Raw genomic sequence first — 72089 nt, 5'->3', positions numbered from 1 at the left:
GTCACCTAGGTCCTCCAGAAACAAACTCTTGGCAATACTTAATATTAACCCAGGGAGACCCATTTTCAACCTCTGAATTGCAAACCAATAAAATGTCTGTGTTGTTTTAAATGACTAAATTTGTGGCAATTTGTTAGAGAAGCAAAGGGAGACCAACAGAGCATTTTACAACCAGATTATCACACTCACAGGATGAAGCAAAATTTCAGATACTAAAACCAGGAATGAGGCTTTGAATTCTGTTTGTTTCATTTTGGTTTTACTTATTATATTTATAAAAGAAAGATTTTATTTTTCACAGTAATTTTCCTCAGTGCAACTGTTTACATCAATGCAATGCAAAGTGACAGGGTATCAATATTTGAAGGGAAATACACTATTTTCAGATCAGATATCAGCTGTCAACTTGGGTAGAATGTATTGCTTTTGATATTTTACAGCCCAGTTCACAAAAATTTTACATGCTTACAATTCACTTGTAGTGTAAAATAGTTGTTGAAATATGCCACAATGTGGAGTTCACTCAAAGAGTTCTTCTGAACACAACCTCTACAGATCATGTTGGGCATGACTGTGAACAAATGCATGTTGATGTGAAATAAAAATGAGAGATCAAAAATATTCATTGAAGTTGGTAAAAACATAGGGAAATAGTCATAAATACAGTGTTATATCAGTATTTTGTATTGTTTATTCATAATTCAGAACATAGCTGAGGCTAAATTTATAATCAACATCAGAAAATGCATAGTAATGAGTGAGTTCATATTTTAGTAAGCCACATAAAACCTAAAGTATTGAATACACGGACTGCAAGAATGTGGAGGAAAATCTTCACTATAATTCTATATGTATAGATTAATTATCTAACTAAAAAATTATCTAACTACAGAAATTAGTTTAGGGCCTGGAAGAGCAGCCAAAGTCCTTGCCTTGCATGTTCCAAAATCCCGTTTGTGTTCCAGCTGCTCCACTTTCTATCCAGCTTCTTGCTTGTGGCCGGGGAAAGCAGTAGAGGACTCCTAAAGCCTTGAGACCCCGCACCTGACTAGGAGGCCAGGAAGAAGTTCCTGGCTTCGGATCCGCTCAGCTCTAGTTTGGGGTCACTTAGGGAGTGAATCGGCAAATAGAAGATCTTTCTCTGTGTCTCCTTCTCTCTGTAAATCTAACTTTGTAATAAAAATCAATGAATATTTCAAAAAGCAAATTTAAAACACTTTTATATGGCTTTCTACCTGAATACACACAGGACTATAAGCTTTGAGTACTCTGGTTTAGAAGAGAGATACATAACAAAGTTATTATCAAGTCCTTCCCACTCTCAGGGAAGTGAAGATAGGAAGAAGTGGGGACCAGAGAGAAATTAGAGAATTTATACACACGCACACATATACACAATGTACATATAAACAATGCATTATACATTATATGAATATATAAATCATTATATATAAACATTTAAAAGCAATAATATACGAATATTAAATATATCCTAATAATTAACTAAAATCATGGTTTTTGCAATTGAATAAAATAGTGAGCTTAAGCTACAACATTTTTCTAAAGCAAAGATAATGTTAAGCCTCTTTTTTAGAGATAAAATTCTTATATTTATTATTGTTAATATTATCAATGTATTGATTCAACACCGTAATAATATAAATTATTAAAAGCTGCATGGTTAAAACTAAAATGTACATAATTTTAAGCAATTTAGGAATAATTCATTTTACTTTATTATCTTACCTGGTCCTTTCAGTTACTACTTAAGAGAAAAGAAATAGTTCCCTTTTTAAAACTAAGATAAGGGCCCAGCACAATAGCGTAGTGGTTAAAGTCCTCTCCTTGCATGCCCAGGATCTCATATGGTCGCTGGTTCTAATCCCAGCAACCCTGCTTCCCATCCAGCTCCCTGCTTGTGGCTTGGGAAAGCAGTCGAGGACGGCCCAAAGCCGACCCTGCACCTTTGTGGGAGACCTAGAAGAGCTCCTGGCCCTAGCTTTGGATTGGCTCAGTTCCAGCCGTTGCACTCACTTGGGGAGTGAACCATGGAACGGAAGATATTCCTGTCTCTCCTCCTCTCTGTATATCTGCCTTTCAATAAAAATAAATAAATCTCTATAAAAAATTAAAACTAAAATAATTGAATTCTTATTTTCTATTGTTATCTAAGTTTTTTTTTTTTTTTTTTTTTTTTTTTTTTTTACAAAATCAGGTACATTGAGAGGTCCTGTATGTGCTTTTTGAACCCACTCAAACGACCTTATCAGTTGTATTATTTTTTAGAAAGGAAGCCGAAATAATGACACTTATTATTCAATTAAAGGATTTGAATTATGTTCAAGCCCAAGTCTGAGCTAGGTCGTATTCGACTTTGATACAGCAGGAGCTGTGTATGTGATTTACATTTTGTGCCCTATACATACCCCCAGACAGTAGGGTGAAGGTGCAGCCCTATGTGATCTAGGCAGCAACACCAGCAGGAAGAAGAGTGGCCTTCCTATTAATCACCCCGCAAGAAGGAACGCCTCTTCCCCAAACGCATCCCACTTTAAGGCAACAAATACCTCCAGCTTTGATTGTACATCTTAGCAATTGTACATCACCATATTATATTTACTATGGAATACATGAAACATTGACTGTAGGAAGCATGGTAACTGCACAGTTTTAAAATTGATTTTAAATGTAGTTATTTCCTTTCATGCATAAAGTGTTTTTTCGTATTTTCTGAAGTTTTCTGCATTTTGGCTCAAAAAGTTTTTTTGTAAACAACATGTCACACAGATCATATTTTTCCAGAACAAGTATATTACAGATAGATGCATCCCCCTTTCTGAATATCATACAAACATAAACAAACCCATATCCTGATATTGAAAAAGGCAAGATCACATTTATTTTAAATATACTCAATGTATTTACTTAGAGAGCCAGAGAGAGACATCTGACTAGTGTAAATATTTGTTAAGAGGACCAAAAAGGGAACAAGGAAAACATACATCTGGCACAAGGAAGAGTAGGACACAGCTAAGGGTGTAATTCAGGGCATGTGATGCCAATATATGGCACCTTAGCCTTGTAAAAAGAGTAGAAGTAGGAATTTCATTCAGTGTTGTTACTTCTGCTATGACACAGCTCAGAAAACCTAGGAAGGGTGTTCTGACATTCCTTTAAAACTGGTTAATTGTCCCTCATGCAGAAAGTACCCACTCCTGTCTGTGAAGATGTAGAGATAGAGAATCCTCAGACAGGTCAAGCTGGGTGCCCCTGGTATATTATCATTAGATTATATCACATTTTCCACAATCTTCCAAGTCTTCATCAAGACTAGCATGAGAAATACACAGGTTTACTCATTTCTATGGGTCTTCATTTCCTCAGGTTAGATGAAACTTGTATTAAATCCATTCACATATATTTCTCTAGTTAGTTTTCGTTTTTTCGTATGAGTTTCAGTCATGAACCTACAATTTAAAATAAAATATTTCTTTCCCCTTATACTAGAGGATACAAGAAGATGCCATTGCACAGCAGCCCTTGAGATGAGTTACTGAGATGAGCTATGTGACACGTGGGTGAAACATCAAACTGAATTCTATAAGTAGCTTTTGAAAACACCAGGAATCTTTAAAAACGCATGGGTAATGTGTAATATAAAAATATGATATATAAACATATCAAAATTTAAGAAACACATTTGGCTTGATAGTTAAATACACTGGAGTTTGATGTTCAGGTCCGGCTCTTTGCTCCCCTTCTACCAGTGGACACTCTGGAAAGTTTAACGGCTACACAAGTGACTGGGTTCATGCCACCTACTTAAGAGATCTGGCTTGAGTTTTTGTGTCCTAGATGCAGTCTTGAGCCCATCTCAACCACTGCAAGTTAATGCACAGTGAACAGCAAATGAGCGATCTCTCACTCTTTTTTGCAAATAAGCAAATATTTTAAAAATGATACTTGTGTTTTGCAAATTAAAATATTTTAAAATTTGGATAAGCTATTCCACTGAAAAGCAGGAAACGTAAAATAACTGAGGAGTTATCTTGTAAGTTATAACTAGTCTCAATAACAGATGACAAATAAATCCTTGATATCATCTAATTGTTAGTGTTGGCCACAATGACAGTGCAAAAAAAAATGGTTTAACACAAAATCCTTCACGGGCAAATAAATGCTGACTGTATTTATTTACTTTTTTGCTTTATCTTTAATTGCAATAGGATAAATTCAACTCCAGCAAGCCTTAGCAGTGAATTTTGCAGAAAACTTTCATGATTCTTACTTCTAATATATATATGATTCTTACTTCTAATATACATGGTGTACAAGAAAGTAAATGTTAACTTCTGACTGTAAGGACTGATTATTTTAAGTTATTTAAGACCATGATTTGTATTTAAGCTTGATGATGTTCAAATAATTTGGTGGAATGTAAGTGCTGTACAAGCTCAATTATCAGGAAAGAGGTCATTAACTTTGTGTGACTTAAATTGCAAAAACGTTATATGAGTCAGCTACTAAAAAGTACAAGAAAAGAACACCTATTATTCTTGCTTCATGTGATATTTTTATACAGGCTTATTATTTTGTTGGACACTTGATGCAGAAGCAACTAGAAAAAGAACCAAATATCAGCTTTCTCTTGAAAGTAATCAGCTCTAGCTTGTTAAAGACTGATGATATTTTCAGTTCAGATATTGAAACAAAATAGCAAAAATGATGTATTTTAGATCAAGACAATGCTTTAAGTTGGTGAAACCTTGTACATGAGACTGATTGCCAAAGGCAGAAAGGGTCATGAGACTGAAGAGAGAGACTAGTAAATCCAGGATTACACAGGGTGCAATTATATAGGGACCTCAGGGATAGGAGCTTCCTGGGAGGCCACCAGATCAATCCCTCTTTAGATTAGGAGACAATGGTTTTACAGGTCAGACATTCCCCACCTCTGCCAGTGTAGACAAATGAAATGAGTAGGAAAGTTACATTAACTCAACTCTGGTTTAGAAAATTTTGGTGACAGTGTGATGGATAACTGGCAGAAGATAAGTAACTGCTACATCAATTAAAGAATATAGCATCCTATTAACCATTTTGAATTTGAGAATTATAGATCAGGGTATGTTATCCAAACATATGACTTCAGGTGGTCGAAATATCTCTTTGATGTTTTAGGATTTGTTTGGGCTATTTTGACAAGCTACAAATGCAGAAGTTTTAAAAGCAGGAGTAGATATAGCCTCCTTCTTAGGAAGTATCCATACTTAAGGACAGGCCCCTCTTTACCCTGGAAAAGGATGACTGTATCCCTAGAGATGCTTTTCAGGGGAAAAAGCTGAACTTAACCAATTTTCCTGGCATTTCCTTCTCTCTTTAAGTCAGCTTTCATTGCTCAGAAAACCTACCTTGTAAATAGGAGATATTTACGTTACTAAACATCTGTTCTGTGTTCCTTCATTAATGTTTTGTGTGTGTGACAGAGGTCCTTTCCACCCAAGGACTAAGACAGAGATGAAATTTGTTGAGTACTTTCTATGTGCCTAAGATTAGACTAGATGGCTTATGAATGCTATCCATATTCTCTCACAACCAGAATGCCAGGTGTCATGTGACCTTCTTTTATTGGTCCAATAACTTGTCTGAAATGTTAGTTCCAGAACCAACTGATTCTGAACCCCAGAATCTTTCTTTTACAACATGGTTTTTGTTTTTCCTCCCCTTAGCTGTTTCATAGTATTATGTCTATATATGCTATACAATAGACATACATAGCAACTGATGGGGTAGGTCCCATGAGTGGCAAAAATATTCACTATCGCAATCAAATATGCTAGGATGAGTCAGATTCACTGATAAATTTTAAGGGAGCAACAAGCAAGACAGTGAGAGACTGTGCCACACTTGGGCTGAAACTGCAAGGTTCATGTATGACAGGCAGCCCTTCACAGTCAATTGAGTACTGTTTTCTTCAGTCCAAAGTATATTCCCGGTCAGCCAATCTTCCTTTCTGGACAGATATGGGAAGTTTCCACAGTTGTCACCAAGTGACTTTCCCAGGCTGCCAAATGACCCAGGTAAATACAGATTGTAATTCTCTTGGAAAGAGAATTACATGCATTGAAAGGTCAATGAATTTAAAACTATGAAAAAGAAAGTTAAATTTGTGGCTTCACGAAAATAATCAGTTCTCCCCAAATTCACATCATATTTGGTTATTTAGAACAATAGCATACAATGAATATTAACTGACAAATGCACTTTATATATATATATATATATATACATATATATATATATATATATATATATATATTTGGCATTTGATTCTCTTTCAAACTCAAATTATGTATAAAATCCACAATTTAGTAGACTTGCCCCTGCCCATATACTCATAAAGTTGAAATTTCTTTTCTTCTTAGTAAATGGAAACCTCAGAAACAAGTTTGGGTTTGAAATTGTATTTAGCGATTTTCTGTAAAGATTTTTTTTTTTTTTTTTTTTTTGAGAGCGAGAGAGAGGGTCCATTTACTGGTTCACTCCCTAAGTAAATGCCATGACCAGACCTGAGCCAATTCAATGCCAGGAGCCAGGAACCGCTTCCACGTTTTCATATAGATTCAGGGGCCCAAGGCTTTGGGCCATCCTCCACTGTTTTTCCAGGCCACAAGCTGCGTGGGAGTGAAGCAGCTGTTTCCAGAAGTGGTGCTTCTTTGGGATGCCCGCACCCAGGTTGATAATTGGCCTGTTTTGTTACCGTGCAAGCTCCATTCTAGGATTTCTGGTTGTAAAGTAGAAGTACGAGGTTGAATGCAGGCAAGCTCCAAGCCTTCTCTTGTTTATTTACACTGCTTCCTCGCCTTCTTTCAGTGAAGTGTTAGAGTACATGCTCCCCTTTTGAATTCAGTCACCCACTGTGTGTAACTGATAGCATAAGCACAGACATACACATCTCATAATGTGTTCGCACACCTTATAAGAACATTCTCATACGAAAAGCCACGATGTTGGAACCAAACTGAGTATGTAGCCTGCCCGGGGTAAAGAGATCAAAGTGGATGGAGGGATGGGTCTTTCAGGCTTATTGAAGCTTCACTTAGCGGATAAGATCTATAGACTGACGTCTAAATTCATACCTGTTTCATCTGCTGGTGGCCAAAGCACCTGAACATTGTCTTTCTTAGTAATGCTAACATTTCTTTTGCACAATTTTAAATTAAACCTGTTATTAGTCCAAGGAAAGCTGAGGCAGGAAACAATTGTAGCTCAGGGAGAGTAATTATTTCTGTTCCACTGTGCAGGATTGTTTGAGCTTTTGATTAGTAGCACGATATCGTCTTTAATCGCTCACTATTCTTTGCATGATTAACATTATGTGGTGTGTTTTTTTTCATCCTAACAGTGTGCCTCACACCCTCCCTGAAATATTGGTTTTATATGCTTATTGGTGACTTCCGTCTTGCTTGAAAGAGAGAAAAAAGCTTCTCCTTTTCTGGGGAGTGTTTAAAAACGACCATACTATCACCAGCATTGAGCTGTAAGCAGCAGGCAAGGCGAGAGGGGATCATGATTAAAATAGATGCAGGAAACCGTGGGTTGTCCACCAGTAAGTGTTCCCAGTGTGTTTATAATGAGCTTATGATGGCCTCACCGAATTACTGTTTCTACTCCAGCCCAGTAAATTACAGCATGCCCAAATTAAATCAGTGCAACTCGATAGAAGCTGGTCTTCATCAGACTCCACATTTGTAAGAACTAAAAAAAAATACTTAATCATATTTAATCATGACTATTTTCTTAAGAGTATTGGACTTAACTTTCTTTCTCCAAATATTGATGTTTCATATATATATATATATATATTTACATATATATATATACATATATATATATAGTTGTTCTATATTCAAGGAGCAATTTCATTTCATTTCTCATTTTACCCAGGTGCAATTCTTATTCCACTTCTGATCATTCTGAGCCACTTGTGGTCGGAACACTGAAGATGAATTCCAATTCAATAATCATCATTAAGTGGTGAGATTATTATTATCACATCTGTACACATGTACGCATTCCTAAATATGGGTAGTTTTCAGTCCGATTTTAAAGTGTGCTAAAACATGGTATTTGATAACTTACATATTATTAGAAAGCAATAATTTATGTGAGTTCAGCTAAAATTTTTCTTTAAAAGCCTGGAGGAATGACTTCACATGTGTCATTTGTTGTGTGAGTGAATGGCTATGTTGGGTAGATAAAACAAGTCATGCCACATAGATCAGCTTTCAAGAAAAATGAAACGCTACTTAGATTTGAACAGGGAGAATGAGAATGTGTAGGAAATCAGATAAACACTGCTTTTCATTACTTCACATAACTATTATGTCTGGCAATTAATATTTACAGCACTTGTCTAACAGTTAAAGAAATCTTACAAACATTAGCCACTTTCAAATTGTAGTCTTTCTTTTAGGAATACTCACTGCCACAAAAGCACTGGCTATTAGCTACGCGAAAAGGAAGAGAATAAAAACAAGAGGAGTATTTCAGTGGAATTGACTCCTAGTTTCCATTTTCTAAAACCAGTCTGCATAATCCTTGTCCATTCATGTATTAATTGGTTATCATGTTACTGTTGGAGGGCCAATTAGGTGGTTTAATTAATAGCAGGAAATAAAATCACTCTCCCCTTTCCCACAGAGTCCAGGCATCCTCCTGCCTCGCCTCTCCCCACCTGGCTGAAATCATGTTCTGCTTTCACAGAGAGTAGCCTAACAACAGGACTTTATGCAGCTTTAAATAAATAATCCTGCTTCTCACTCCTAAAATGGAACACCGCACAGACCTGCTTTAGAAGCTGGCATTGTGTGTTCTGCGTATGTGAAACATCAGCGTTGATTAGCGAGGACAGGACATTGGAAAACCATGAAGCACTTTTAAAACCTTGATAGGAAGTGACTCTCCCTGGATGCAGATTTATTGATAGTGACAACATTGTTTTTTTCTCATTTTTTTTAAAAGTGAAAGTACCTTCTATGTGGAAAAATACAGAGACCAAATGAATAATGAAAGAAAGAAAAAAAAACAGCTCAGTAGAACTGAATGTTCTAGCTTGTGTGTGCATTTGGGTGTGGGGAATTAAGGGAAAGACTTGGCAGCAAGAGGGGAAGAAGGAAGGCTATGCAAAGAAGGAAGGGAGGAGGGGGGATGCAGGGAAGACAGAGGAAGGAAGGGAAGAAGGAAGGAAGGAGCGGTTGAATACAAAGTGCTTTCAATTTTTTGTTTTTCAAAAAATAAATACCCTATATAATTGTTAAATATTTCCAAAAAATATGGTTCCTAGTTTATCTATTTTTAAAAGTTAAGTCTATACTATTCAGCAATATTAACTTGAAACCTGGGATTTTTTTTTTTTTTTTGGAACCATTATGCATCCATGCTGGACTAAGTCAGAAAATGATGCAAAAATAAACCTTTCAAAAAGAGGAAAAAAGATTAAAAGGAAGAAGCAAAAGAGAATGGCCCTAAAACACAGCAATCATTCCAAACGTCAAAAATCTCTTAATTTTTTTGTTGTTAAGAAAAAAGGACAGCTTTTACCTAGACTTCCTAAATTCATTTAGTTAAGTTAAAAAGTGAGTCATTGAATGGCTAAATTACAAGAAACTCCCAGTCCTGTAATTCAATCTTCCCCTATATGGTGAAACACTCCATTTACTGACATCACAAAGGACTTAACTAGAAATCACACTCAGTGTTATAAGTGACCAGGTCTTGGGTATTTAATCCAAGGTAGGGGATCTGCCCACCCCATTCCAGAGCTGTGCTCCCCCTGCCCAGTAAGGTTACACTGTTGGTTGGAAGGCACCAATGTGTCTCAGTTAGTCTGAAAATGCTCTTCTGGCTCTCACGTCACAATTCCAGGCCCCTTGAGTCGACTTTCTGTGCCAAAGACAAGAGTTCTTCATTCTTTCTGAATATTCTTTCATAATAAACAGACATGGAACAAGCAGAGCTTCAACTATGCAATTTTAGTGGCGTACAGTTTCTGAAGTAACCCCATCCTTACCCATGTCTTGTACAAATGAAGAATCTCGAACAGGTAGGCACAGACATAGCATCACCAGCTTATGAAAATGCCATCTATCCAAGCTAGGCACCAAGTTCCGATGAAGACACTGGTGGAAGGTTTCAACCTATGTGTGCAGGTGCCATCTGCATGTTACCACCGTTTGTGACAAAATGCAGAGATTCAAAAGAACAATATGAAACACATGACAAATACAGGTGTAGGGACTAAAAATTAGCAGATTCCTTTCATATTCATCTCAAAAGGTCATGTCCAACTTCCTGTAACAAAAGACAGACTTATAAGAGAAAAACATACTACATTTATTTGATTATAGCTTCTGCTTATACAAGAGCCTTCAAGTTGAAGATCTAGGGACTCACAATGAATTACCCATTTTCCAGGATTAAATTTGATGAAACATGAACAACCACCAAGCACTGTGGCTGGGCAAAAATGATACGATCTAATAGTACTGAGACAGGAAGGCAAGACAAGCATGTCTAGATGATGCTTTTCTGTAATGAACAACATCCATTTCTCCTGGTTATAGGGCAGGACTTTTTCAATACAGAATGCTCAAAGAAGTTCTTTGTACTCAACTGTCACACAGAATATTTTTTGGTTGTTTTTTGTTTTTTGGTTTGTTTTTTTTTTTTTTGGATTTCCTCATTGGCTTTCTGGGAATGGATGCAGATTTCTTTGGGGAGAAGAATTCTGATTTCTATGACACGCTTTAGTGAAGAACGAGGGGGCAGGAGCCAGGAAGGCAGGCATCTGAGGATGCGCCTGCGACCTTCCTTCTTTGGGCCCCAACTCATGCCATGCATTGCTCTGCTTTCCCATAGATGTGAAATTTCCTTTGGGATTTCTCATGTTGTGCATATTCTTGAACAATGACATCTGGACAATTATGTAAAGGTCATCTGTAACCTGTTGTGGGAAGTGAGGCTACAGTGGCAGCTGCTCAGCTGTTAATGTTCTTTCTAATGTTGGAAAACATTAGAATGGCGGAAAAATAGGAATACAGAAAATATTATGCTTATAAAAATAATCCTTTGTTAGGGCTTAGTTGTCACTAAGGGAGTCCATTAAGGAAGCTATGTGAAATGTCTCATACTAATTTGTTAAATGAATTTGTATCAGAGAAGAAACGATAACAGCTCAGCCTTTGGGCTGAGATCAAGAGGAGAGATGATACGGTTATATCCTCTAGTTTAAAGATTTGGGGAGCTATTTGATCTGTTGGATTACTTATGATTATAGAAGCGTATCTTAATTCAGTACACAAATTGTCAGTCAACTGTTACACAAAGATGAGATGATACACAGGGTTGTGTACGCATAAACAAGGCAGCACAATGAAAGCCTGCTATACCAACATACCAAGAAGTGAGGACACATTGCAAAATACATGTCTGCTCCTGAAGAAAAGATTCACTCCTATTGAAACTGTTTAATGTATCTTCAGAATAGGGTATTGGATTTTGTACCATTGTCTATACCTACAATGTCAAGATACATTTCAATAGGAGAATGATGGGCTTGTGACTATTGTTGAAGGACTATGGTATTATTATACAGCAAAGCACTGTGGAAGGGAGAGCTATTGGGCAGGATGGGAGGACAAGTCCCTGAACTTATCATGAGAAACATAAATAAATATATAATATATAAAACCCAATTTGTCACAGTATCTTGATGGAATCCAGAGCTTCATTCTAAGGACATTGTTACTCTTATTAGACTCCAAGCATCCTGGAGCCATGCTTCAACCTTGAATCTGCTACATCTAGTTCTCTTAAAATCCCTCCATACAAAATGAAAGCATTCTCAGACTCACTTTGGGTAACAGTTCTGGAGATACAGAGATGTGAGAAGTTTGTGGATAATAATAGGGGGCTGAGACAATAAAGATTTCACAACATGGGGCCCCAAAATATCCATAATGCATTTCCACTTCATCTTTCCACCTCCAAAAACATATGTAGAACATATGGGATTCAAACTAAGCTTTATAGGATCTGAAAGAAATTACTCTGTCTCTGATTTTAGTTCTCAAATCAACAAAATCTGAGAGTGCATGATCTCATATGGATAGCCAAAATTTAATGAAATGATATGCAAATATTTCATTGCTCTGTGTGTAGAATAAAGGGTGGTCAGTAGTAACCAATCAATATAATTTACTTTTGTTTTTCATTCCCAAATGAAACGTTTATTTAGGAAGAAAAGCAAAGAAATGCTTGCTTTTCATTCAGAACAAGACTCTGGCACTCCTCAGAGATTGAATTTAGTAAGTGTGATTTTTTTTTTTCAGAAACATGCTGGATACCAACATAAATTGATAAAAAGATAAGAAAGCCTCAATGTCACCAGGGGCAATTTAATACTCAATTTCAAAGGCAACATGAGTTTGGAAATTTGAAGAAGAGAAACTGGTGATACATAATTTAATCTAGTTTTCAAGTGCTTACATTTTAATTTGGACTGTTAAAACACTCATGAGACCACAGGGACTTTAAACCACATTGGCAATCACAGAATGAAGCACTTTGTCTAACAGGCAAGTTTGTTAGACCTAGGGAGTTGACTGACAAGTAGCTGGAATAATCATGAAAACATTGTGTTTGTGTGTGTGTGTGTGTGTGTGTGTGTGTGTGTGTGTGTGATGAATTGCATGATTCTTGCTTCAACAGTGTGGTTAGAAAGTCAGATTATACTTCCTAGAAATATAGGAGCTCTGGAATATCCCTCACCCTTGATTAAGACTCTTGGTTCTGATTCTGGAAGACAGTGTGTTTTAGCCATTAAAAATAAGTTCAGACATATTTTTAAAAATGTCTAAGGGAAGTGCTTAGTATGGTGACTTCTTGAAGGGAAACAACCTGTTTTGGTCTATTTTCTGTTGGTGTAGTTGTGTACATGAGACTGGTAACTCATAAAGGAAAGAAGTTTGTTCTGGGTACCTGGCAGAATGGCTTCATTAGCTAATCCTCTGCCTGGCAAACACTGGGATCCCACATGGGTGCTGGTATATGCCCCGGCTGCTCCACTTTTGGTTCAGCTATTTGGTCGTAACATGATATGAAGCTGGGTGAACCATTTTCCCCCAGAGAGAATTTGCTTTTTGTCGGGTACAGTATACAATCAAAAAGCATGCTGTTTGGTCAATGGCTTGATCTTGACTGTAAAAGTCTACCATAGGCCTTCTGTGATGACGTTTTAGAGTTAGCCTCTTGGAGGGACCACTGAAGTCTTGCGGCATTGACCTTTATGGGCCCATGTTCTCTGTCTCACTTCCTCTGCATCTGAAACTTGCTATAACTGTAAATCCTGATCATTATGTTGTTGCTGTTTCCCGGTTTCCACTCCACCTGAATGAAGAATTACAAATTCCGTCAACAGGCAAAAGAGGCATACCAGATAAAACTGGCTTGCAAGCAATTTCTCTTTCTCTGAAGTCCCAGCTCTTTAAAACCTTGCTGCTTAAAATTTTTCAGCATGTACAAGAGTTAATGGTTTCTTTATGCTGTTCTGGGTTTTGTTAATTTGTTTTGTGTGATGTCATTGATCTAAAACAAGTTACTTTCTTAAAGTGAGAAGTCAGTTACAAAGTAGAAATCCTAATTCATAGTGTTTGTGGATAATTCCCTGAGTAAGTGTGAACACATCTTTCTCCTTCAGAGTTTCTGGAGAGTTATCCCATGATAATCATGAATAGTAGATTATGTGGCATACTTCTTTATCAGAGTAGAATAACGCAGAATGAAATGGTCTTGATAGCTTCGGAGATTATTGTTGTTAGAATCCACTTCTCTTTGACCTCTTTAACATCATACAGAAGCACCCCAGGCATTTTTCTCTTTTAAATTAATTAATTCATTTAAAGCAAAGTTTTTTTATTAATTATTTTGCATTATGTGACAGTTTCATAGGCTCTGGGAATCCCCCCACCCCTCTTCACGCCCCTCCCCCCTGGTGGATTCCTTTTTCCACCTTGATGCAGTATTACAGTTCAAATTCAATCAAGATTCTTTCCTTGCAAAGATATACCAAGCATAAAGTCCAGCTACTTACTGTCCAGATGGGTTGAACAGTTTCTTGGGGAGACCATCTCTGGTCCGAAGTTAGAGCTGGTAGAATATCATCCCAGTCAATTAAGAGTCCCAATATAACATCAACAGCAATTTGCAACATTAGGAATTGACATGGTTTTGAGTAACCAGTGTGTTAAAAAAAAAAAAAAAAAAAAAAAAGCAAGTTCTTAACCACAACCTATGATTAGCTCATTGACATTTCAATTTTAGTTTATATACAGGACCGGCTGCTATATACCTTAAAATGGCTATAAGGTACCATTCAGCTGTCTTGTGTCTATTTCATTTTAGTATTTAGCCATTTGTTGTGTTGAAGTATAATTTTGCTGATCTTGGCAGATTTTAGGATAATCTAGACTGGCTTGTAACTCTAACAAGACATTTGTTAACAATTAAGGTGCAGAACAATTTTTTGGGGGGTGGGGGGTGTGCAGGAAAATCCTCAACACCACGGTGAGGAGTGACTAATCTTTGTGTCCCAACCAGCGAGGCATGAGCCAATCCACGCCAGCTCTTTCCTGTCAGACTCCAAGCTCTACTTTTTGTTGTTTGTCTATTTATTTTAGGTTTTTTTTAGTTTGTATGATTGTTTGTTTGCTATGAGGGGTTTTCGGAGCCATCCCGATGGTCATTGCGAGGGAGAGTGGGGGTCCAGAGGTGCAGCCAGGCTCGGACCAAAGAAAGCTCTCCTCCCTGGTCCCGAAAGACGTTTATTGTTCTTCTGTTTCTGCGGACCGCTCAGGGCTTCTGGTTGTCTTTCCGATGAGGTTGGCTTCTGCATGGTAGTGTTTGGACTTCTTCCATCCCCTGCGGAAGCTCCGGTTGAGGGTGGGTGACCTCAGAGTACTCGACCTCCGAGGGCATCCAAATCCTTGTGGCCTCCTTGGCAGTTGGGATATAGTCCTTGTTGCTCATATTAATAGTTTGTGGTGAAGGTCTGGTAGTCTTCATGGCTGGGATCCAAGCTTCCTCCTTACCACCTGCTCTACTCTGGAGTGCCCCGCTGCTCCACGCACATGACCTCCTGTTAGGAGGTTGTCAGGATCGCACCCGATTCCCACCTCATGCATTGGTATAGTAGTTTTATTGTTGTTTAGTGCCGCTTTGAGTCTGTTGTCTATGAATTACCAGATTTGATCTTGATAGGCTATATTGTACTTTTTCCTCACTCTTTTTATGGTCCTGATAGACTCCCCTGCACTCCCTCCCCATCACGGATTAACATAGCGTATTGAGGGTATAGTAGGTTTTACAGTTTTTCGATGTAGATCTTAAGTATTCTGATATTAATTGTTGGTTTATAGATTATATTGCATTATCTTATTGCATTGGATACAGGTTGTTAGAAATTGCACTGATATTACAATATACAGGTACTATCTTCCAAGTTGTCATCTTTTCATCTCAGATTAAGGCAAACATGTGGTATTTAACCTTTTGGGATTGGTTCATTTCTCTTAGCATGATGGATTCCAGTCGGGCCCATTTGACCACAAAGAACTGCATTTCGTTTTTTTAATAGCTGAGTAGTATTCCATAGAGTAGATGAACCATAGCTTTCTTATCCAGTCTTCTATTGATGGGCATTTTGGTTAATTCCATGTTTTTGCGATTGTAGATTGTGCTGCTATGAACATAGGTGTGCATGTTGGTTTCTTTTGTAGTAGAAGATGTTTTGGATATATTCCTAGGAGTGCTATTGCTGGATCATATGGTATGTTGATTTTCAGTTGTTTGAGTATTCGCCAAACTGATTCCGAGAGAGGCTGTACAAGTCTGCAGTCCCACCAGCAGTGGAGTAGGGTTCCCTTTTCCCCACATCCTCGCCAACAAGTGTTGGTGGTATTATGTATGTGTGCCATCCTTACTGGAGTTAGGTGGCACCTCATTGTTGTCTTCATTTGGATTTCCCTTATTGCCAGGAAACTTGAGCATTTTTTCTTATGCTTGTTTGCCATTTGGGTTTGTTCTTTTGTGAAATGTCTGCCCATTTCCCGTGCCCATTTCTTGAGCAGTTTGTTTGTTCTGGTGTTTTGGTTTCTCTGGAGATCTTTGTATATTCTGGAGATCAGCCTTCTATCTCCTATGTAGTGTGCAAAGATCTTCTCCCATTTTGTAGGTTGTTTTTTTACTTTGTTGATTGTTTCCCTTAAAGCAAAGTTTTTTAAAACAGATATTACAATCTTTTCCTACGTGTCAAGAACCATTATTGGCTCTGGGAACTGATGCATAACGAGGGTAGTAGTGAGAAACAAACAAAAAAAAATAGTCATGTAATGAAAAATTTTCTAATACTAGTGAGCTATTAAGAAAGTTTGTCAGAAAGAGAAACAGCCGTAAGAAATCAAGGCAAGTAAATGTAAACTATATCATGCGCATTTGACATACAAATGGAATAGTAACATATTAAAGCTTCACTAAGATTCACGGTGGAAGAAACACTAGCTAATCAGATATTAGAGCTGTTATTATGATAAAGTCATTTGGCAATTTACAACCAAAATCTTTACCAAGATTAGTCTCATATGTTTTGTTATCTCCTCAGGGGAAAATCAGTTAGTCAGCATATCTATCATGGTAATACATCATAATCACCACTGCAAATATGAGAATGAGAACCTGCCCATGCAAATCCACACAGAAGATGTTCTAGTCAATGAGGAAGCTCTAGAAACAAATTCTCGTTTATGATGCTTTCATTTCTAGACAAATAGGAAATCAGGGGCATTTACTGCTACAAATATTTATATTATCATATAATATAAAGCAACATCATGATCCATGAAAATGTTCACAAGGAAATTAGAGTATTTCTTGCTATGTTTTCATAATGTTGCTTTGTCCAAAGAAACTAAAGGAATCAATTATCCTAAGTCACTTTTAAGATCACACACTTTGGGCCCAGCGTGATACCTCAGTGGCTAAAATCTTGCTTTTTAGGGGTTCGTAGATGGGTGTTGGTTCGTGTCTTGGTTGCTCCACTTTCCATCCAACTCCTTGTTTGTGGCCTGGGAAAGCAGTAGAGGATGGCTCAAAGCTTTGGGTTGCTGCACCCATGTGGGAGACACGAAGAAGTTCGAGGGTCTTGGCTTAAGATAGGCTCAGTTCTGGCCAATGCAGCTATTTGAAAAGTGAACAGATGGAAAATCTTTCTGTCTGTATCTCCTTCCCTCTGTAAATCTGCCTTTCCAGTAAAAACACATAAATCTTAAAAAAGAAAAAAAAAAAGAAATGGAAACCAGTTATAAGAAAACTCTAAGATATCTAATGGCACAATCAAGGTTTAAAAACTTGAAAAAGCCTTCCGCAAATACTAATTTTATTAGTTGGTTGGCAAATTATACATGTTAATTCTAAAAATAAAAATGAATAAGACCCCCTTTGTAAAGTCATAAGTACCATCACAAAGCTACCATTATGAAAGCAGTGATAGGTGCTTGGGTTTCTGCCACATACCTGGGACACTGGACTGACTGCTTGGCTCCTTGCTTCAGCCCTGCACAGGCCTAACCACTGTGGACATTTGGGAAATGAATCCGCAGATGGGAATTCTTTGTCTTGCTTTCTCCCTCTTCCCATTATCTCAAATATTTTAAAAAATATATTTGTTAAAATTATGTACCTTAGGAGATTGAAAAATTACCCTCTAAGGTAAAATTTCATTGGAAAATGTGAACATAATGGTGCTTTTGTCTGTCCCCCAAGTTTGTATGTCTGAATCTTACAACATTTTACAATATTACAGTATTGGGAAGCCTCTGATGAAATAATTAAGATAAAATAAAATCTTACAGCTGGATCCTAATGCAATATAACTATTGTCCTTTAACAAAAATGGTTAACTATTATGTAGATAATACTCATAGACTGAGCTGTGACCATGTGAGTGCATAACAAGAAAGATTGTTGGCAAGCAAAAGGGAGAATCCCCAAGAACTAAAGATGCCCACATATTGACCTTAGAATTCCAGTCCCCAGAACAGTAATAAAATAATTTTTTATTTTAAAGCCACTCAATCTGTTGTGGTAATCTAGGAAATTACTATGCTATCATTCCCAAAATAAAACAGACAAAACTAAATTATTAGGCATCTTATAAATGTTCGTGGAAAATGTATATGATGTAAGAACAACACATTTTCTGAAAATGTTTACAGTGAAATAGTTATATTTTTACTATTTTATTCATTTATTTATTCAAGAGCAGAGAAAGTGAAACAGCAAAAAAAAAAAAAAAAAAAAAAAAAAAAAAGCAAAAAGAAGAGAAACCGAGACTCCACACACTGGCTGACTCTCCAAATTCTTTAAGTGGCTGAAGGCCAGGTCACAAACCAGGAGCTACAAGTTAAAACAAGCTTCCCATTTGGATGACATCTGCTAAGTCACACAACTTTAACAATCTGAGCGATTACTGTTGTCCCCTAGTGTCTGCATAAGTAGGAAGCGAGAGTGAGCAGCCAAAGCCAGGGGTTGATTTCACATAGTATGATAAGGAAAAGGGTATCTTAAATCCTGGGCTAAAATCCACACCCATAATTATCTTCTAATTCAATTTTTCCAAAACTTTTAAAATTATTCTCACATACATATGTATGTATGCATATGTAAATATATTTATATATTTAACTGTATGCCCATAGAAAGCCTATTACAGAAAACATTAAACAGTTGCTGTGCTTTCTCTGGGGGAAAATGTTATTAGTGAAAAGGTGATAGAGAAACTTCTGGAAGAAAGATTGCCCCCACAAAGAGAAGAAGGGTTTGAGAAGAAGCATCTGTCAGTTAATCAGCAACCTATCTGCAAGAAAATATCTGGCCACACAGCACCTAGCTACAGAGGTATGGTGCTACACAACAATGATGCGATTTCCCAGTGTCTACTGATGAACATATACTGATATTGTTTGAGAAGTTTCTGTCTGTTGAAGAAAAAAAAAATAACATCCACAGAGTTGTAAATTCCTTGACCATTCATTATTTAACATAAGGATTAGTATTGTGACACACAGACTCAAATGAAGAAACTGAGAAGAGGAACATATTATCAATGTTGTACTGGGCAAGGAAAAAGTGAAGAAGTAATCCTAGTGATTGAGAGCACATGATATAAGGTTAGCAAACAAGAAAGAGAGGAAATAGGAATTTCCTATTTTGTTTCTGTCTTCCCTGACAGATAGAATGATATTCAGACAGGAAACAGTGGAAATTATATTGGGTATGGAGAATTGAAACTGAAAGATAAATGAAGAGATTGTAAGAGAGCATCCAGCTACTCCAAATGAATCCAATTTTCTGGAGCCAGATGAATTGTTCTAAGGTACTGAAAGAACTTGCCGCTGAAAGCCCCTGGTTACCATCAGTAATCACTAAAGGGATGTTAGAGAAGAGTGAACGTGATCCTGACTTCAAAATGTTTCAGAAGGTTCTTTCCACACACCAGACAATTGTAATCTTTTTCCTTTTAATTCTAGTACTTTTGAAATCTTCTATGCTGGTACGGGATTACAGCAACATTGTAGAGGGAAAGAACTGTTCAGACGTGTATCTGTGGAAAGAACACTTACGGATCAGCAGAATCCACGTTGGTTTCATAGGGAGTAGATCCTGGTGCACCTATTCCAGCCCTCACTGTTTTATTGCATTTCCTTGTTCTTGTTGATTCTTTGTCCCCATCTCTCTACCAGGGTCCCTGTGGTGTTGTGAGAGAGATATTTGCTGAATTTTCTGAGCTGTGAGCTCCTTACAATGTGGTTGATGGTGTATTTCAGCTCTTGAACAATTAACAATCAATTTAGTTCCAAAGGATTAGGAGAATGCAGTCTTAGGTGCAATGTCAGCTACGTACAGAATAAGAAGACTTGAGTATCATTTAACAGAATTTCTCCAAATGAATGTGTGGTTACAGTGGAGAAAAGAGCTATAATCAGAAGTTGTAGTTTGTTAAATTTTATTACCCAAGCAGTATTGGTTAATGAACATAGAAACTGTATGCCAATCCATGTTGACTTACTCTGAACTCTGGTTTTACTTCAATCTTATTGGAAACTGCAAGTCTCAGAAATATATTCAGGGGTTAAATATCACATGATGTTAACTGAACATTCTGCCAGCATTGTGTGAGAGGCACAATGAGGAAGAAAAGAACATTTTCAGCCTGGTGAAAGAAACCTATAAAAACGTTTCAACAAAGAGGAAATACCAAGACTGCTCCAAAACTTCCCCATGCGACAAGTGTAATGTTTGTGTTGTGGTTGAACGTGTGCCTAGGGGGACTTCTCCTAAATCTACTTTTATACAGGAATGAGACTGATTTTATTTTATCATGTATTTAGTGGGGGACCCTCAGAGGGAGAGATGCTTTGAAATATTATGAAAATATGTAAAGTTTCTTGGCACTGAATACTGTGACAAACAGTTCTTACCACAGCAAGCACAAGGACAACCTGGTAGGTGCAACCAGTATAGGCGACACCCACAAGTCTGGGTTCTGCCATAGTAGAACTGGCATCCTACTAAGTCAAAAATATGTAAGTGAGAGGAAAGAAAACATTACAGATAGAAGGAATAACACCTGTTAAATCCAAGAAGTATCACCTGAGGTCTAGAAAATACGTTTAAGAGGTCTAGAAATGACTAGAGTACAAATTAAGAATTCAGGTTTTCTGCTTAAGTTTAGTGACAGATACAAACAACAGAGAGAAAAAGAAGAAGAGATCCCCCATTTGCAGGCTAACTCCCCAAATTCACCATGGCAAGGGCTGCATTAGCTGGGAACCAAAAGACAAGAAATCAAATTAGGTCTTTCATATGTGTGGCAAAGAGGTAGCAACCTCAATTATTACCCTTTACTTCCAAGAATTTGTAATAGCAGGAGGCTGATATTTGAACTCAAACAGTCTGATAAGTCATGGGGAACCTTAAACTTTAGGCTAAACACCCAACCCATGATAATTACTGAGGTTTTTTGTTTTGTTTTTTATTTTCTTTTCTGAAAGATTGATCTTTATTGGAAAGGCATACTTATGGGGAGAAGGAGAGAGACAGAGAGAGAGAGAGAATCTTCCATCCATGGATTTAGTCCCTAAACAACAACAGTGGCTGGAGCTGAGCTGTTCCAAAGCCAGGAGCGAAGAGCTTCTTCCAGATATTCTATATGGGTGTAAGTTCTAAGGCTTTGGCCATCCTCGGCTGCTTTCCCAGGCCAAAAGCAAAACCAAAGGCATGGAGTTTAACAAGATGAGCCTGTTATAAAAGTCACAAAGGCATTTATCTCCAAAGGCATGGTGTGTACTTTATCATTTAAACAATGGAAATAACGATGGGAATTGATTTTTTTATACAAATAATGGATAGATTTCTGAACTTATGCAATTTACCAAAATTGAGGAATGAAGACGGAAAAGTTAAGAAAACCAAAACCAAGACAGAGTTTGAGTCAGTAATCAAACACGCCAGTCTAAAAATAATAATAATAATAATAAATAAAAGTCCACGCTTCCATGACTTCATGTTTGAGTTCTACCAAAAATTTAAAAAGAATTCCAATTCTGTTAAAATTTTCAAAATTTGAAAAGGAGAGAATGTTCTCAAATTCTTTCTTTGAGGCAATTGTCTATTTATTTTCAAAGCCAGAAAATGATAAAACAGAGAAAGAACTACAGACTGGTAAATCTATGGTGACTAGAGAGCCAAAAATAATCAACTAAATACTAGATAATTGAATACAACAACATGCTAAAAATATCATACACACAGCTCAAGTATGGTTTATCCATGTGATGCAGGGATGTTTCAACATATGCAAACATATATACATGCATATATATATATGCACAATGTTAACAAATAGAAAAATACAATGTATATTATTGTCTCAATAGATACAAATAAACCTTTTGATAAAATGCAATATGCTTTCATGATAAACATTTTAAGCAAACTGAACATGGAAGGAATATACTGCAATATAATCAAGGCAATACATGACAAACCCATTGCTTGCATCATATCGAATGGGAAAAAGATAGAAGCATTTCTCCTAAGACTCAGAGACTCACAAAGAATACCACTCTCACCATTACTACTCAATCTAATTCTTGAAGTTTTAACAAAACCATTGTTAGATTATAAAAAAGGGAATCAGGAGAATAAATTTGGGAAAGGAGGACGTCAAATTATCCCTGAGAGATTATTGAAACTTATGACACAGTTAAATAAATTTGCAGGATACAGATTAAACACGAAAAAATCAATAGGATTTGCATACACAAAAATATTCCGTGGCTGAGAAGAAACTTGTAGGCCAGTTCCCATCACAATCATTACTACAAATCTAAATAACTTGAAGAAAATTAAATATGATCATAAGAAAGCTACACAATAAATTTACAGATGTTTGAAGGATACAGAAAACTACATAAAAATAGTTTTCCACGTTCATTGATTAAAAAAATTATAGTCAAATATCTAAAGAAATTTCCAGATTCAGGTAAAATACCAACCAAAATACAAACAGCATTCTTCTGAGATCTAGGAAATAACAACCGTAAAATTCATATGGGATCATAATAGGCTCTGAAAAGCTGAATCAATTTTAAACAATAAAACAAAGATGAAGGCATCACAATAACAGATTTCAAGGTACAGTGCATAGATGTTATAATCAAAACAGAATAAGACTGGCACAAAATATAGACATGTAGACCAATGGAATGAAATGGAAAACTCAAATTAATCCACACATCTACATCCAACTAATCTCAAAACTGAGCTAAAAAATACTTCCTGGAAGACAATCTCTTCTTCCACACGTGTTGTTGGAAAAATCATTATTCTGCATGCAGAAATATGATGCAAGAACCTTACCTTACCTCCGGACAAAAATCATCACATAGTGCACCAATGATCTCAATGATGTGAAAAATAGCACCTAAAACTATCAAATTGTTAGAGAAAAACTGGGGGGAATACTGAAAGACATTGGCAGTAAGTAGAGATTCTTGGATAAGACCTCAGAGACACAGATAATAAAAGCAAAAGTAGACAAAAGGGATTTTATCGAATTAAGACACTTTTGCACAGAAAAAACAAACCGACAAAATTGAGAAAAATTTTACAAACTATGCAACTGATAAAGAATTAACATTCAGGATATATGAGGAACTCAAGAAGCTCAACAACAACAAAATGAACAATCTAATAAAAAAAGAAGAGAGCAAAGTATGTGAGTAGGTAATTTTCAAAGGATGAAATACAAGTTGCAGATAGATACATGAAAAAATGTTCAGCACCCCTACATATCAGGGAAATGCAAATAAAAACAATAATGAGATTTCACTTCACCCCAGTTAGAATAATGACTGTATAAAAATCAAAAAGCAACAGATACTGGTGAGCATGTGGTATCAAATATTCTCCTAGCATGCTTTTGGTGGGAGTGTTAACTAGTACAAGCATTACAGAACACAGTATGGACATCTCTCAGAAGCCTGAAAACAGGCCCACCATATGATCCAGCAAAGTCACTCCTAGGAATTTACCCAAAGCAATGAAATCAGCTTGTGAAAGAGTTTTCTGCACCCCTCCTTGTTTAAAGCAGTTCAACTCACAATAACAGAAATACAAAATCAATCCATTAATCCATCAAACTGATGACTGTGTTAAAAAATCAGAAATACCAGGGTCCGATCGATGTGGTGGCCTAGTGGTTAAAGTGCTTGCCTTGAATGCACCAGGATCCCCTATTGACACCTGTTCTAATCCCAGCAGCCCTGCTTCCCATCCAGCTCCCTCCTTGTGGCCTGGGAAAGCAGTTGAGGATGGCCAAAGCTTTGGGATCCTTCACCCACATAGGAGACCTGGAATAGTCTCCTGGCTCCTGGTTTCGGATTGGCACAGCCCTGGCCGTTGCAGTCACTGGGGGAGTGAATCAGTAGATGAAAGGTATTCCTGTTTCTCTCCTCCTCTCTGTATATCTGACTTTGCAATAAAAAAAATAACTCTTTAAAAGAAATTCAGAAATACCAATGAAATAACATAATACTACATAGTCAGTACTGGTAATAATAGTTATGAAATTATGACTAATTGATTTAGTAATTCAGAGGAAAGTTCCTAGAAAATATTTATGGCTAGTAATAACTACTTAAATTGGCATATTTCCAATAATGTGGAAGATATATATATGTATATATGTAGAAGTGTGCATCAATAATTGTGTGTGTGTGTGTGGTGAGGGAGTGACATTAAAAATGTTTATTTTGTTGGAAAAACTTTTGAAGTCTTTGCATAGGATGGGCTCTTCAAAAGTTTTGGAAAACATGTACTACAAAATTCTATGTGCATTTCAACATTTTTGCATAACTTAAAAAATATCTGCTCTTGATTTGAAAGGCAGAGCAACAGAAAAAGTAAGGCACACACACACACACTGAGTTAGAGAAAGTTAGCAAGGGCACGAAGAAAAGAGGAGAAGAAGAGAGCAATTCTAAAACTTACTTACTCTTCAAATGACTTCTAGGACTAGTACTGGGCCAAGCTGAACTCAGGAGGAGCAGCTACATCCTGGTATCTCATGTGCATGAAAAAGGGCCAATTGCTTGAGTCATCTTCTGCTGCTCCCCCAGGTGCATTAGTAGGGAGCTGGGTACTAAGTGGAGAAACCAGAACTCGAACTAACCCTGATATCTGGCATGCCAGTATAATGTGTTAGCTTAAATTCCTGTGCCAGAATATCATTCCCCTAAAATCATCTTCTAATTCACTTTTCCACAAAAATTTCTAAAGTATGCTTGTATTTATACTTTAACTACTTGGATACCACAAAACAAAAGGAGAAAGGGCTGATACAGCAACTTTAATACAGAAAAGCAAATAATGAACATATTATGATATTTTGAGATTATTCATAACAGAAAGATGCTTGTTTGAATAATGTGTTGAAAACAACACTTTTTCTGCTTCTGGAAATATATTCTAAAAGTGATTTTCATCAAGCTTCCAAAAGTTTGATAATTTCCCTGGGTAAAAAGAGAATTAAGATGTAATTATTTTAATTAATTGAGAGAAAGCAAAGGTTGGTTGAAATCCTAAGTAAACAATTTATTCTAAACACTGATAAAACCAAGAGCTTCTCCCCAGGTTCCAGACAATTACATAACATCATTGAGAAAGAAAATCTTAAAAAGGAAAAGCAGCAAAATCCTCATCAAATGAAAGAATGTGTATAAAGTTTTCTGTCTCTTCAGTGCAATGTGATTCACACACTGCTTTAGAAGAAATATCCCAGCCTGTCTCTTTCCTCCAGCTACCAAGGAAAGTAAGGCTGTGCCTATATTGGAATCAGCCTGAGAACATCTACCCGCAAAATGTGATCCGGCAGGACTCCTAGAGCCAGAGGGCTGTGCCAAGAAATGGGAGAATGATGCTTAAGATGTCTGTTTCATTGCAGTAAAGAGCAGGGAAGGCTGTGGATTCTTTAAGGGCCTGTGTAACAGATCCAGAATGACTCATTCCTCTTAAGCAAGGATAAGCTTGAAAAATTAGCCTGTTTTCCTCTACTTCAGCCTTTAGTGTTCACAGCAGCCAAACCAAGCAAAGAGCTCACTTTTAAAGAAACCCTACAGCAGTGGCTAAATCCTGACCACAAAAGGTCTATTGGTGAAGAGATTATCACCAAGTCAGTTTGTGGTTGGTTACCTTGTGATTGGGGACAAAATAGATTCACATGAGTTGTGGTTCTTTTAAATGTTTATGACAAAAAACTTTTAATATATAAAAATCAGTATTCAAACTCATATAAAAATGTGTACACAGAACATCTTCAGGTAAATCCATTGAAATGTAAGCAGGTGATTGAATATAAATATTGTTAATTATAACTAACATCATTGTCACCGGAAACATCACTGGAATGTTATATATACAAAAGCATTGGCTACACCTAGCACATAGAACACGGCCTCTTAGGCCATCCACTTTAAATGGAATAAGAGATCCTGAGATGAATGACTCGGGCGAGGAGCATAAAGAAACCTTGGATATTAGAAAGTGAAGAGAGGATCTGGTACAACAGCCTAGTGGCTAAATCCTCACCTTACATACACTGGGATCCCACATGGGCACCAATTTGTATTCTGGTTGCTTTACTTTCCATACAGCTCCCTACTTGTGTCCTAGGAAGGCAGTAGAGGGTGACCCAAAGCCTTGGGACCCTGCACCCAAAAGGGAAATCCAGAAGAAGCTCCTGGCTCCTGGCTTCAGAATGGCTCAGCTCTGGCCCTTGCAGCCACTTAGAGAGTATACCAACAGAGGCAAGATCTTTCTCTCTGTATCTCTTCTTTCTGTATATCCATCTTTTCAATAAAAATAAAGTAAATATTTAAAAAAGAAAGCTAAGAGGAGTTTAAGAAATGATAGTGATTTTGTGCAAAAACATAAAAACTGGGCTGCAGGGATTCTCTCCTGCTAAAACCAGCAAAATTTGACTTCAAAATAAACACTAAAAAAATATAAATTGTTGGATGGAAGATCACCTGTTAGTCTATAGCAATAATTAACAGATATATGATAGAGACAGTTGAATAGATGGATGATAGATAGATAGATAGATAGATAGATAGATAGATAGAAAGATAGAAAACAGGGAAGAAGTGGTAGAGCTGGAAAATCATGCTCTGCAATTATTGTAGTACAGATTAAATCAGCAAGAATTGTCAAAGAGTGGTCAGTGAAGGATGAAATTTACATGAAATGCAGCATGTTTACATGGTCGTAAAGAATCTACTCAGTGTTTTTAAAATTGATAACATAATGCTGCAGATAACCTACACTTGATCAAAATCAACATCACCCATGAGAGGCATGTGTACATCAGATATCTACCTGAGGAAGGTATGACATCTGGTATGTATTATTTCTGCCTTGAGCAACAGAATGCATAAGATAAAATAAAACTGAAAAATGTTATATTTAATAGGAAAGGGACTCCATTTTTCAAAAATGTTAATGTAAAAAACGTGAATACTTAGGATTAAATTTTAAAAGACATAACTAAATACAATATTGAATTTTCAAGTTGGTTCTATATTGGAAAGAAGACTGCCATTAACTCATCATTGGATCAATGAGAGAAACTATACAGAATGGTCTATACAGAAGTATCCTATTAGATTGTTAACTGTACTGTGATTATGCAACACAGTATCCCTATTAAGAAATGCCAGTGAAGTCACTAAGGGTAAAAGGTCTTGATGTGTACAACTTACTTCCGAATGATTCAGAAAATAAAGCAAGCGCATGCACATAATAAAGCAAATGACATCAATTATTAACTATTTCAGTCAAAGGTCTGTTGATCATTTTGTACTTTTGGCAAATTTGCTTCTTTTAGAAAATTTTATTTCTAAAGATGATATCTTTTTTTTTTAAAGAAGGAAGACTTATAGCATATCCTTGAGCACAAGGAAGTATCATATATGATTGTGTCTTCTTGGAGAAATTCTCATTGGGATTGGAGTATCCAAATGATCCACATGAAAGAGTCAGTGTGAGAATTGTAAGATGGCAAATTAATGTTCATCTGATGCTTAATTTTTGTTTTGCCTTTTGGAGGAAGATTTCTTTTGGTACTCTAAACATGCAGAATGCTAGAATTAACTTCAGTGGTAAATTAAACTAGTGTCTTTCCATTAAATGATTTCGCATTTAATTTGAGTAATCCTGATGATTAAAATGGTTTTAAAAATATTTTAAAAAGAGAAAAACTTCACTTGTACATTTCACTTTCTTAACGTTTCTTTTATTTTTAGCAATTTACTTGAGATCAGAAATCCAGAGTTCCAAAACCATTAACACGCAGAAGCAACCAAATGGGAAGTTTGGTGGATGAGACACAGAAGTGACTTTGTGTGTTAGAACCAAGCACAAACTTCACCACTCACTTAGCAGCATTATTTCTTTTCTGAAAAAAAAATCAGTTACTATGGAAACATGAAACGGAGAGAGTCCACGTGTGCAAGACAGTAATAATGAATTCATGGGTTATAAGAGAAATGAAAGTCAAACACACACACAAACTGATATACACACATCACACAGAACTGTGTTTCATCAGCAATTGCAATGAAGAATACCTTAAAACCAGTAACTAGTCTTACTCAATCCACTCTCAAATCTCACATCTAGAATATTCCTCTCTGACCAAAAATAAAAGAATGGTTGTTTCAAGGAAATCCACAGATGACTATTACTTTATTTGAGGTTGGGCAAAGGTCTCATTGAGGTATTACAGCATAGTGCTATGACATTTAGGTTGTCATGAAAGCATTGCCTGTTCCCTGAGATTCTTATTCACTCCCAAGTTCTAAAGCTGCCTGGTTCTTCTCCTGCAGACATGTGGTGTTTCTCAAAGTACTAGTGGATTGGACATTTATTTGGCTTCAAGAACCATTTGCCCTACCTTACAAAACCAGTTTGCTTCAGAGCAATTACTTCTCCCTGACACTGTAGAGTCCAAGAAGTATGGAAAGTCGATTTCTCTGCAGTGAGGAATCTGTAGACCTAATTGTAAACAGTTTCTGGAAGATTGTTCCTTCTTACAATTCCCACTGTGTCAATTAGCTATCAGTGGTGCCCTTTTCTAGACCACAAGGATGCACTTTCTGTAGACTGTAAATCGAAAGTAAAGTATTAGTAAGGCTATATGAAAATTGAGAAGGAATAACAAATCAGATTGAATTTTATCAACAATCCCAGGCTGTGAATACCAAGCCATTTTGTGAGAACATTCCCGGTACTCAAGCTCTACACTCTAGTCTTCCCATCAAGGTCCTTCATCAGTGAATGTCTTCTAGCTTAACTTAAACTGGTTTGTTTTTGCCCATTCAAGAAAACTTTGCTGAAAACTAATCAAACACACACACACACACACACACACACACACACACACACACACACAAAACTCCGCACAGAGGACTTACCTGAATGACTGCTAGGTATATCCTGCCTAAAAGATTGTTTTCCTTAAAGAACCCCACTCTAACTATTGAAGAAATACACAAGAAAGACTTTCTGATCAATGTTTTTCCTCTGATTTGGGTTATGTTAGTTTCCTCATATGCATGTATGTTTATTTGTATGTATATAGATATAGCATATACGTATTTGTGCACATGTTTACATACATATAGAAATTATACATATGTATATATGTGGAAGCACATGTAAGTTAGCTTATTTACTGCTCTAGGGCCATATCTAGTTTGATATATACTAACATGTTTATATTTAAGTCACACATATATAAGTATCTAATATATAGTCGTATGTAATTATAGAAAAACAAATCAACCTGCATAAAATGCACTGCTCTTTTTCTCTTTTATTCATACTCCTAGACATAGATAGATGACATAAACTTCCCAAAGCCTGTGGCTGTAATTGCTGAAGGTGGGCTTGAGGAAGGCTCTTGGTTCCATATCTATGTTTTAGTTTTCTGATCTGTCTAGTCTTGTAAACTTGGCATCTGGCTTAAATGGATGCTACATATTTGACTAAGTATTTGAATTTCAAATTGTTAGATCAGCAGGATTGGGAAATATCCAGTCATGGACCTTATATGTCTTAACAAAATAATTTTATATGACACCGCCAAAGCAACCAAAATGAAGAGACAGAAAATTCAATTAAAAATAGCATACTATTTTTTCAAGTCGATGCTTACGTATGACATGTGAATTAGGCTTCAAATATACAATGGCCTTTGGAAAAAAAAATTCTCCATCCCTAGTCAGCAATGAGTAATTCAACACATAATGCTGGTGATTGTAATTTTGAGGGGGATGGGTAAAAACAAGCAAACAAACAAACAAAACCAAAAAGAAACAAACAAAAACTTGTGTCCTTGTACTCATAAAAAATAAAACAAAGACAAAAGGAAAGGCATAAAAGTGAAAAGAGAGAAAAAAAGGGAAAGGGAGAAAATACAAGGGAAAATGAAAGAGGAAAGAACAGCAGAATCCAGTGCACAAAAGCCAGGAAAAAAAATCAAATGATGGGCACTTCTCAGCACTGAATCTCTTATATGGGTCTGAGAATTCATTAGGTTATTGCTGGAGTTAATCAGGTTGATTTCCAAATCCAGGGTATACCATGTACTATCTCATTGTTTGGATGATATGACATCTTCATCCCTCATGTTAATGGGGAATCAATTTTTTTAATTTCATTGTATGACACAGTTTCATAGGTTCTGGGATTCCCTCAACCTCTCCAAAAAGGCCTCCCCCCATATTGAATTCCTCCATATTGTTACAGTAGTACAGTTCATATCCAGTCATGATTCCTTTGTTGTGGGCATGGACCATGCAGAGAGTTCAGCATCTTCTCATCCAGATTAATTCAACAGTTTCATTGGGAGACCATCCCTGGTCGGAAAGTAGAGCTGGTAAGGAGCTTCAAGATCCTTCATTATCCATCTACTTTCTCCCTTATGGCTCCATCTCTTCCTTTTCTGTCACAAGTCCTCCATTCTAGCCACAATAATTTTGGGTTTTCTGGACATTCCTCTGTTGTGTTCTACAAAATAAGTCTTCTTCAATAACAACTATTGCTCATTAACATTATGTTCATTGCCTCCTACACTAAACAATAAAGTTCAAAAGTTTGGGGGAATCTGATACACTTTCAATCATGTGTTCTCAGCACTCACAAACATCTGGTTTGATATTGCTGGATGGATAAACTAACTATTCCGGTCTGGACAATGAAATTTTATTAAAAAATAAAATAGATGATGAACTATTTGAGTTGTGATAGGACAGGTGGACATCAATATTCGGACTATTACCACCAATGCCAAATGTAATTTAAGGCACAGTACATTAAACAAACTGGTTAAAATAACAGAAATATAGGTTGGGGACTATTCTACTACTTACTTTGTAGTAAGCAGTGGGAACCTAAAGGTTACTCGAAAGAGTATGCAAATATTAAGATACTGGAATCCTAAACTGCGGCATTTGGTGTTGAACCCCAGCTGTTGCTCCTGATTCCTGCCTTGTACAAGCAGGTCCAGAGGGGAGGCAGGTGACAGCCCAAGTGAGTGGGCTGCTGCCAGCCCACTAAGATGACAAGACTGTTTCCTGCTCTGCAGCCCTGTCTTAGCTGGTGCCAGCCTCAGTCTCTATTAGCATTTGAGGAGCATAGAAAGAGAATTCTCAGTCTTCTTCTGTCTCTTCTATTTTCTTTGCCTCTCAAAAAATAAGAGAATGAAAACTAAATAAGTAAATGAACATTACATTATTTTTCATACTAAAGTGTCTCAAAACAATCACAGTGGCCATATCTACTAGGAACTTCTACCAATATTATTCCCAATATTTGACTGGTATTATGCTAGCAGATTAACATAAATTCTAGCATTTGTGTCTTACAAGGCCTTTTTTGTTTAAAATTTTATTTATTTATTTTATTTACTTTGGAAAGTCATATACACAGAGAGCAGGAGAGACAGAGAGGAAGATCTTCTGTCAGATGATTCACTCCCCAAATGAGCACAACTTATCGGATAGGCTGGTGCTGTGCCTATCCAAAGCCAGGAACCTGGAGCTTCTCCAGGCTCTCCCATGTGGGTGCAGGGTCCCAAGGCTTTGGGCTGTCCTTGACTGCTTTCCCAGGCCACAAGCAGGGAGCTGGATGGGAAATGGGGTCATCGGGATTAGAAGAGGCACCTGTATGGGATCCCAGCATGGTCAAGTGAGGACTTAAGCTGATAGGCTGCCGTGCCGGGCCTACAGGGCCTTTCTATGGTAGTGGTTTTTATCCCCAGTTTAAAACAAATTAAAAAGGAGCCTTCTGAGGAATACTAATTTGTTGAAAGTTACCAGCTGTTGTCAGGGTTAGAGTCAGCCAACCACATTCTGTTCATCACATCAGTCTTTTCCATCTCATATTTTGGCTTTTGAATATACAGATTCCATAGCAAAAGAAGAACGCTAGCAATGCAGCAGAATTTGAACAGAATTTGAGCAAGCGCTACAGCCTAAAATTTGGAATATCAATCTCCGAGTAGAGAGACTAGGTGAAGGAATATTCAAGTTCAGATCTGAAAGAAATCTAGCTTGGGGAATTGCAAACTAAGTGGAACTCCTAATATGCATGTATGGTATAATAAGAATGTAATTTGTCTACTGTTCATGCAGTGGCAAAACTGATACCTTGAAGACCAAGCCCAGTAATTTAAAAATTGTTAAGGTACCAATACGTAACCATTTTCTATGTCAAACAACTGTTAAAGCTCAGTAACTTTTTTTTTCTCAGAAGGTTTCCAATAGGGTGTTTGCCTCTGACCTTGAGTGGCTAGATCAAGCTGGATATGGGTTTCTGTTTGAGATTGAGTTGTGTCCTCTTCATGCCAGAGTGCTAGTGCTTAGCCCAGAGATACAGTGTTAATCTGGGATGTGCTATTCTCATGGCAGGTCACAGAGGCCCAGAACTGCCATGGCAAACATTATTGCTCTTCAGCTCTGGTTTTGTCTGCTGGTTTTACACTCTCCTTTGTTGTTTCCTTGCAAAAAGTCCAACACGGCAAATCTATAGCGGGAAATGCTGGAGGTTTCCTTGGAGAACGGGGAAGCAGTGGTGAATAGAGAACAAGAATCCAAGACACCATACATAAGACAGTATCTTAAGGGTTTAAGATTAATGGAAAACTTATCACAAAACAGCTGTGAGATGGGCCTGGAAGGAGGCACCTAAATACAAGAGATCACAGGAAATTTTTCTAACAGTAGTGCAAGTAGTGATAAGCTTCTTGGCTAAGGAAGCTTTGGTGGTAAAAACAGAGATTAGAAAAATCTAGTATAGTTCCAAGGAAGACACAGTGAGACTGCCCGTATGCAAGGGAAGCAAAAGTGTATTCAAAATGAGGTAAAAGATCTTTGGAAGAAAACTGGGAAAAGGCAATCAATATGGAAGAAACATGAGCTTGGGATTTTTATTATGTAATAAGTTCTCTTGCCATTTGAAAAGTAGAAGCCTAATCCTAGCTCAGGTCCACAACCCAAGTGGTCATGACATTCTTTGTATGTGACACACGGCAAGAATTCATTATGTTTATACAAGCGTTGCCTCCATGGACTGTGACATGTAAGGAGTAGTAAAAGGACTACATCCCCATGTGGGCCCACCTTCACCCCTCTACTCATCACTCTCTCATCGTGGCCTGGTTACTTTATCTCTCACCTCTACCTGTTTTCTATTCACTTTTTATTCTCAGTCTCTCCAAATGATACTGAAATTTTAGGAATTAATTTCTGAGTTTAGGAACAGGCAAAGAAGTGTGGCTAGAAAGTATGCCTAGTGAACCAAATACACAGTCCCTAAGTTAATTCACAATTACCTCTAAGAATGTAAAGCTCTTGACATATTTTATTTAATCTATTAAATTGTTTTGGGTTGCCAGCCTGAGAAACTAGTTTTACAAAAAAAATTCAAAACCTGGAAATGAAATATTGCATGTTAAATATGGGAAAAAGTCAGCTCTAGAGATACATTGTAAACAAAAAAAAATAATTTCAAAGACAGTGAAAGAATCCTGCCTGTGTGACTACCAATCACCAGGAGAAAGGAAGAAAGATCGAAAGAGATGAAAAAGCAATGAGAAAGCTAGGTTTATTTTTAGTGTGACTTTCCTACAGAAGGAAATGAGGACATTTTTTATAACAAAGGCCATTTTATGAAAGATTGGATTGTGTCCTTTCTAAAGTTATAGAATCACTTGAGAAAATAAAGTGTTAGAAGTCACCAAGAAAGTATAACACACAGAGAAGATTTCTGAAAGAAAATGTGAACAAGTAAAGATACGTAAATTAAATGCTCTTTGAGGCATTCTCGGAGAAATATTAATTTAACTTACCATTAGAGATAGCATTAGGGTTTTTATATGCTAAGCTTAGACTACCATATCAAAATATTACCTGAATACTGGAACATTAAAGCTTAATGGCATACATTTTCAAACTGTATTATTATTAGACACTGCATAGATTTTTCTTAATTTACGTAGAAAAACCATTTTTAAAATTTGCATCCTTCAGCTAGTCAAAAACAAAATTCATTTACTGCAAATAATATTAATCTTAGCTAAATTGCTATTTTTTTACACCTTCCATAATACTTTTGCTGATAGTTCCCACAGGGTTTTTTTGTTTGTTTGTTTTAATATATCTTGCTTGTCAGACTGACACGTGGGATGAAATAATTTGAGTGGCACTTCAAAAACAGAAAACAAGAACGAATCCTTCCTTTTCTCTAATACATTCTTGGTCATGTAAGTCTCTGTTACTTGCCTGCCCTACTAGAACTATGTCTATTACCTTCATAAGTACCCATTTGCTTATTATTGTGCAGATGCATGACAATATTCGAGCTGGGAAGTGAATAATAAACACAGCTAGTGTCATAATGACTGGGAGATGAGCTGGGTTGAGTTCATTGCTTAGGTCAAAGATTTTAGGACACATTCAACCCACCAATTGAAGCATAAGCTCAAAGATTTTGAGCAGGCATTTTTGTCTCCGAAACACTGAAACCTGAAGACATCCCATTTTCTTATTTTGATCCAGGCTTAATAGCCTTTGGATTTCTGCCATATGACCTCAGTGATGCTTCCATCGCTGCTGGAAGCTTTGGCAGCTCCCCATAAGCTGAGAACTCTTTCCAAGAGCTTTGATTTTCCAGTTTGCTGCTACTTGATGAACAGGTTCTTTTTTTTTTTTTTTTCTTTAATTTTATCATATAGGTCAGCATCCAAAGACGGCAAAACTCAACATAAAATCCCTTAGGTATTTTGATCCCACAGACATATCCATATAAATTATAACATTTCCCAGCAAATAATAAAATGTTTGCTACTTTTTAAATGCTGTTTATTTCACTTAGTCAAGCATAAATAATTTACACATCCACAAATATATAATAAATCAAGTGCTTGTGTTTCATAGCTGATTTGTAAAATTTTGGCTTCACTGGTTTAAATTTATCTCTGAGTTTTTCAGAAAAAATTATGGTGTGTCAATCATATTAATAACTATTTTATTTGCAACTAACAATTATGTAGTAATGTGGCAGCACAGTAAGTAAGCTGCAGTTATATTCTGTATTGTAGATCTGGATTCAAATGCTGCCTCCCCTTCTAGTTCAGCCTGCTTCTAATGAATATCCAGAAACATAATGCAAATATTTTGATTCCTGATACTCACAAGATAAATTCAGATGGAGTTTCCAGTTTCTAACTTTAACCTGTTCAAGCCCTGGCTTTGCTCAACTTTGGAGAATAAACCAGTGGATGGATTCTCTTTTTCTCTCTCTCCCAGTCTCTCTATTTCAAATAAACACAAATGAACTTTAAAAGATTAAAAACTCCTTAATGGGGCCCGGCGGCATGGCCTAGTAGTGAAGTGCTCACCTTGAACGTACCAGGATCCCATATGGGCACCGGTTCTAATCCTGGCACAGCATCGGCTGGCCATTGCGCTCACTTGGGGAGTGAACCATCAGATGGAAGATCTTCCTCTCTGTCTCTCCTCCTCTCTGTATATCTGACTTTCCAATAAAAATAAAAAATAAATCTGAAAAAATAAAAATAAAAAATAAGAACTCCTTAATGATCATGATTTGGTTCTGTGCTTTTAAAATCATGCAACACTTCTTAAGACTAGTTTCCATTATACAGTTCATCTATGAAATTATATATATATATATATATATATATATATACTTCTTGATCTATGTCTCTACTAATCTTGCATATTGCATGAATGTTGTCTTATATGAGAGAGAACATGATGTTTGTCCTTTTGAAATTGGCTTATTTCACTTGGTATAATGATTTTTAGTTTCTTTATGCATACCTCTTTTGATAAGCATCTGGGTTGATTTCATGTCTTTGATACTTGAATTGTGCTGGTTTAAAGATAGGGCTCCAGGTCACATCATCAAATACAGATTTTACTTCCTTCAGATATATTTCCACGAATGGCATAGCTTAACCTTTTAGTAGATCAATTGACAGTTGTCTTTGCACATTCTCTGATGACTTCCATAGCTGATGCACTAGTCTATATCACTACCAATGGTAGAGTAACTTACCTTTAACCACATTCTTGTTAGCAGATGTTGTCAGAAGAATTCCAAATGTAGGCCATTTTCACTGAAGTTAATTGAATTTTAATTTAGTTATTTACTTGTATTTCCCTAATAACTAGCGAGTCTGAGCATTTTTTCATATGTATATTAGGCATTTGAATTTATAATTTTACAAAATTCCTGCTCATTTCCTGTGCCCATCTCTTCTCAGGGTTGTTTCTTGTTCTGTTGTTGACTTTCTGAAGCCATTTGTAAATCCTGAATATGAATCCCAAATCTGTTGTGTTGCGTGCAGGCTTTCTTCCAGCCTGTGGGTTACTTCTTCACTTTGTTGATCATTTCCTTTGCTGTACTGCGTCCAGAAGCTTCTTAGTTTGATGTGTTTCAACTTGTTTATTTCAGCTTTATTGTGTTTTTGAAAGCTTTACCAAGAGATCTTACCTTCCTATAATTTTCTCTAATGTTTTGATGGTTTCTGGATGCATATTTGAGTCTTTGACTCTTTTAGATTTTTTGTATAAGATGACAGGTGGACGTCTTATTTGTTGCTTCTGCAGACTACTATCCAATTGTCCCAACAGCATTTGTTGAAGAGACCAACCATCTTCCTGGGTTGTTTTGAGTTCTCTTCTTGAAAATTAGTTGACTATACATGTTTGGGATCATTTGTGTGGTTTCTATTCTGCTTCACCGATCTTCTTCTCAGTTTCTACATATATAAGCTATTTATGATTACCACTGCCCTGTAGTATGTCTTCAGATCAGGAACTGTGATTTCTCCAGCTTTATTTATATTATATTTTTCAGGATAGTTTTTCATATTCAAGGTCTCTTGTGTTCCAGATGAATTTTGGATAATCATTTATAACTGAGAAAAGCAGGTTGGAATTTTATTGGGCTCCCAAGGAATCTGTATATTATTTTCAGTAATATGCACATTTTGATGATGTTGATTCCACTGATTCAGAAACAAGGTAGATCTATTCATCTTTTGAGGTTTCATTTCTTTTTTAAAAGAATGTTTTGTAATTGTCATCATATATTCCACATTCCTGGCCAGCTTTACACCAAGGTATTGAAGGCTCTTCTCTGCTATATTAGAAGGGACTATATTTGCAAGTTCTTAGCCAAAAAAATGGTGTGGTCATATCAGGGTCATTGATTTTTTATCCTTAATTTTGTACCCTGCTACCCTGCCAAACTCTCTTATGAGTTCCAATAGTCTTGAAACATTTACTGGTTCTCCTATATTTGAAATCATGTAATCTGCAAACAGAGATCATTTTGATTCCTTGTTTGCAATTTGAATTCCTTGAATTTATTTTTCTTGCTTAATAGCTTCAACCACAGCTTCCAATAATACCATATTGAATAGCAGTGGGGAAAACAAACATCCTTGTCTCATTCCAATTTTTTGTGGAGAATATTCCAGTTTTCACCATTCAATATGAGATTGGCTTGGATTTTTCATATATTGCTTGACTGCGTTGTAGAATGTTTCTTTTGTATCTATCCTGCTTAGGGTTTTTAGCATGCAATGGTGTTTGATCTTATCAATAGGTCTTTCTGCATCTTTTAGAATGATCATGTGATTTTATTCTTCATTTTGTGCCTGGCGAGGACCTTAACCATTACACTCTCATGCCAGGCCCCACAGCATGCATTTCTACTCCTGAATGAAAGGAAGACTCCCAACAACACCTATAATTTAATCTTGTGTCTAAACCGTGGAATGTTAGACTTGCAATTGCTGCTGAAAATCTATACTATCATCACAATATGGGGGGAGGTAAAATGGGAGAAATGAGTAGACAAAGAAGGAGAGGGGGAAGAGAATATCGGTACCTACAATACTATATGATGGAATATAAGCAGAACAATAAAACATGAAATATAAAAAGAAAAATTGTGAAAATTCTGTTTTTCTAAACATACAAGCAACATTAAATCCCTTTCAGAAACCATATAATGAAGCCTGCATAATTAGTCTTTCCTGTTGTATATGTGTAGAAACTTGCTATATCAGGTTTCTTGTTTGTTTTTGAAGATTTTTTTTGCTGAATATAGAATTCCAGGTCAACTATTTGTGTTACTTTACAATTCTAGCATTATTTCTTCAATCTGAATTTCACTGTGCTGTTCCAATTGAGACAAGTCTCATCATTCCTGTCTTGGCCAGTCTGCATGAGGCATAGCTATCATCTGCCTGCTGCTAGGATTTTTTTCTTTGTTGCTACTTTAAAGCAGTTTTCTTATGACGTGTATTGGTAATTTCCATTTATTAGATACCTAATCATTTCTATTATTAGATATTATTATTAACGTTTATTTTAAAAAGAGAGCATATAAGGAGAACATACATTTTGCTTTCAGTTCAAAGTTTTAGTAACGAAGCAATGGATACAAATGTAAAGCATTTTGAATGTACATTTATTTCAAGACTGATCTTGCTGATTTTTCTTTTCTCTTGCTGTTGTTGAAGCAAGCTCAAAGAATTTCTTCCTACTGGCTATACTAAAAGAATCACTATTGTGAAATCATAGCTTTCTTTGTCTTTTTCTCACACTCAGCTCTGCCTCTGTTCTTAATACTCATTAAAATAAAAAATAAGCAATTAAAATTATTTGTTCATAGAATGTATGATGCTTTAAAGAGATAATACTGATCTGCAAAATTTGCTACATTTCTGGAACATTTTAATTAAATTTAGTAGCATTTTGGTGACATATTTGTGGTTTTCTATATGTAAGATCACATGATCTTCACACAGTAACAATTTGTATGTCATTTTCCCTGTATCTTATTTTCTTAGTTTTTTTTTTTTGGATAGGCAGATATCCACAGAGAAGGAGATACAGAAAAAAATATCTTCCATCTGCTGATTCACTCCCCAAATGGCTGCAATGGCCAAAACTGAGCTGCTTTGAAGCCAGGAGTCAGGAACTTCTGAGTCTCCAACACTCATGCAGGGCCCCAACGTTTTGGGCCATCCTCAATTGTTTCCCTAGGTTGCAATCAAGGAGTTGGAAGAGAAGCAGAGCAGCTGGGATACAATGTATCATCCTGATGGATGCAAGGTGAGGATTTATCCATGGGCTACTGCTCCAGCACCAAGCCCCTAAATCTTGACTGATTGCTTTAATCAAGGCTTCCAAAAATATGTTGAATGAAACTAATGCAAGTGAGAACCCCTTTCTAATTTCAGATCCTAAGAATAACACTTTCAGGTTTTTGCCATTCACCAGCCCGTATGTTATCTAGTAACCTTTTATGAATGCTTTATTACGTTGACATATATGCCTTATATTCTTAGAGATTTCTTATCATGAAGGATGGTGAGTTTTATTACTTCTCTGTGTGTATTAGATGATAGCACAATGTTTTCTCCTCCATTCTCTGAAGATGGTATATGAGTTTAACTTATTAGCATGTGTTTAACCATCACTATCTCTCTGGAATGAATTTCGTTTGTTTGTGGTGAATGATCTTTGGCATATGCTGTTAAAATGATTTTGGTGTCTATGTTCCTGAAAGATGCTAGTGCATGCTTTTGTTTTCTTAAAACTTTAAATTAATTTGATTTACTTGAAAGAAAGAGAGGAGAGAGAGAGAGGAGAGAGAGAGAGAAGGTTCCCATCCCTCTGTTCACTCCTCGAGAGTTTGCAGTAGTTCCAGGTTAGGGCTTATGGCTGGAGCCAGAAGCTGGAAACCAAAGCTAAGCCTCCAATGTGCAAGGAGTCATGTAATCTGTTAAGCCATGACCTCTGTTTCTGCGTTAGCAGGAAGTTGAAGTGGAGCAGGATATGGAACTTAAACATTCTTTTATAGGTTATGGACATCTGCACTAGCATATGAAAACCTAAACACACACACACACACATACACACACACACACACACACACACAAATTCTTTTAAGCCTTTTATTTTGTTTTTTTGTCCTTTGTAATTTTGTTATCAGAATTAAGTTGAACCCGTGAACTGGGTTTGGAGGTATTTCTTTAATTTTTTGAAACAATTGGAGGAAAGATGGCATTTTCCAAAAAATAAGAAAAAATAAATCCAGAAAGCAAATATTTTTGATAGCCAAAGCTGAGAAAGCAATCAACAGTGACAAGACAGCCTATACAACTGAGAAATAGATTTGCAAACTACTCACTTGGTAAAGGATGTATGTCCAAGGTGTATAAGGAACTTGAAAAAACTTAACAGTAAAGAATCAAATAACATGATTTTTAAACAGACAATCAGCCTAAATAGATGTTTCTTAAATAAGATACACAAATGTTCTACAGGTATAGGAAATCACAATTGCCAAGTCAAAGTCATCATGAGATATCTCTTATCTGCCATTAGAACTATTATAAAAACAACAAAGATGTAACATGCTGGTGGTGATATGGAGGGCAAGACTTGCGCATTGTTGGAAATGTACATTAGTACATTCATTTTGGAAAGCATTATAAAGTTTCCCAAGAAAATTAAACACAAACTACCATATGATCCAGAAATCTCATGATTAGATATGCATATGCAATTGAAATGAAAGAAGTATGTGTGAAAGACTTCTGCCAAGATAGAGTCTAATGAAGCATCTACCAGTGGATGAATGGATGAAGAAATCGTGATATATTTACATACTCAAACGCCACTCATCACATAAAGAAAAGCTGTTGTAATGTGTGACAATGAACTAGAATGAAAAGGACAATGTTTTAAGTTAAATAAGCTAGGGACAAATATAAAAACAGTATTCTCACACATATATGAAATCTAAAAATTTTTGCCTCATGAATAAAATGCAGAGAATGCCAGGGTCAGGGAGGGAATGTTTAAAGTTTGTTAACAGCTGTTAAATAACACCTAGATAATGTCAAAAAAGCTAGAAGGAAAAATATGAAATAATCCTAGTGCAAAGGAATTAAATCTGACTCGAAAATTACAACATACATATATATATATATGTATATACGTGTGTGTGTATGTATATGTATAAATATCACATGAGACCCATGGTTTATATAGTTATCACATGTCAACAAATATATACATACAGATATTTGAATTCTCTTGGATTTTTATACTTCAAGATTTAGATTCACAGGAATGTAAAGTTATCCCTCAGTAATCTCTATGGCTGGAAACCAGCAAGTGTTCGGCATTGCATCAGGGTGTAGCTGGTTAAGCTGCTGCCTGTGACACCAACATCCCATACGGGTGCCAGTTCAAGTCCCTGGTGAATCATTTCTGATCCAGCTTCCTCTTGGGAAAGCAGCTGGAGATGGCCCACTGCTTCCATCTCTCCACACATCTGGGGGGCTCAAAGGAAACTCCAGGTTCCTGGTTTCAACCTGCTGCTGTGCTGCTTGTTGTGGGCGTTTGGGGAGTGAACCATTACAGGAAAGAAGCCTCCCTCTCCTCCACCCTTTCTCTCTTTGTAACTTTCAAATTCATAAATACTTGAAAAATGAACTAGAAAAGAAAACCAACAAATGTCTGACTCATTAGTTTTGTGGCAATGTAAAAGTATTGGATTTTTTTTCAGTTTTAAAATTCTAATAAATTCTAGTAGTAAATGCAATAATTATCCCAGATTTCTTGTACTTGACAACATTTCTTATAGTTAAGCAATTTTGAACAACTAACTCCTCTGTTACATGTTTGATAAGCAATGCTTCGACAGACTATGGTAAACTTGCAATCTATTTTTTATTGCGAGCTTAATTTCTCTCTGAAATTAAGGAAATTTATATTCATTTTTCTTTAATACTTGTGGGTTTATAAAATTTCTTTTAGTTTTTCAAAAGAAATTCATCCACATATAACACAATTATATTCTGCATTTTCATAAATTTCTTCCTGGAGCTATTGCAAAGATTTAATTAAAAACTAGAATGTCGTGTTGCATCCTAAGTAATTCCACATTATTTCTTTCTTTCTTCAAAAAAAAAAAGGGAACAAAAAGAAAAACAGTGCCCAGCGCGGTAGCCTAGTGGCTAAATCCTAGCCATGAGTACATATGATGCTGGTGCGGTACCCTAGTAACCAATCCTCAGTCTGCATCCACCAGGATCCCATAGGGGCACCAGTTCATGTCCTGGTGGCTCCAACTCTCATCCAGCTAACTGCGTGTGGCCTGGGACACCAGTAGAGGATAACCCAAACCTTGGGACCCTGTACCTACATGGAAGAGTGGAAGAAGCTCCTAGCTCTTAGCTTCAGATCAGTTTAGCCCCAGCCATTGCTGCCAATTGAGGAGTGAACCAGTGGGACAAAAGATCTTTGTGTCGCTTCTTCTCTCTGTAAATCATCTTTTCCAATAAAAATAAATAAATCTTTAAAAAATACAATTGTGATTTCTTAGGTTATTGGATTAGTAATTTGTAATTTGTTTTACAGAAAATTACACATTTATATAGTTTTGTATTGTTTAATTGAAAAGCACAGAGACAAAGAGACATTGTCCACCTCTAGATCGCTGTCATTGGAAGGTGACCTGATAGAAGAGCTTGGGGAACTCCTGTCAGGATACAGTCTCTGCTGGTGTGCACAGGATTCAAGGCTGAGACAGCCCAGTCAAAGTCAGGGTACAGCACTCACCAGCCTACCTGTGGATCAGGTCTGGACCAATTATAGCACCAACTGGTATATGTGAGAACCAGAACAGAGTGCAGGATGGGCCGGGTTGGGCCACGATGCCAGTCAGTTCACATTAGAGCTGGGACTGGGAGCTGGCTTGGCTGAGCAAGGTTGTTCCACCTATCATCAGCTGGAACAGGGGTAGGCTGGACCAAGCCAGCTACTGCACCCACTGTTGGATGACAAGGTGAGACAGGCCTTGCCAGTCTGGGCCACAGCTCCCACCAGCACATGTAGGACCAGGATCTGGGGGAGGGAGGTGAGCACAGGAGGAGAGCTGTGGGGATTTTTCTGCTGGGCCACGGCTCTTGCTGATGCGCGTAAGAGCTGGGATTGGGGGAAGACCAGACTGGGCAGGGCTGCAGCACCTGCTGGTATTCACATGAGCTGGATTAGGTGGAGAACCAGGCTGGGCTAAGTGACCATATCCACTGGTGCATGTATGAGCTAGAATAAGTGCTGGCTGGTTGGGAGGGCTTTGCTGCAGCATCGGTTGGCAAGTGCTGAGACTGTGGGCAAGTCCTAACAGACTAGATAGTAGAACCATTGGAAAATTTAAGATCCAGGGCTGGGATTGGACCCAGGAGAAAAATAATGGATACCTTTGTGAAGGACTACAACTCCCACTGGTGAGCATGGAAACTACCGCCGCAGCTGGGCTCCAACACTCCTCGATGTGTATGAGAGCTGAATGGATGTGGGACAGACTGGTCCAGTCTGCTGCACATACTGCCATGCAGAGGAACCAGGGCTGAAGGTGGGCCTAGTGGGGATCGCTCCAACTAGGGTGTAGTTCCTGCTGGTGTATGTGAATGCCAAGTGTGGGCAGGGCTAGGCTGGGCTGCAGTATACATTGATTTGTGTGTGATTTGGATCTGACTTAGTGTCTGACACACAAACACTGATGCTCTGACTACCATGATTACTAGAGCTCCTTGATGCACTTTTATTCATCATTTGTCCAAGAGGAGTGAAATTCAGGAGAGACATTTACCTGATCTTTTAGACACTGAGTATGACATTTATTTTTCAATTGACAGCCGGGATCTCTAACTCAGTTCTGGGCTCTATTCCTTTTCTCCCTATTCTTTCATTCATGACATAGATACTTTGGGCAACCTGTCCACCTCCCATATTCTCCTTAAATATAGTACTACACATTTTGGAAGCTATTGTCAGCATTGTTTTCCTGGATTTAGACTTTCTGAACTGTGTTTGTCCACTATCATTTTTAGTTTGGCTCCAATTCTAGGCTTTCTTTTACTCCATCCTCTGCATGTTATAGCAGTTCTGGTCTAAATTGCAGTCTTCCTCTTCCAGCTAAGTCTCCTCCTCACCCCCAGCTACTTTCAGGCTTATATTGCCCAACAAACAAAACAAAACAAAACAACACAAAAAGACTCTTGAGTGTTGGGAGCTACTGCTGATGGTGACAGGCACACCCCACAAGGGTGGGAATCCATGAAGACAGATTGTTCAACTGTTACGTTAATAGAAGCAAACCATGCAGTTCTGCAATATATCATCTGTTGAACTAAGAGAATAGATATTCTGCCATAAAGTGTTAAAATTAGTTTTATTTTTCTTCAAGGAGATACAATGGCTTTTAAGACACTTCTTGGGAAACATACAGCAAACCATTTTACATTGAATTAGATATGATCCACTGAAATCAAACCCCTATTATGTAAAAGCAGAATCTAGGATGTTGTCTGTCTGCTTTAGCACGTGATGCTCTTGCCTGCCTGAATTCAGTGACTTAATGGCATATTCCAGGTGACCTTCTCAGCTTCTAATCACAGGACTTAAAGAGTCATTTGTCTCTAATTTTTTCTACCACCACTAAGTCAGTGATTAATTTTCTGAACAAGCTAGTGGACACAGATTGGGGGTTCTACAACAATGCCTCCAGTAAGTTTTAGGGTGCTCTACTTATGATCCAGTGAGTAAACATGATGAATATTTGACTAAAGAGAAGTTCTGAGAAATTCAAGTGCAAGATTATTAAAGCCTGAGATGGCAGGGTACTTAAGAAAAAAGTCAACAAGATTTCAATTTTTATTATGAATTGAAGTGTTAATTTGTTAATTTGTTTTCTCCATCACAACGGCTAAAATTATTTTTGACATATTAACAACGATTATCAGGTCAATAAGATCTATCTTCCCAATATGTTTTGTGCTGGTAAGTTTCCAACTGATTAGAATGAACTCTTTCACTAAAAATCAGGAAGAGGTGGTAAATATCACGTAAAGGAAAATAAGGAATAAAAAAAAACATTGAGACATACAAACTCCACAGGCAGAAGAGGCTCATTGGGGGATGAAACTGAGAGGGACCCATTACCATCAAGGGTTTAGAATGCCAGAACATTGCTCTCATAGGCTGAAAAGGGTTGCTTTTGTTTCTGAATGGATAGGTGTTCAGACGTATTGTTAAGGGCTGAGATGGGTTTGAGTTGGTTTTGAGCAACAATATAGGATGTTGCAAAGAAGTTTCTTAGCTGAGTAAGAGTTATTTGCTTACTGTCACATAGTCAATGAAGTGGAAATCACATCTAAAGCTTGTTTTTTGCCATATTGGCAAAAAAAAAAAAAATTTGCTACTATAGGTAAGGAGACAGCCAGGAACCAGAAAAAGTGTCAGAGGGAATATACCACCACAACTCTATGCAGCGTAGCATCTACAGCTCTCCCCATGGCAAACAACCTGAAATCACTAATGTAGCAATTCTACCACCCAGAACTAGCATCAAATGAAAATATCCAATATAGTTCCTAATTGTGTCCCAGCAAGGAGCAATAGCTTATTATAACATTATTAAAATAAAAGTTTCATGCTGACTCCCAGTCATGTCAGGCATCCAAAGCCATGATACTCCTAAGGTTTCCCAAAAAGGCTAGAAAATGGGCAGTAACCCATTTTTATGCTTTCTTGTAAAACTGTGAAAAGCACCACCTCCCTTTGCCTCCAGATTACTTAAAGGAATCAGTCTGCACTTCACTGGTTGTAGTTCCCCTCACAGTATACCAGGACTTTCTCTTCTGTGTGGATTTTTCAATTTGTTAATGTGAGGAGTCAGATGTGCTGATTGGTAGTTAGGGCCTGTGGTTCCTGGTGAAAAAACTTTTTGAAAATATAAAATCGTACTTCCTTTCTATTTTTGCCTCCTTTGGAAAAAGGAGTTCCACAGGACTTCTGCTTTTACTATGACACAATTGGGGTGGGAATTCTACCTCCCTGAATTCCAGTTTTGTCAGGAACTTTAAAAGGATCAGGAAGTTCCATTGATCTTGGACCAGATCAGCGCGTCACCTTGCATCTCTTTCAGTTTGTGTCTTGAGGAGGCAGGAAGATGGAGTCTAAGCTTATCCTGAGAATGGAAGGAGGGAGCCTGTCAGTCACATCCTTCTGACAAGGAGCTAGACACCTATAGCTGAGTTCCCCCTCTCTCCTTCAACTCATTTTCCCCTCTCCCTGATATGGTTCATAAAAGATACAACTTCTACCATTTTCTCTGGTCTTTCCTCCCTTGGTGCCACCGCTTGTCACCACAGCAGACATCTTCCTCACTCTTTTTAAGATTTATTTATTCTTATTGGAAAGGCAGATGTACAGAGATGAGGAGAGACAGAGGGGAAGATCATCCATCCGATGGTTCACTCCCCAAGTGATCGCAATGGCTGGAGCTTAGTCAATTCTAAACCAGGAGCCAGGAGCTTCTTCTGTGTCTCCAATGCGGGTGCAGGGTCCCAAGGATTTGTAGATTTCCCAGGCCACAGGCAGGGAGCTGAATGGGAAGTGGAGCCACCAGGAGTAGAACTGGAGCCCATGTGGGATCCCGGTGCAATGAAGGCAAGGACCTTAACTGCTACGCTATCATGCAGGGCCCATTCCTCACTCTTTTTAAATTTTGATTTACACATTGAAGTTGTTGCAGGAAAATTCTTCTTTCGTGTGAGGCAAGAAATGTGGCTGCTGTTGACTTGCATCAAATTCCCAGCAACACTAATAAACACAATTCCTCCATTTGCCTTTATGTACATCTTGTCCTGAAAATATCTTATGCATTAGAAAGAATCTGGAGTTTTCAACTCATAAATATCACCTAAATTAGCTTATCTTCAATAATTCATGTATTTCCAATATTAGTTTTTGTCGCGGCTAGCTGAGCCGGCGTAGTAGGCACGGCGAATGTCCGAGCGAAAAGCACCGACACACGGAGACCATGATGGTGTTACAAGTGCTGGGAGCCGTCTCCCCGAGCCGTCCTCCACAAGCCTCTTTATTACCATATTACCTCCTCTTTCCTCCAAGCCCATCAACAGGACAATAGGACGCCAATCAATCTGCAAAGGCTAGGTGCTACTGCCTTAGGCCTGATTCCTGAGTGATCAGCTCAAGGAGTGTAAATCAGCTCCACAGCCCACAACATATTCCTCCTTCTGTATTAAAGCAGACTTGAATGCGCCTGTCTTAGGTTGTGGACTCTCAGGTTATCAGCCTTACCCGTCATCGGGAACCTCCGTAGCATGACGGAGACCCTGTCCTAGGTTGGTCAGTTCCCGGTCCATCTTACCCGTCACTGGCTGCCATTCAACGCCTTGTCTGCTGCAGCTGCTCAACCATACTTGGGGAGGCTGGTAACCCTGTTCCAAGGCTGGGAGTGAATATCAGCTCAGTAGCAAAGAGCAAACAGCAGTTTTCGGGCTTGGGAAAACAAAGCACTTCACAGGTGAAACATACATTAAAGGCACAATGGGAGGCAAGAGGCCATGATCTTAGGAGTAACTTAGCTCATAACAATGAGCAGACAGCAGTTCCCAGGCTTGGGAAAACAATTTGCACTTGCACAGATGATAAAACAGAAATGCATACAATACAACAGAAAGGCATACGATGGGGTACAGGAGGCCTAGACCAAATCTAACAGCATTTGCTATTTCTTTTCCAACAAATCAACCCATAGTCCAGTATGCCCACCCGCTCATGTTCATCAGTAAAGTCCTGTTGTTCCATAACTCTGGCAGTCTGTTCTGCAACCTTGTTCACTGTCACCACGGTAGCTGGTGGTGGCAGCTGTTGATGTACTGGCTATGATGGTCGCCGTTATGCCAAAGTCTCTTTTATTCTTATCAGGCCAACATAGGCCTCTCCATCAGTCCCAACAGGCACAGGCGGGATTCAGGGCAGCTGCAGGATAACAGCAGAATCGCAATAGCCATTCCAGCATGCTGTCAGGGTGCACTGGAACTTGGTGTCATTCCTTTCAGAGGCATCTCCTGTGCTTAAGAGAGAAGCATAGGGATAACACAAGCAAACACAAGCTTCAAATTCAAAGAGCTAAGGTTCACTCACAAGAGCGAGTCCTCAGGTTCAGAGGAAAGAAGGAACTAATCCTCTGCCATAGTGGCGGGAGGAGAAACAAGAGAGAAAAACCCGTAAAGTTTCCTCTCAAAGATGTTTCTCCAAAAACAAAGAAAATTCCTGGTATCCAAGGTACCTGGCCCTGGGACAAAAGGCCAGAAAGGTGTCACTGGCCAACTTCCTTGGTCCCTTTCAAATGATAAAGAGGCCAGTCTGAAACCCTCCTCCTTGCCAATGCCTGGAGAAGTGGGCTGAGGCTTCAGGTGGGGAATAGAAATGCAAATGTCACCCTTGTCTGTTGGGGAAGTAAGTACCTGTTAAGATAAGCATTTGTCCTGGGAGAGACATGCTCTGGTGACTCCAAGACAAGGTGGGGAAAATATAAACCTAACAAAAGGAGTTTCAAATCAAAGCACGGATGGGTAATAGCAAGGCTCAATACTTCCTCCCCCATCCCACATGCCTCTCAGAGAACAAAGTCCAAAGCCACTGATAAACTTCGGCTTTGCCATCAGTCAGGGAACACGCTGAAGAACAGCGACAAAATACTGATATACTTATGTTAAATATAAAGGCCTAATATACTTGCTTGTCCCGTTGATCTTCCGACTCAAATGCCATCATCTTGTCCAGTATCCGAGCTCTCATAAGACTCTGCAGCAGAAGCTTGCCGGACAAGCCTCTCAGGAATCCACCTCGGACCATTTTCATTTTCTGGGAAAACACAAACTGATCCTCGCCCCCAAATGAGGACGGGATCTGGGCCTAGCCACTTACCAGTCAAGGGGTCCTTCCACATAACATAACCTTTCTGCTTCTGAGACAGATTCCAATGACGATCTGCAGCAGACCGTCCTTCAGCATCCAATGTTAGAAAATTTAAAATAAATAATACAAGATTCAAATGATCTCGGGGAGTGCTATATTCCCCCTTTTTGGTTTTAATAAGGTAATCCTTAATAGTACGGTTGGCACGTTCCACAATACCTTGTCCTTGAGGATTATAAGGAATACCTGTAATTAATTGTATATGGTGGGAGGCAGCAAAATCACGAAACTTGCTGCTAGTATAGCAAGGACCATTATCAGTTTTGATAACTTTAGGAGTTCCCAAGATGGAAAAACATGCATAGCAATGGGCTAGAGTATGTCTGACTTGTTCTCCTGTCTGAGGAGTAGCTAAAATAAATCCAGAACAAGTATCAATAGTGACATGCACATACTTTAGTGTCCCAAACTCTGGGATGTGTGTCATGTCCATTTGCCAGACATGATTGGGCAACAGTCCTCTGGGATTTACACCATAACGAGGAACAGGTAAAAATTGAGGGCACACTGAAAGCAAAACGAGGTGAATCTTCTGGATGAAGAGGAATGGAAAAAAAAACAATCCTTTAAATCAATCACAACAATATTAAAATCTTTTGGAATGGCAGAAGGCAGTGGTAATCCTGGCTGCTGTGATCCCATTATCTCCATGGTAGCATTCACTGCTCTGAGATCCTGTAAAAGTCTCCACTTCCCTGATTTCTTTTTAATCACAAAAATAGGTGTATTCCAAGGTGAAGTGGAAGGGACAATATGTCCAGCAGCTAGCTGTTCTTGAACTATTTCCTTAACGGCGGCTATTTTTTCTGTAGAAAGGGGCCATTGGTCAATCCAAACGGGTTGAGAACTTTTCCATGTAATCTTCAGTGGAGTAACCTTAGCCACCATCACAATGGCCCCTAGGGAAAATGCCCTAGCCCTTTCTTTATCCTTCTTATGTTCCACGGAGATTGGTTGAGTAATTCCTTGCAGCTTTCTTCCTATACCTTTTCCAGGAATGTAGCCGTACCTCTCCATCTGCTGCATAGCTAATTCCTGACCAGATACTAATACTGCTCCCATTTGTTGCAAAACATCTCTCCCCCACAAATTAACTGGCAGACCTGGTACTACATAGGGGGTAACATGGCCACCATTTCCTTCCTTATCCCTCCAGGCTAGAGGCCTGGAGCTAGCTAGGGGGCTTTGGGTAATCCCCAAACCTTGTAAAGTGGTCATGGTGGGCGTAACAGGCCAACCTGGGGGCCAATATTTCTGTGAAATAAGAGTGGTGTCGGCACCAGTGTCTAGAAGCCCAGTAAATTTCTTTCCTTCTATACTCAACTCCAAAGTAGGGCGGCTTGCCATATCAGCAACCCAATAAACAGAGGCTTCACCACTGGAACCAAACCCTGCTTTCTTCTGTCCAAGCCTGCAAGCATTATCTGACTTCACTGTGGGGAGCAGCACTAACTGTGCTATTCGTGCCCCTTGGGGCAACACTGCAACCCCAGCATGAACACTGGCTAAAACTTTAATTTCCCCTGTATAGTCTGCATCAATCACTCCTGGGGTAATATGAACTCCTTTCAAGGCTGTGCTGCTACATCCCAGCAGAAGCCCTACAGTGTCAGGGGGTAGTGGTCCATAAATTCCTGTAGGAATAGCCTGTACCCCCATTTGGGGTGTCAATACTATGTAGGAGGTGGTATGGAGGTCCCATCCTCCACTGCCTGTGCTCCCTCGGGCAAGGTCATGAATGACCTTTGTCCCTGAGGAACAAACTGAATCGCTGCCCCGTACATTGGTGCTTGCGGGGCCCGGAGCTGGCCCCTGCTCCCGTTTCCCGGCACAGATGGCTGCCTGGAGATGACTGTCTTGGACCTGCATTCATTTGCCCAATGTTTTCCATGTTGGCATCGAGGGCAAACTCCTGGGGACTGCCTGTTCATAGTAGCAGCCTGTGCACAACCTTGGAGTGGGCAGTTCCGGCGGATATGCCCTAGCCGGCCACATTTAAAACATCCTTGTTTTGGGCGAGCTCCCGAGCCCACGGTTGTGCCACCACGCAATGCCTCTGCAATGGCTGCACCCATTATCTGTCCTTCCCCAATGTCTTTACAAAGTTTAAGATACGTGTTAAGGGGCTCATGCTTCCAAGGTCTAATTGCTTCCTGGCACCACTTGTTGGCATTTTCATATGCTAATTGCTTTACAAAAGGCATGGCTTGATCTGCATCACCAAATACCCTATCTGCAGTTACCAGTAGGCGATCTACAAATGCCTGGGGTAAGGCTCGTCCGGGCCTTGGACAATTTTAGAGAGATGTAAATGTAGCGAGCCCTTAGGTGATAAAGACTTCCAGGCCCTCACTGCAGCAGCAGCGGTCTGTGCATAAACTCCTGGGTCATAATTAATCTGATCCTGTACATTAGCAAAATTCCCCTCTCCTGTCAACATATCATGATTTCTCTCAGGAAAGCCTGCCTGGGTATTCTGCCGTGCTGTGTCAAGGCAAAGCTCAAAGAACTCAGATTTCCACATTAGAAAATCGCCCCCATCCAGAGTAGCCTTACAGAGCTGTTTCCAATCGGCCGGAGTCAAATTGTTAGGTGCTAAGGCTTCAATCATGGAAAGAGTAAAGGGGGCCGATGGACCATATGTGGCAACAGCGTCCCTCAGACTCTTTATGTCCTTAAAGGACAGTGCCAGGTGCTGTCTGATTCTCTGCCCCTGCTGATTCTCTACCTCAACTACCGGGAAGGTAAAGCGCCTAGCAAGGGTAGCTGCCTCAGGGTCTCCCTGCTCCTGTGCTTGCTTTACCGCACGTTCCACAGCTGAAAGAGAAGTTGAAAGCGGGGGTCCAGCACAAGCCCCAACAGTGCATCCACTCTGCTCCTGCCTCAACTGAAGGGAGAGGCGCTGAAGTTGCTCCTGTAAACCTTTTACAACTGTGCTCAGACATGATGGCGCCAATGGTTCAGGCGGCGCAGAGAGCTCTGTGCCTGTCCAAGAGGGACTTTTGTTTGGCACACACTCTACAGGTGGAGGATCCTCAACAAACTCACTTCCATCCTTTTCCTCCTCTGCCTCCTCAGAAGAGGACCACAAATCTCCTTCACGCACTTTCTCCAGACTTTGTCTTGTCTGGGGTTCCTTCTCCTTATTTACCCTGGTTTGTAGCTGTCTCCTACTTTTAACAGACAATTTCTTATGGCGGGCTTCCACCACTGCTTGACGGGATGACCAACCAATATTTAGCAAGCGCCAGAGAAAAAAGATGACTACAAAGAAAGCAAACCATGGGAATACGTCGCAGACAGTTTCAAAAAAACTCTGCGAGGCCTTAAGCTTAGTGTCGGTGCCTAGTGACTGGAGCAGATCTCGGATTCCCTTAATTACCTGCATTTTAGAGAGTTCTTGCCCCATGATAAATTTTACTTATGCCCCTGCAAAAATTATAAAACCTGCCTCTAGATTTCCGGGGTCCCTCAGATTGTCCCTCGTGCCCCAAGACGGGGAGAAGGCCTGGGGATGAAATTAATTATGCCCCTCTAGAGTTAAATCCTAAACTTGCCTCCGGATTTCCGGGGTCCCTCAGATTGTCCCTCGTGCCCTAGCACAGGGAGAGGGTCTGGGGATTAAATCAGTTATGCCCCTGCAGAATTCCCAAATTCCGAATTCTTAATTCAAAATTCCTTAATTCCTAATTCCTTACCTTCATAGTTCCAGGGGTCCCTCGGACGTCCTTTGCGCTGTGCCATGCCCCACGTTACGGCGCCATTTGTCGCGGCTAGCTGAGCCGGCGTAGTAGGCACGGCGAATGTCCGAGCGAAAAGCACCGACACACGGAGACCATGATGGTGTTACAAGTGCTGGGAGCCGTCTCCCCGAGCCGTCCTCCACAAGCCTCTTTATTACCATATTACCTCCTCTTTCCCCCAAGCCCATCAACAGGACAATAGGACGCCAATCAATCTGCAAAGGCTAGGTGCTGCTGCCTTAGGCCTGATTCCTGAGTGATCAGCTCAAGGAGTGTAAATCAGCTCCACAGCCCACAACAAGTTTTTAGTTATACTTTAGAAGGTAAGCCCAATTTCAAATAAATTGTGAAAAATTGATATTCCACAGCCAAGGATTTTGTGCCAAATACGAAGTTTTTAAAAAAGCCAACTGTACCATTAAAATCTCGCTGTCATTTGTATTTTTTTTTTAATTATTTATTATTTAACTTCAGTAATTACATTGTATTATGTGACACAGTTACATAGATACTTGGGTTCTCCCCACCCCTCCCCAAACCCTCCCACCATGGTGGATTCCTCCACCTTATTGCATAACCACAGCTCAAGTTCAGTTGAGATTTCCCCATTGCAAGCGTATACCAAACATAGAGTCCAGCATCTTATTGTCCCGTCAAGTTCAACGGCTTCTTAGGTATACCCTCTCTGGTCTGATGACAGAGCCAGCAGAGTATCATCCCAGTCAATTGAAAGCTCCAACATACCATCAGCAAAAATTTACATCATTATGGAATTAATTGACATAGTAATGAGTAACCAATATGTTAAAAGTAAATGCGGGTTCCCAGCCACCTTCTGTGACCACCTCACCTATACTTCAATTTAGTTTATACACAACATGTAACATTCAAAACATAACATGTTATACATAACATCATATCATCTTAAATTAAGGCAAACATGTGGTATCTAACCTTTTGGGATTGGCTCATTTCCCTTAGCATTATGGTTTCCAGTTTGGCCCATTTGGCCACAAAGAACTGCATTTTGTTTTTTTTTAATAGCTGAGTAGTATTCCATGGAGTAGATGAACCATAGCTTTCTTATCCAATCCTCTTTTGATGGGCATTTTGGTTGTTTCCATGTTTTTGCAATTACTGATTGTGCTGCTATGAACATAGGAGTACATGTTGGTTTCTCATAGAACAAGTGTTCTGGAACGTGAATCACACCATCAAAATCATTGCCCCTAGTGAGAGCATCCATTAGGAAACACTGCTCAGCTCTCATATTTTGCTTTCCATGTTAAAATTTTCATTTATATCATTTCAAATAATTCTTCATGGTATATTTCTTAGAAATTGTTGAGTGTGATTATTCATCTTCAGAATGGTTATTCTAAATTGTTGAAAGCACAAGACTACTCACTAATCACTTTAATAATAACACAAGATGCCAAAGCAAACCAAGTAAATTTCAGAATCTGATATGTGGAAAGCCACAAGTTTTCATCTTCAAGGGGGAACTGCAAGATTTGGAAATGTAGAAATTCCCTGTGCCTCAGGTGAAGAACAAATGAAACTTAAAGGAAGTCATTTTCATCTGAATACAACAATGTTGACAAAGTAAATCTTTCAGTCCCCCAGAACACAGCCAAATGGGAAGCTAATTTACTGCTGGCTGGTGTCAGAAGCAATCTAACTTGTCCACCACAGAAGCCACACAAAGAACATTATTCATAAGTATGCTACCTTGATAAGAAACCATCCTCCCAATGTAATTGGGAAATACAATGACCAGAACCAGAGCTGGAGCTGTAATAAGAAGACAGTAAATCCTTTTTATAACATAAAAGTAAGATATAAAGGAAAAAGTTCAGATGATTCCAAAACAAAGGGACCTCAAATCCTGAAAGAAATGACAATATTTCTTGATATCACACTCCACTTACTGCACTACAGTGGAGTGCATTTTCACTAATTATAACAACAATTAATATACAAGGGATCATTTTTTCAGACAATTGATAGGCATTTGTTGTTTTGGCTCAGCCAATATCCAGGAAAGATAATACTCATTAATTCTGCATTTCAGAAGAATTGCCATGTTATTTCTTATCTTTTAGTGTTGTGATTCAAATGCTCATTTTTCATCACATGCATCAGACTTCTAAATTCATTATGACACCTGCACCTAATTAAGAGCATTTCCGTTGCTAAGTTCAGAATGATAACCCTAACTGCTTTGATGGATTCAGGTCTCTGGTTTATTTTCCTGTGATTCATATGTTCCCAAGTTTAAGAAATACAGCATTCACTCAGCCATTTGATCATCTTACAGCTATACTTGTAATTTAATTGCCTCTGATTCTTAATTGATCTTCTGCATGTATTGTCTTCATGCAAAGCATAAGCCTATTACCTAGACCAACCTAGAAATTCGAAAGTTGTTGACTTCTCACTGACTTCTCATGTTATGGCCGTATCTACCACAGTAACTTTCACCTTTTTATATTAGTCATTTTATTAGTTATCTAATTTCAATGTTTCACAGGATACATTTGTTTTCTAATCCAACTGGAATATACAATCTCATACAAGTAAAGTGATATTAATCTTACAAATAAAAAAACTGGCTTCAAAAGCTCTATCTTACCACTTTTTGGAGTGTAATCTTGGACAATTGATAGGAAGAGAGGAAATTTGTTTAAAACATGTATTAATTGTTTTTATAAAATGATTCTAACTTTAGAATTCTCCAATTTAGAAAAGCTGATAATTCCAGGTAATTCCTAGACCTGGATCCACTCACAATATATGTTGACCTTTCTGTCTGTCTCTCTCTGGAATAAGTAACCAGACTTGGGATAACAGTTTGACTTACAACATTGAAGAAATGTTTACTACCATGCGAATCTCCTAAACATGGATCACATTGAACAGCTCTCAACATCTGCTACATATTTAATAGGAAATAGAAATTTACCCAACAGCAAGGCTAAAAAGAAATGCTTTCTAATTTTACTTAACACACCAGAAATCTGGCTCATTCACAGATGCCTAGGGAATGACTTAGCAGAAGGATCTGACAGGCAGGCATGAAACATGGGCTGATTCTTTTTGATCTTCCAGTTTTTTCCAGGACTTTGAGCCTGGTAGTTGGAACTGTTAGACAACAGTTCCTGGTTTGTCATCAAAGGCTCATCAGTCCATGCTCACTTGAGAAGACCCATACTGTGTAGCTCTTAAATTCACATCCATAAATCACAACAAAGCAATCTTCAGAACATAAGAAAGGATGACATGAAAACTTTCAAACTCTAGGTTACTAATTTCGAGATGAAATATCAAAATAGACTTCCTATTTTATAATCACTGAGAGAATCACCTTTGTTAGTATGTTCTGATTTGAATGAACTAATTTACTTCAGAGAATTGTAACTTGGGAAATCCTGAAAAGTGTTCATATCTGGAAGTCAGACAGGTAGTTGTTGTTCAATAATAATCCTGTGAATAGCACAACCACAGCTATTGTAGGAGTTCTCATATCATTTGCACTCTCAGGAAAAGGGCTATCAAGAACATATTCCATTTACTGGTGAGGTATAATAATTTACTCCAAGCATCAATAGCTTAAAATGGTCTTTTTATTTTGTTCTTGTGCGCTTCAGTTCAGGTATGCAAACCAGGTACAGTGAACACAGCTCAGCTTGTCTGCTCTCAGTAAGAAGACACGAGTTGGAAGCTTTGTGGCTAAAGGTGACTTGACAAGTGAATCTGGAAATACCATAGGTCCTTCCACTTGCAAATCTTAGAGTTCAATCTTGTGTCAGCAAGGGTCTCTGGGCGCTGAACGGGAACACTTCACCTGATCCTTTGGCCCTCACTTCTTCACAGTGTGCTGATCCTGGCAGCCCAGGATTCCCACAGTAAATGCACTGTAGAAGATGAAAGAGAATGTGTTGTTCTCTCTAACTCAAATTCAAAAGTCTTTCAAAAGTCTTTCAAAAGTCTTCTGAGATGTGTTCTCATAGAGGGTTACAGTTATGCTCAGATTCAGTGAGAAGGAATAAAAACAACACTTTGTGAAAAGAGCTGAGAGCTCACATACACAAGACATCAAAACACAAAGTGATGGGACACTATGGGGAATGTTAGGACAGATCTCAGTTATCATCAACAAAAGCAATGCAGAACAGGTGACAATGAACAACTTCAAAACTAATTGGAAGAGTTGCTATTGAACTAAAAAAAAAAAAAATGGATCTGCTTGCCTGACAAACTGTAAGACAGTCACTGAAAGTGGACTAATGGGGAAAAGCAGGCATTTATTGCAGCACATACAGCAAGAGGCCAGGCAGCTGTCCATTAATTATGTGTCCCCTAGTGCATAAAAGCATTAAATCTTATATTCCAAAGTTTGATAATGAACAGTATGTGGCTATTATCAGAAAATCAGTCTCTGTTCCTGATGCCAGTCAAAAAAACTTAGCACAAGTCTTGGAGGTAAAGGAAAGAGAACACTTAACCTGCTGACAAATGAGAGGGCAGCAGTGATCTGAGCTACTGCTGTGCTTGTTGAGGGGCTTTGGGCATTATCGAGGTGACTACAAGGAAGGAGGCGCTGATACATCAAAATCACAAATGTCTCTGGCACAGAGGCTTGTGCGTTCCTCCTCATTTCATGCTCTTGTTGTCTACAAAGGAAGTTTGGATAAGGAATAATACCAAGTATGCCTGAAGACATGGGAGAGCAGAAAACCAGCAGTCTTGCTCTAAAACATCTACAAGATGCTCTGCTGATATGGTGACCAAGTAGGCATCAGTCAGTCTGGGTTTATATGCAGGTGGAAGTTACTGCCCTGGACCAGGAATTCTGTTGCCCAGACCTGGGATTACACTAAGCGAAACTCTCCCGACAAGCCTGTGAGACTCATAATACTCCTACTACTAAAGGATTGTAGGTAGGTAGGACAACAGGTACAGCTGATATCTAGTGAAAGCATTGAGGTCAGGTTTTTTTTATGATCAGTTCAGTTAGTGTGAAGCATTCTTTGATAGACCCAATATATTTACTTTGGAGTTGATATGTGTAGGCTTATATTTAATGAGGGACAAAGAACTGAGAAATCAGTCTCTGTGGCAAATATGTACTTCAGATACCCAACACCCTTCTGTGCTGATCCAACATCTCTGTGCACTCATTATTTCTGTTCCCTTTTCATGCACCTTAACTTTACTTCCCCCGTGGTTAGAGACGTTTGGTGATTAATCCAGTGAACAAAAGCGATTTCCTTATACCTTTTTCATTCTTTTTTACTCTGCTTTTCAAGGAAAATAAAAGCAAATAAGCCTTGGGAAAAGTTTTTCCCATTTTTCTATGCTACCTGTAATATAAGAGCTGATGAAAGAATCATTTTTTGTACAGAATAAAAAGGCTATTCTTATTGTTAATTTCCCTATAAAGGTTACTATCATCACCTTCGCCACTTTGACATGGCTGCACAAATCATAAATAAAGCATTAAATTCTGAGAATTTCTACATTTAACTACACTTACATATGAACCAGAAAAGTCAATACTTGTAGATGTCATTCATTGTAGAAGTGTGGCAAATCCAGTTTTCAGTCTTCAGTATGACCAATCTGATAGAAGCATTCTAACATGCTAAAAGCCTTTCGGACCATTTTCCTTCAAAAATGATTTTTATTTATTTTATTTATTTATTTATTTTTAAAGATTTTATTATTATTGGAAAGCCGGATATACAGAGAGGAGGAGAGACAGAGAGGAAGATCTTCCGTCCGATGATTCACTCCCCAAAGGAGCCGCAACGGGCCGGTGCTGCGCCGATCCGAAGCCGGGAACCAGGAACATCCTCCGGGTCTCCCACGCGGGTGCAGGGTCCCAAATCCTTGGGCTGTCCTCGACTGCTTTCCCAGACCACAAGCAGGGAGCTGGATGGGAAGTGGAGCTGCCGGGATTAGAACCGGCGCCCATATGGGATCCCAGGGCGTTCAAGGCGAGGACTTTAGCCGCTAGGCCACGCCGCCAGGCCCGCTTCAAAAATGATTTTTAATTGATAACAAATCATCCTTTACCAATTTTCACTGAAGATCTCTAAAGTAGTAATTGGAAAAAAAAAATCCTGTCCAATCTAGTGGTGAATTTTGTCTTAGCTTACAATCTGATACACGGCTTATGAAGGCAATAAAGTGTATATTTGACCATGACAGCAGTATGGGCTATGTAAGAAGTCAGTTGTTAAAACCATTCAAAGTTTTCTAGCAGTCTCAGGAACACAGTTATACATCACAAAACCTCACCCCCTCCAAATTAATCCAGTGGACCGACTCTCTCATGATTCACCTGAGCCTTCATCATCAAGAAGATGCTGTGGGCCCACCACAACGGCCTAGCAGCCAAAGACCTCAATATGAACACATTGTGATCCCATATGGGCGCTTGTTCTAATTCCAGCAGCCTTGCTTCCCATCCAGCTCCCTGCTTGTGACCTGGGAAAGCAGTCGAAGACAGCCCAAAGCCCTGGGACCCTGACCCACATGGGAGAGCTGGAAGAGGCTCCAGGCTCCTGGCTTCAGATTGGTTCAATTCCAGCCACTTGGGGAGTGAACCATCGGATGGAAGATCTTCCTCAGTGTCTCTCTTTCTCTCTGTATATCTGCCTTTGAAATAAAAATAAATAAAAAAATTAAAAGATTTATTATATTCCTAATATTTTATTTTTTAAATTTATTTATTTTTACTGGATAGGCAGATTTATAGGGAGAAGAGACACACAGAGAGAAATCCTCCATCTGTTGGTTCACTACCCAAATGATGGCAATGATCAGAGTTTAGCTCATGCAAAGTCAGGAGTCAGGAGCTAGCTCCCACATGGGTGCAGGGTCCCAAGACTTTGGGCTGTCACTCACTGCTTTTCCAGGTCACAAAGCAACAAGCAGGGAGCTAGATGAGAAATACAGCAGCCAGGACGTGAACTGACTCCTGAATGGGATGCTGCCGCTTTTACGCGAAGGATTCGACAGTTGAACATTTGTCCTGACTGTAAATAATCATTTTGTTTTAATTGGAAAAGTGATTTACAGAGAAAAAAGAGAGACAAAATTCTTTCATCTGCTGACTCATTTGCCAAATCGCTGCAATGGCTTGAGCTGAGCCAATCTGAAGTCAGGAACCTGGAGCTTCTTCCTGATCTCCTGCTCAAGGGCAGAGTCACAAGGCTTTTGGCTCATCCTCCACTGTTTTTCAACATCATAAATAGAGATGAATAGTAAGTGGAGCAACAAGGACCTGAACTGGCATCCACATGGGATGCCAGTGCTTAAAGGTGGAAGATTAGCTGGCTGATTCATTACTTGTACCCCAATGAACAAACCCCTTAAATGAACTCATTTTCTCTCTCTCCCAATCCCCTTCTCTTTAAACACACACACACACACACACACACACACACACACACACACACACGCTTGTTTCGTAATTTTTTTTCTGTGCTGCAAATGAAAACAGTCACCTTCTTCTTCATCTTTGAAGTGATAACAGGAATGTGCTAGATGTTAGAAATCTAATACAATATAGAGATGAGGGAGATGAGGGTAGCAGCTGGCAGGAAAATGTATTCACTGGCAGCCACGAGTCATGACATGGGAAGTTAGGAAGAAATGCCTAAACAGATTAATGCATACTGGGAAATGCATGTCTCTACATGTTTCCTGTTTCCCAAATGCAATACAGTCAACTGACATGAGCAAGCAAGAGTGTACATGGGTATGGCTTCTAGTGATTAGCCATCTGCCCAGAGTATCCCAAACCTGAACAGACCCATAGGGACACTCAGATGGGGTAAGAAGGAAAGTCTATTCAGTGATTGGGCAGCACCAGAAACCGGCCATGGGAGTTCAGATTCTGGTGAAGCAAATGCTAAGTACAGCATTGCAAGTTTTTAGCAGAAACAGAATTTAGGAGAAAGTTTCTGCAACTCCAGTATTGAAGGAACCCCATAGGACTGGATCATGAAACAGCCATTCTTGTAACAAGTCCTGTGGACCTCATGGTCAAGGCAGGACCCTCTCCTTGGGTTGAAAGGTCCACAGGTTAATTTTCAGGCATGGGAATCTGAGAAACTGTAAGGAATTTCTCTAATGAAAGAGCCCTTGTCCTCAACATAAAACAAATAATCATTGGAAAAAGAAGTGTCCACTGCTCTGCAGGGAAAAGTCTTCTAATTACCAAATTCTCTTGCATGAGTATTGAAGAGCCACCAAGAACTGTGGTGGCTTCCAGAACCCATAACAACAGCATGCTGGGATACACAAATGACTTTCAATATCACTGGTACATGTATTGATTTTCCTATTGATATAGTAGCTACTATACCAATACTGAATTCCCAAGATGAACCCTTATTCTTTTTTATTTATTTTTAAATTTTTATTGGAAAGGTAGTTTCACAGAGAAATGGAAATACAGAAAGATCCTTTGTCTGCTGGTTCACTCCCCAAGTGACCACAGTGGCCAGAGCTGATCTGATCTGAAGCCAGAAGCCAGAAGATTCCTCCACGTCTCCCAGGCAGGTGCATGGTCCCAAGGCTTTGGGCCATCCTTTTCCCAGGCCACAAGCAGGAAGCAGGATGGGAAGCAGGGCTGCCAGGATACAAAAGGGCACACATATGGGACCTGGGCATATGCACTATGAGGATTTAGCCACTAGGCCATTGCACTGGGCCTCTGGACCCGTATTCTAAAAGTTTGTCATCACAGAGGTTGATGGAAGACCTTACTCTTAAAAAGTTTGCTTCGATTCTAGTTTACTAGACAGAAGCTATACATAGCATGCACCAGATTTTGGTTGTGTTACAGTGTCCACCTCCCTTTCTTCTCAGGGATTTGCGACTTTCCCTGGGAACTTGTTTAAAGGTAATTGCTCCTCAGCCTAAATCTTTCATCATCATGCTAATGACTGAGATGAGACTAAGCTTGAATGGTTTTTCTGCTACATCCAGAACAGAGTCGTTCCTCAATCTGGTATCATGACATACCCGGCTAGAACTTACAAATTTTCCTCTTCATAGTCCTCTTATGGGTAAGATAATGATCCCTCATCAATTTCAGGATATCTTACTCTCAAAAACTAAGTGGGAACTATAACCCTTGATTGATAAATTTCTCAAATATATGGTCAAGATTCCATGTCCATTTCTTTCTAAATACTCCATTCTTCCTGATTTAAATCCTAATGGTGAATATAGAATGGCTTAAGATCTCAAGAGCATTATTAAGGCACTCATTGTGATTCACACTATTGTAACAAATCTCTATACTATTCTAGCTCAGATACCTCAAGCTGTTTCATTATTTATATCGTTAGACCTGGGGATGCCTTTTTCTGTTTGCCATCATTTATCTGTTTGCTTCTGAATGGATTGATTCACCCTCAAATATAACTCAACAGTACACTCTGTCCTCACTCACAGCTTTGCCAATAGTCCTATATGTTAGACAGTGCCTTTTCGTCTTTTTTTTTTTTTTACTTTCATTTTTTTTTTTTTTTTGGCAAAGCCTTTTCAAAGGAACTTTGTTCCAACTGAAGAAGAATGGATCCCTTTTAAAATATGTAGGCAATATTCTTATTTGGAGTACTCCTATATAGTATTTGAATTAAAACATATTCAAGCCTTACACTTGTCAAGAGGGTTAGTATATAAAACCTCTCCCAAAGTTAAGAATTCTAAAAGGGAGGTAATTTACTTAGGCTATTTTGTGATGCCAGAATAACATGCTCTCTCACTTAAAAGAGAAAAAGCTATCTTATGTATAGAATATTTGTGGGAATGACAGGCTTCTGCAGGATCTAGATTTCAGGATTTGTGTTCATGGTGATATACTTACCTGTAGCCTCAAAGACTCATAACACTGATCCAATTGAATAGACAGGAGAACACAAGCCTTACAAAGTGTTGCATTTTGCTTACAAGACACCTGCAATAGGAATCACTAATTTGACAAGTTCTTCACGCTTGTAGAAGAATAGATGGAAGAGTGAAATGAAATGATCACAATATAAAACAATATAAAAAAGAAACAATCGCTTCTGTCTCCCTTAGCACAAGGTTACTTGGAATTCACGGACTTAAAGGAGTGATCCAGCTGGCCTTATAGGCTTCCAACCACCAGACTCCAGGAGCCATTTGATTCTCAGTGGATGAGAACTTTAAACCCCAGTATTACCTGTGGCACTTCATCTGGGGAAAATCCTAAAGAAAATGAAACTAGATTCCTGCAACCATTAAATGGGTTGGAGCCCACCTGACCATCGCAATTCTGTAAAAATCATGGCACTGTTGATCAATCAAAGGAAAAATCATGAGCTTTTCTGACGAACCAGGAGCCTTACACACATACATGTGCCAGATTCAGTTTGTGTCCTTTATCCTAATTCCTCAGAGATCCCAGGAATTCAGCAATTGCTGCCCTAGTCCATGCTCTGTACTTCGTATTAAATACCTACATTCTTCTAGTACCCAAAGTCAGTGATTGGCTTGTTCGTATTGGGTGAGCAGACCCAGTTTGGGGGTTCTGCAATTCCTCTAACCAGTTTGTGGCATTGTTTGGTACCCATCCCACTCAGTGTATTCACTCAGAAATTGGGACCACATTTGTAGCCAGTGGCCTAATTTTCCAAAAAGAATGGATCCAGTGGACACAAGATAGCTTGCATGCTTGAAGGCCATTAATGTTACCCTATATTTTGTAGACAAAAGCACCAAATTGATTCTAGGCAAAAGTCTTAAACTTCAATTTCTTCAGGTATAAGTAGTTCTAGGATTAAAGGGCAGCATTGGTTAGCAGAACAATGTCTTACTGATTACCAGCCTCTTATTTTATGCTGACCTGATAGAACTCTGAAAGTATGCCAGTTCCTCAATCCTGCCACTTTCCTTGTTTATTTATGTGTAGAGATCCTAGAGTAAGTCTATTCGAGTAGGAATGATTAATAAGTGAAATCATGAAAAACACATGTATTTTTGGTTCACTTATTAAAGCAGCTTCATTAAAGAAAGAATCTGAAAGACAGGATGTGCCATAATGGATCACAGTCAAGTGGTAGCCCAGGAGTTACCAGTTACTGCTTTGGCCCAAAAGATTGAGGATATTATCTTAACTAGAGCCTTAGAACTGGGAAAAGGCCAAAGAGTAAAATTACATAGACCCAAACTATACTTTTCGTACTGACTGCAAATAATTCTAGCATAAACATTGGGAAAGACTTTATTTCACTTCTAGTCAGTTTTGAGCCTTTGGTAGTGACTGTTGCTCACTGCAAGGGATGCCAAAAGAGAAAATGCGTATCATCAAATGAAATGCACCAGCAGATATGGCAGTGAAGAAAGGAGATTTTGGAAAGGGCCTTAAAACCTTACACCTTCTGTGTACAGGAATAGAGTAACTTATCTTTCCTGTCCTTACAGAAATTTAACTACCTCTTCAAAAATTAAATATATACATTTAATATTGTGTGTGTGTATTATGTAATAGATACTCTTCTCCTTAGGGAAAGATACTATCTTGTTTTATAGCTGATATATTTTAAACACCTTTCTCACTTTTTTGTTTGAAAATTCATTATCTGCAGGATATCTCTTTTGTAAGTCATTCTCTCACAAAGGTTGAAACCTTCCTATTTGTAGTGAAGCTGCTTTAAGGAATCTTTGGGCCATTCTTTGCTTTCCCAGGCCATAAGCAGGGAGCTGAATGGGAAGCGGAGCAGCTGGGAGACCGACTAGCATACATATGGGATCTTGGTGGATGAAAGGCAAGGATTTAGACACTAGCCTGGTCTGCTAAGCCCACATTTATGAATGTTTTAAAGATGTCTGTACACACATACTTCAAAGATAAGTTTGCATCAAAATATATCAATATGCATCAATTCTCTGTAAGAATCGGTGGAAAATTAAATTAAAAGTGTATGGGAGCCATGCTGATCCACTTCTGAACCAGTTTCTTACTAATGTAGGAATGTAGGCAGCAGAATATAGCCCCAATTCATGGAGCCCTCCACTTACATCAGAGACACAAATGAAGCTTCAGGTGCTTTGATTCAACCTGGCAAAATCATGGCTGTTGTGGTCATTTGGAGAGTGAACCAGCACATAGTCTCTCCCTCTCTGTCTCACTCTCTACACACACACACACACACACACACACACACACACACACACACACAGGTATGGACAATCTTTCTCCCTGTCATTATAGCTGTTTTTCAAATCAGTAATAATAATACTAATAATGGCAATCTTTTTAAAAATGAAAAAACCTATAACTGATTTCAGATTTCTTAATGACAAAAAATACCTCTTTTAATAGGAAATTAAAATACCACATAGTGTGAGGACACATTCAAATGAATGGAGAAGGATTAGTCAAAGATAAACATAGAAGGAGTGATACTTCGAAATGGAAGAGGGCAGGCCAATGACACAGGGACACTTGGAGATCTGTGGACTTGAGGAAATGTGCAGAGACAGTGCAGCAGTATTGTGGTAAGCCGATATCCCAGCAGCAACTGTTGGCAGATATCCCAGGCAGCAACTGCTCTGATGGCAGTCAGGTGGGAAAGGGAGGTTATGAGGAATGCAGAGGTAACTTCAGCCATGGAATTGCACTAATTTTTTTAAATCCAAACAGAGTGGTGGCGCCCATTTGGAAGGGTGTGGTAACAGGGTGAATTTCATGGCTTAGATCCCCACCAGTGCCACCTTGGGTGCCATTTTATTTTCTATGGTGAAGCCCCTGGGGTCACCAGTGAGCTGCACATGCACTAATCCAGTAGAAAGCTCACTTCCGGCTCGGTGCGTTGGACTTGTTCCACTCAAAAAATAATATCAACCTGGCATCCCACTAGTTCTGCCCAAAATATGTCCAGGTTGCCCCCAGAACTACCAGCAGGTTCTGGCAAGAAGAAAGAAAAAAATGTCAGTCAAGAATAACATACCTGGTAAGTTTTAATTGTATTCGAAAATGAGAGAAAGTACTTCTGAAGAAAACAGAGAGTGAAAGCCTCCACTTTTATCAGACCTGCCCTGTACGTGTTGCTTAAAGATGTACTACAGCCAGAAGGGGAGTGAGTGTAGGGGTGGGAGTGGAGGCAGAGCAGCAGCGGATACACCTAGCAAATCCAAAGAAAACGTGGAGAATATCTCAATATAACTAGAAAAGAAATATGTATCAAACAATGAGAAATCCAATGCTAAGATGAGAGAACCAGATCACAACCTGTTGTCGAAAGACAGAACAACGGTGTGGCTACAGCTGGGAATCACGAGGGCTGTTGAATGGCATTCTGGGAGCCTCAGATCCAGAGGCCATAGCAGAAGTGCAACGTGGGAGTATAGCACTGAACTTGCTGGAGGGAATGATGCAAGTGATGTAAACAGAGAATCACACAATGAACAGGGTCAGTAAAGCCGACTTGAAGACATGCTGCTAAATGAACAATGCGTTATAGAAGAAATCCAAGGGAAATTTTTTAAAAAATGCTTGAAATGAATGAAGATATCAACACAAAATAAGGGACTTGTGGGACAGTCAAGGCAGTATTAAGAGGAAGGTTCGTTGTCGTTATATCCCATGTTATGAAACTAGAAAGGCATCAGGTAAATGGGCTAACCTGAAGAAGCTGCAATAACAACAGAAAAATCCTAAAAATTTATAGAAAAACAAAGAAATAATCAAAATTAGGGAAAAAATAAACCAAATAGAGACAAAAAGAACAAAATGTAAGATCAACAAATCAAGAGCTGATTAAAAAAATTAGAATAGATTTTCTACTAGTCAAATAGGAGAGACAAAGTAAAAAATCAATTAGGCAACAATAATTAATGTTCATTTTTTTTCAAAAATTAGAAAAACCCTAAATCCCAAAAGAGAATGGGTGAACTTAACACTAATTGCAACTGATGTGGTTCTCAGAGAGGACCTCTATACACACTCAGAAGTGAACTCCTTTTTCTTATGTCATTTACCACAGTAAATTGCTGTGATGCTCATATGGTTGGTCTTTCAACCTCTCTCTGCCCCTTGAACAATAGAATCCAGAAGGCTGATACTTTGACTTCATTCTCCACTGAGCAACACTAAGCAAAATGCCTCATAGACAATAGACATAAACAGCAGGTGAATCAACACGTAAACGAGCAGATGAAGGAATATTTGTAGAGCAATGAATGGTGCATTTGATGTTTGCATCTAATTATAGTTGCATATTCTAAGGTTTACATTAAATTTCAACACAAACAGCAAGCTAGAAAATTTCATTGACTAACCTGTTATTTCTTAAACATCACACACATAAAGAACTAGTAATACATGTGGTAGACATTGTTTTTATATTTGATCATAGTGTAACTATTTACAATATTCTTGATACAAAGAGTATTTCATTGAGCCATGGAGAATTTTTTGATGTGGTTTTACTGCTTCCTGAGGGGAACAAAGTTATTTTCTTCAAGGAACCCTGGAATGTTAGGAATTTTAACAATACTACAGATGAAGTTCACTCTTAAAACTCATATAATTAATAAAGGTTGGATTTGTCTGCAGATTGCTTAATGTGTCTTCCATCTGTTACAGGGCTTTCCAATATACACACTAATTTGGATTCTATCATTAGGTAGCTTAGACCCAAACTCGAATGCCTAAATTTGTATTTATTTGCACAATATGTTTTTTCATTCTTTGTAATTTGCCTAGCCCACTTAAAACAGAACAGATGCTAATGTTTATTTTATATTCTTACAAACTATGAAGAATTCTATATACCAGAATATGGACTACTATTGATGAAGTATCGGATTTTCCACCTAAAAGCAGGTGACAATTAATATGCTTAACTATAGAATTTCTCTGACCTCTGGCTACCTTTCATCTCTTTTCTCACTTCAGTCACTATTTTGTTAGCCAAGTGATCCACTTTGTTCAGATATTATGGCTTATGTCTCTATTTCTCCCCTGGGGTTCCTCTGATACCAAGCTACAGGACACTTGTTGGTTCCCTTTCTACACCTAAATCTGAAACTTAGAAGCATATACACCTATAATGCTAGGCTAATTGATTAGTTCTTTCATATTTGATCCCCTAAAAACGCTGTTGTGATGTGCATCACTTACCTATTTGAATGTCCTGGTGTAACAGAACCCTAATGACTCCTGGCAATTTCCAACAGAATGAACTATTATTTTTGGGGGGATCCTTCATGTTTTTCTCCTCTGGTGCCTCACTCATGAGCGTGAGATTCACACCCTAATTACTACCTGCATAGAAATACTTGGCTCAGATTCTGACATCAAAATAGATACTATAATCAGAGTGGAAGAAAGGATTTTGGTGGCAGGAATGGCCAGTTGCAACGGGACCTAAAAGCTGTTCCTTGTAACAGTTCATAATTTGGCACAGGTCCCAATCACACAAAAAAGTAACATTCAGTGTCAATTTATAATTCTTCTTTCAGCTTTTTTAAAGGAATAAATATCATTGTCTTATTCCCACAGTTTCTAATTTTTCTTTCTTACCGTACATAAACTGTTACTCTCACATTAGAAGGCTAAGATACTTAAGTCACTGAAAAATGCAAGATACTTAAGTCACTGGTATGAGCACAAAATTTATCCCCATGTATAGAGACGTAACAAAATATTTTTTTCAGTAGTACAATAAGTTGTTAGGAGTCTCATTTAATTAGATTATTCTGGTAGTGATGTTGAAGTTGAATTTACTTTACTAACATTACCTAGCTTTTATATTATGTAGTTTGAAGTAAGGGTTGGTCCTTTTAGTTTCTGTTTAGTTTTCTGATGTAAATATGCATAATGTATAACTTAATGTCATGGCACAATTACAAGAAACTACATATAAATATTTAGCTAATGTTTCATTTTATTTATAATAGGGCACACTTTTATACCTTTTGTTTTACTTATCATGAATGACTCATTTAAACTCGTGTTTTCATTAATGAATTTTATTAGAATAAACTTACCATTCATTGATCCTCTTTGTTAAAAATGTGTTAAGTCACACAGAGGGCTGAATTTATGGTATTCATATTAGTGCTTGTTTTGTAACAATAATGATGTTTCAGTGTAAACTGGTTACTTTTCACATCCAGGCTTCATGCCTCAAATTCAAAGGCTAAATCATATTAAGAACTTCAATAAGCAAACATTATTCTATCATAATTTTTAAATAGATTCTTTCATTTTCAGGGCCTTAAGAGCCAGGATGCTAAGCCTGGTATGGTAAATCTTGTATTCTGTACTCCATTTAGACTTTGATTTGGATTTAAAATTCAAAATCACTTCCATCATTTCGATCCTTGTGAGTGTGTGCCTGTGGGGATATTAAAATAGAGAAAGAACTACTTGGAGAGATGAAATGATTGAATTTGATGCCTAAGGCCAGAAACCTCATTTTGCTTATGTTAATATGTAGAACTTTCTGCATCCCAATCCATGGCTAGTAAATGCTTTTTCTTGATTTTGTAAAATTCAGCATTGTACATTCTAGTTGAGAACCTTATTTCTTTTGTTGCAAGAAGTAGTAACAACCAATCTCAACTGGGCTTCTATTAACATAGCTCAATTATTGAATGGTTGCACGTGATTAGAGAAAAAAAAATCGAAACCTGTGTGATGCTTTCTTCATTTAAGCTGTTGTAATCTTATAGTCAATCAGTAATTAATTTAGCACAAAGATAAAATAAGAATAGGAGGTCTTTTCAAGGAAAATTTTTAATAAGTATCTGGCAAGATACAATTTACTTCCAGATATGAGGATTTCTTCAGTGTTTCGCCAAATTGGGACAACATTAGGCAGACAACATTTGTCTTTATTACCTTTAAATTAATTCATTCATTTATCCATTTTCAGTAAAATTTACTGAGCACCCATTTCTTGGCATTGCAAGATGAATAATGTATTGTCTGAAATCTATGAATGTTCAGAGTATAAGATGGGGGTGAGAAGGGAGAAAACAAATGGACAAATATGCAATCAGAATGCAAAGTAGTGAATTGTGTGTTGGATATGCTTACAAATAATTATACAAATATAAAAACAGATGAATTCTTTGACCAATCAGAAAAAAAGCGTTACAGAAGGAGAAGATACATCTTAGATATTTATTAATGAATGTAAAGGGCTTTACCAGCAGATAATTGGGAATCAAATCAGTAAGACAGAAAGATACACCAAATAGGTTATGCTTCATGACAGATTGTCATATTTCAGCTATTGGGTGAAAGACAAATTGGGACCCTAGATAGAGGGCTGTAATGGTGAAAGGCAGGAGGTAGCTACAAGCAGAGAAGTAGATATCCATCATGTAAAACCTTCTGTGTGCATCTCATGTGAAAACATCGGTTTGTTGGGTATAAGATTGAATTAATCATACTTCGGCTTTACAAAAATAACGGCTGGATAAATGCAGAGAAGGGCATAGTGGTGAGTAGAATCTAAGGTAATTGTTAAGAGTGTATTTACACTAAGACTGACCTTGGCAGTGTAGTTGTGCAAGTAATTCCTGGGCTTCCTGACTGCTATATTAAGTCAATGAGATAGAGGATGTGCTGGATGTCAGTGCCAGCACTAAGAATACTGAAAATGCAGATATGATGGTGTATCCATTAAGACATGGAATGACAGAGGAGGAATATTTATAGACAGATATGATTAGTTGAACAATATTGTGTTTGTGGCTTGTAAACTCTTTTAATAGGCAGGAAAATGTGTGTAGTAACAATTGTAACCATGTGTTGAGCTTGTAACACAAAAAGGTACAATCTTATGATTGAAAGGCTGAAGAAGAGCAAGCCTATGTTGGAGCAAACTTTTTGGTCTCATGGGAATTAAATTATTGTGAATTTGAACAATATTGTGATCATCTAAAATCCGTATGGTAGGTTGTAGAACAATCACTAGGTATATATCTTTAAAAATAATTTTATAATTAAGGAAGTAAAATGTTATAGTAAACAGTATTCATTTGGCACAAAACAATACAGTATAGGGAGACCAAAGGATCAAAATAGACCCATACCATGTAGAATGAAAAACAAAATGACACATGTAAATTTAACAGTACTTATGATAATGCTAAGTATGGCTTAATGAATGGTATAATATGAGGGTGAAGGTTTTCAAGTTGGATTTAAGAAAAGAGTGATACAAGTATATTTTTTCTACAGGAGACATCACTTTAAGTTCAGGCACAAGTAGGTTGGATGTAAAGCTACAGCAAAAAGACATATTGTGCATGTTATATCTCCAAAACAGCTGCAATATTTATGTTATATTAAACAAAATAAATGTATTTCAAAAGATAAAAGTTGATGTATTATATTGGTCAAAGAGTTATTCCATGTGTGAGGAAAGGCCACCTTTTGAGTCATACAGGTATGTCTTAATAAATTTAAGAAGATTGAAATAACATATATAACATCCTTCAACCATCATACAATCAACCTAGAAATCAAAATGGAAAGCTGTATGGAAAAAATCATATATTTGACAACTAAATATCAGGCAATACTTAAAATAGTTTGTAAGTTGAAAAAAATTCATCATACTTGGGTGGAACTATAGCACTGTTGGAGGAAAATCTATAGTATAAAATCTTCATTGAAGTAATGAAAAAAGCGTAATTAGCCAAGTAAGCTTGTATCATAAAAAATCAGTGACAGGAAGAACAAATAAAATCAAAATTAGAAGGAAGCAAATAATAGAGATGACTAACAATCAATAAAACAAAAATCAGAAAAGCAACAGCATTTGAACTTTGGCTAACTACAAAATTAGTAGGCACATAATGCACTTGAGGTTGTCTTCACTTTCTCAATATTATTTGAAAGGCAAAATGGAACTGGGACAGGAGAGTGAGAAACACATTCTCCAATCACAAATGAGCAAACAGCCTTGTTGGACTCAGCTGAAACTAAACGCTGGGCAGTTTATATGGGCTTCCAGCACGCACAACGAGGGATCTAATTATGGTAATGTCTTTGAGTTGTAAAGTTTGTATTGGTAGGACATAGAGTCAGAATCAGAGCCTGGACTTGACTCTGGTATGGGATGTGGGTTTTTCAAGTGGAATCTAAGCACTAACTTGATGACGTGTCCCCAAACTATCCTTA

Source organism: Ochotona princeps, chromosome 9, assembly GCF_030435755.1.
Source record: "Ochotona princeps isolate mOchPri1 chromosome 9, mOchPri1.hap1, whole genome shotgun sequence".
Lineage (NCBI taxonomy): Eukaryota > Metazoa > Chordata > Mammalia > Lagomorpha > Ochotonidae > Ochotona > Ochotona princeps.
The sequence above is the reverse complement of the archived record's forward strand: the minus strand, read 5'-3'. Positions refer to the sequence as shown.